At 42.4% G+C, this 71,673-nt stretch overlaps 4 protein-coding genes across 5 annotated transcripts; 2 read left to right on the forward strand and 2 right to left on the reverse strand.

The window, feature by feature from the left end:
• Positions 1-15,202: 15,202 nt before the first annotated feature.
• Positions 15,203-19,201, reverse strand: LOC306796361 (retinol dehydrogenase 13-like). The gene is made up of 7 exons (XM_079295243.1): positions 18,960-19,201; positions 18,310-18,450; positions 17,930-18,121; positions 17,411-17,572; positions 17,110-17,226; positions 16,679-16,883; positions 15,203-16,461 (listed from the first exon to the last, which is right to left on the reverse strand). The coding sequence occupies exons 1-7, from the start codon at positions 19,033-19,035 to the stop codon at positions 16,365-16,367; spliced, it is 990 nt and encodes a 329-aa protein (XP_079151369.1). The 5' UTR covers positions 19,036-19,201; the 3' UTR covers positions 15,203-16,364.
• Positions 19,202-20,457: 1,256 nt separating this feature from the next.
• Positions 20,458-23,385, forward strand: tmed3 (transmembrane p24 trafficking protein 3). The gene is made up of 3 exons (XM_079290545.1): positions 20,458-20,704; positions 21,111-21,356; positions 22,245-23,385. The coding sequence occupies exons 1-3, from the start codon at positions 20,561-20,563 to the stop codon at positions 22,476-22,478; spliced, it is 624 nt and encodes a 207-aa protein (XP_079146671.1). The 5' UTR covers positions 20,458-20,560; the 3' UTR covers positions 22,479-23,385.
• A 1,046-nt stretch (positions 23,386-24,431) lies between these two features.
• On the forward strand, positions 24,432-30,382 carry LOC306792785 (isocitrate dehydrogenase [NADP], mitochondrial-like). Its single transcript, XM_079290090.1, has 11 exons — positions 24,432-24,649; positions 25,644-25,735; positions 25,889-26,054; positions 26,627-26,787; positions 26,902-27,045; positions 27,221-27,357; positions 27,526-27,677; positions 27,841-27,953; positions 28,734-28,831; positions 28,923-29,015; positions 29,144-30,382. The coding sequence occupies exons 1-11, from the start codon at positions 24,529-24,531 to the stop codon at positions 29,226-29,228; spliced, it is 1,362 nt and encodes a 453-aa protein (XP_079146216.1). The 5' UTR covers positions 24,432-24,528; the 3' UTR covers positions 29,229-30,382.
• Positions 30,383-32,121: 1,739 nt separating this feature from the next.
• znf710b (zinc finger protein 710b) lies at positions 32,122-53,335 on the reverse strand. Of its 2 annotated transcripts, none has more exons than XM_079290557.1 (5): positions 53,248-53,335; positions 36,821-38,398; positions 34,195-34,386; positions 33,636-33,807; positions 32,122-32,650 (listed from the first exon to the last, which is right to left on the reverse strand). In XM_079290557.1, the coding sequence occupies exons 2-5, from the start codon at positions 38,354-38,356 to the stop codon at positions 32,469-32,471; spliced, it is 2,082 nt and encodes a 693-aa protein (XP_079146683.1). In that variant the 5' UTR covers positions 38,357-38,398; positions 53,248-53,335; the 3' UTR covers positions 32,122-32,468. The 2 variants fall into 2 exon arrangements, with proteins under 2 accessions (XP_079146683.1, XP_079146682.1); XM_079290556.1 differs by lacking the exon at positions 53,248-53,335 and adding an exon at positions 39,969-40,050.
• Between the last annotated feature and the right edge of the window lie 18,338 nt (positions 53,336-71,673).

Here is a 71,673-nt window from a genome sequence, read left to right on the forward strand (position 1 = left end):
GGACGCCCCAGGCTCAGCTCTGTTGGCGGGTTCCTTCCATCCCATAATCAGCCCCTCAGACAGTGATGGTAATGAGGTGGTGATTCTCCTCTCTGACTGGCAATGATAGTAAAGATTATTGTTATGGCTTCCTTTTATAGACGGTATAAAATGGAAAGTGACGCAGACGATTGGAGAGACAGAGCGGTGATGACATTTGACAAAGGTCATGATGGGGAGTCAACCCTGTGCAACTTTAGCCAATCAGAAAATAGCAGAGCCCACAGCTGTGATTTTGGACATATTGTGCAACATGATTTTCAAGCATTCTTTCTGGGTTTCTAGGTTGCTGCGTATCAATAAACACGTTGAGGGATGAAAGGGGGGTTAATGCAAGCTGACAATCTCCAGCTCTGACATATTATTGCCTTATACAATTATGTTATGTCATGGCGTGTTGCAAAACACATTCAGCAAACAGAGAAAAATGGCTGACACATATAAATCACAATATTCACTCTCTTTTTGGCTTCGTTTTGGTCTCCACCAACGCCTGAGAAAAATGTCAGGCTATTTAACTGCTCGATGCCGGACTTTCTTCACCAGCAAATATCTGTATGCTTTGTTGGCGGCAAAGGTATAGTGCCTCAAAGCTTTTACCTGATTCTCTCAGGATGCAAACAATATGCAACATGCAACATCTGCAAAGTTGATTGTATGACGGATGTTCACATACTACAGCTGTAGTTTCCTGAATTAATTATGAAGGTGGTATCTGGATTCATATTTCAGTACAAAGACAATGTCAAGCCAAAAATGATCCCGAAATATGAATCTTGAAATGTTTATTCTGGTCAGTTTTTTCATGTAAACTGGCCTATATGAATTCCTGTGTGCACTTGCTTTTTGTAAATGTCTCCTAACATGTCAGTGAGTCAGTTTGGAGACTGTGAAGACCACTAATCCTGTCACGCCTGGCAACCATTCAACCACACTAATTGTCTGAAGTCACATCCCGTTCGGGACGCTGTCAGTCTTCACAGGACATTGAACTAATGAAAAGACTTGCTGGATTAGGGAAGCAGCCTTGACACTCAACTAACATTTGTAAATGAAAAGCCAATTTACAGTCGATGCATGTTAAGACCAGCTAACCACATACATATATACACATTTTATGAAAACAAGGTGAAAGGGTAGCCCAAGTTAATGGATTATAAGGAATAACATGCATTGAAAATGAGCTTTCAATAGTCCTGCCAGAGTGTTTGTATAAGTGACTGTGTCTACTGCTCATTCCCTCTGATGGCAGATTGGCCAGTGTGGGCAGCTCTTAGACTCCACGCACTCTGCTGTGTGCCAGGTACAGCATGCAGGGTCACCACCTGGCTGCAGCATCCTCAGGCCAAGCAGCATCAGAACTGACCAAAAGCCTGCTCTGTAGACAGGAACAAACACAACGTACAGCTCTCACCCACGTATTACCTGAACTGCCCCAACTTAAACAATCACAAAAAGGAGTTGAAGATTGGTTAAAGGATGACTCAGACCCTGGAAATTACAGAACAGGAATTTATCCCGTACTTGCTCTCATGTCGTTGTTAGTGCGGCTGCTGTGTAGTTTGAGGAGAGACGGAACTGATTTTTTTTTTTTGAGCAATGAGCTATCAGCAGTCTTAAACACAGGAAGAAAGTTTGCTGAAGCCTTGGAGCCCTGTCATTGCTGTCCCTTTGTTTATACAATGAGTCATTATTTCAGATGCCACACTGAATGAGAGAAGGCTTCACAACAATGGGACAAAGATGTGCAACAATTATTTGTTCTTTTTGAGAGAGCGTCATTTCTGGTGCGGACGTCTTCTTTTGCCAGCCAGGCCTCATTTAATAAAAAACGATGCTTTCTCACCAGCGGGGAGAACACTGTAATGCCTGAAAATGATCTCAGGATGAATTTGACTAACTTTGGTGATCCCTTCACTTTTCATGCACCACCATCATCACGTCAAAAGTGTAATGTGTCTAATGCTTTGGTTTATCACCAAAGTAAAGACAAATGGCATTCCCATCAGCTTCAGTTGCATATTGCACTTAGGCCTAATTAGTTAAAGCATACTGAGATGCTAAATTAAGAAGGCAAACATGATACCCATTAAAAAATCATCATCGACATAGTGAGCGTGTTAGCATTAAGCTCAAAGGACCAGTGCGCCTTCTGTTCTGCTGCAGCAGGTTGGCTTAACATTTTGGAAAAAACAGCACCCACAATCTCTGGGGAACCATCTATTTCATATATCATCTGAACTTCAAAAAAAAAAAATGTCTGCAATGTGTCACTATTTAAGAAAACTCAGTCAAGCAAATGCCACGTAGCAGATCTGGAGGTGAGGCATAATTAATGAAAGGCAAAGCATGATCATCAGCCAGAGCAGTGCACTGTCCGTCGCATCTTCAAATGTTACTGAAGCTCAGCGGACGGCACATCACTGGAGACACTGCTGAGGCTTTAGGCAACATCTGCTGTGACACGTGGCTGCACGGACACACGCGTGGGGTCACGTTTGCCCGTGAACATGCACACATTTGCGCTTACAGACACCGTCCACCATCACATGCACACACAGTCTTGGCTGTGGGATGAAGGAGGCTGACTCATGTCGGCATGTGTTCATTTTTATAATGTAGTCAGTGTGGAAGCATCTTGATCGTAATTTGGATCAGATGAAATATGTGACTGAGTGGTAGATTTTGTTACAGACTGTCACGGCTTCTTAAATGTGACGTCTGGATCGCACTGTTATCGATTCACCACTCGACTTCTTCCGGATTTGTGTTCCAGCTGCTCAGTGTCTACAGCGTGTGAAACACAAAGTCAGAGCAAAAGGTCAACTGCAGGTCAGTATGGCGCATTGCAGCACTACGGCATGCGAGGAACCAACAGTCCAGAGGGTCCTCAGTTCAGCAGACAAAATGTCATTGAGTCACTCAAACTCCTTCTGCTCCAGGGGTCACGTGCGGTGAAACTGTTCCTTAATCACAACTGCATGAAATTTGTAACAATTGCTCAAAACCCCTAAAGAAATGTGTATAAACTGTTGTGTGAGACTTTGGCTAAAAGTGCATCTTTAAAGCAGCTAGAATCAATATTCTTGTGTCAACAACGCATCATATGACTATTTGTATGTGAACACAAGGAGCATTTAGCAGCCAAAATATTTACCGCAGGGGTTGAGGTGGAGACCAAAAGAAGAGCGATAAGAAAGTGAACATTTGACTTGTATTTATCCGGTTGACAGAAACACGACTCCAAATGAATGGTTATGTTGCTCCCCATCAACTCAATGTGTAAATGGGCAACTGTTTCCTAAAAAATTGTGTTTCCCAGCTTGTGGCCAAAACGTTTCATAGGCCTTATAATGATCAATAAAGCAATGGCGCTGAAGACGGGTGATTGTTTTGTTGCTGCAATCTAGTTGGCATGCAGATAAATTGGTAATGGGACTTTCCCATTCATATTTATTTCATCTTTGAACATGCAAGCGCGACACCCTGATGGTAGATACTGCCGTGGTGGACAACATCCCAGCATGTCAATTCTGCATTATGATTATTATGAGACATTTATCTGAGATCTGCTGGCAAAGCTGTAGCCTCACAAGCACAGATGATGCACATTTACTGTCGATACACACACAGTTGCAAGCAGGCACGTGCCCCACACTCAGACTCAGCTACAAACACTCAAAACATACACACATTACAAAGTGTCATCAACCGTTCAGCCTCTCTTCTGTCTTGTTCCTTTTATAGAAGCTGTTTGGTGGAGAGGCCCAATATTCGATCATGCATTCTCTCTTGACTGAAGGCCTCCATATTTAGAGAGTCTATTTGTGGCGATGTCTCTCCACAGTTGCTTTTGCCATGCCCTGAGGAGAGACAGAGCGAGAGAGGGGGACTAATAAACCTCCCAGAGTACGCCTCTATTAGTTTCAAAACTGCAGCAGAACTGGCACTCACCGCCTGCAGTGCACAACCGTGCATGAACACACTGATGAACTGGAATAGGAGCAGTGCTGAGGGCCGACATAACTGGAGGAATTGTTCGTCTGATCTGTGCAGATTGTTAAAATCCTTCCTTCTTGCGGTGTCATAGCAAGTTCAAGGCTATATACCTATATAATTAATAATATGCAGCTAAAATGTTTTTTATATTTTTAACAATGCATGAGGTAACTCATTTGTGTCTATAATTAGATTACTTCTGGGGGCATGCTGAATTCATCTTTCATATCATCCTACTCCTTCGGGGTCGTTTTTTTTAAATTGTGAAACTGAATTTAACAAGCTACCGTATATAGAGCACTGAATATATAATAATCCATGTTTTTTTATTTTGCTGAGAAAGAACATACTTCATTGATATAAAATAACCTTTTGACTTTAACTCCTTTTGACAGGACTTGTCTTAGATGACATACAGCCATGTCAAACTAGTTAAAGCAAATAAAGACAGCGAGTTGCTGACAATTCACATTGTCACTTTTTTCAGAAAATAGGGATAACCTCTCTACACATCCCAGATCAGCATCTAGTCCCGGCAGAAGTAGAACAGGCTGACTCAGTGTCGGCCAGCTGTGGTACAACTGGACAAATAAAACAAAATATAGCTCAACACTTGTGGGAAATGAGTCACAGCCAATTTACTGCTGTGTCTTCAAGCTGTAGTTTAATATGCAGCTGTTTACCCTTATCTCATCTGTTGTGTCTTGTAGGAATTAGTACTGCCACTAGAGGTCACTGTTGATAAGGTAGAGGTAACACCTATACCAAACAGTTGAACTGAGGTTTAATTAAAGCAGTGTGTAGTGTGCGGTATAAGTCTAAGTTAACTCCACGGATCACATTCAAATACAAATGTAAGATCGGACACATTTTCCAAATCTATACAGTAAGTAGAGGGGAAGAAGACTAGAGGTTAAGGAATAAGGAGTTAACAATATTGTTTTTAAGAGGGACTTAATACATTACACACAGTATGAGTAACGAAACAGGAACAATGGGGGAAAAGGAATAACAGTGTTAATATTCTAATTAAATTAGTTACGGTATTTTAAATGATAAAATATTTACAAATAAATACTTTAAGAAATTATAATGTAAAGGTATTTTTAATATGTAGTATAATTACTGTCTATATCATAAGTACAATACTAAGTAAATGAAGTGAACAATGTGTAATATCAGAGAGAAGATATCGAGAAAGAGCTGATAGAATGTCACTCACATAACCTCCTCTGTACCACGGAGACCTGGAGACAGGACGGACCTCACGGACACCATTCACACAGAGAGAAGAGACACGGGCTGCTGAGCGAGGATGAAGCAGAAAACATGTGGTTCAGGAAAAGATACAGACATGTTTGTGTTGCTGCTTAAAGAGATAAATGAAAGTTAACTGTTTTTACTCTCTGGGTTAACCGCAGAATTTGTCAACGGTTTTCAGGTCTACTTCCTTCAAAAGCAATACTTGCATTGTTTGTTGGATGACACATTGGTCCTGAATGTTCTGTTACAGAAATTGCATTTTTTTTTCAATGCTGCAAGCCCCACAAAACAAAATGTCGTTAACACACACTGTGTTAGGATGGGGTCATACATTTCAGAGACAGATGTCTCAAAATATTAACAAATGAAAGCAAACCTCATGAAGGTGCCTGAAGTAGGAACACTGAGAGGCCAATGTGTGTTGTCTTTGAAATTTGGACGAGGCAAAATGTTAAAAAATTCGAAAAGTTAGAAAATATGTACTCAGATATTGACATTTATTTAATTTTAATCTAACTTTGATTTTCTTTTTTTAATGTTTCTAAAATGTTGAAAGAAAACTTATTTACACCATTAAAATATGTAGAAACCAGGCTGAAGATCATTTTAGAAAAAGCAAGAAAATCACTGGCAAGGTCTTTAAGAAGGCCAAGCAGTAAAACAAAAGAAGGTCGATTTGCAATATCACCGGAGGTCCGGAGGCAGCCACTGAGCAGGTGTCTCCAGCTCGAGCTTCAAGTGGATTCAACACAAATATTCTGCAGAGCCTGTCAAATGATTACGGTGTTACATATTTCATATATGATACGGCAGACGATCGGGGCCACTGAAAAATGAGTTTCAAGTGAATATTTTGCCCAAAAAAAGTGTTCTAAAGCCTATTCTGGTCATTTGGGATACTCACTTTTGAGTACATTTGAGGGTACAGATGGTCGGGGTGCAAAATTAACTTGTAAAAAAAAAAGACACGTCTCTCAAAACGTGTGGACATGAGGGACCTATTGAACAAACACTGTGTGCCAGATTCAAATACAACATGTTGAGCGTCTCCTGATCCGGTCTGTCTCTTCTTGTTGACTCTTGTAGACTGAGGAGGCGTTTTCTATCACTTCAAAAGCTTTGAGAACTGAAAATGACCAGTTGATTTTCTCAGTTCCATATGTTTTTATGCAAGATGTGTCTTCACTGTTGGGCCAGACAGAATCCATTATCAAAGTAGATGCAGTGCTTGCCCTCTAGTGTTCACAGGCTGACAGTGACTGTGGAGACGCGTTAGATCTCAGTTTGCTGGCCTTGCCATTTCAACTGCCAGGTCCTGATGTGTGCTGGCAGCCCTCCATGATCACATTTCACCCTTCAGTGAAAAGCAGGGGTGTAGCACAGCACAGCAATAGCAGCAGCAGCAGCAGCAGCAGCAGCAGCTCAGTGGTGCTTCGCATCCGCTCAGGTCCCAGCGAGGTTGATCAGGTTACAGATCACTTTCTCCATGCTCAAAACTGGAGCTTGTACTGTGTTGTTTCTCCCACACGGTGACATAACGATAATTAATTCAGTTACTTGGGAATCAAGCTGCTATCTTGCTGCTAATGTTTATGATTGTCATTAGAATCAACATTTTTTACAGTGCACATGATAAAAAACTGTGAATCTAAAGAGTGCAGTTGCTATTTTTCTAATGTTTATTTTCTGTGTTCTATATCTGTTGCCCCTTGTTTAGCCTGTCAAAGTGGAACGAGGACTGTCTGGAAGTGATAAGAAACGCAAGGATCGCGTGTGACAACATGTGTGGAATCAGCCACAGAATTACAACGTTTCAGCCGATAAATCAAGTGCAACTCCACTGGTTCAAGTAAAGTCATGATTATTGAATGATCTCCTGTATACAGAACTGCATGCTTAAGTGTGTTTGATTGTTATATCCAAACACAGACTCAAATGTCCACATGGCTGCTTGTTTGTCATAAAATGCACGTCCTTCACATAGAAACAACAATGTCTTATATCGCCGTAGCCTTTATTTCCATCCGGAGATCAGCACCAACTGTACTGAACCACAAGCACAGCAGGTATAAGTGTGTTTCTGTACTTTAATCTGTGGGTGTGAATGTGCTTTGTTTGTCTTTGTACAAAACCAAACCTTGAGCAAATATGTAGAAATCCCTCTTCAAAGTAGTTTGAACAGTGACGTGACAAAAGTTGAATCCAATATTCTTTGAAAGTTGTGTTTAACATTTAACACAAGACATTTTGAAATTGAAGTCAATCCTTTCAACTTTCATCGGGTCCAGTTGGTTCTCATCAGGAACTGGATGCATGGATATAAAGATGCAGCAGAGAAAGAGAGATAAGACCAACGGCCTTTCCTTACTTCCCACTTAGTAAACATATTTAGTCAATTCGTGAAATATTTTCACACTTCACTACACAGAGATAATCAGATGATCAAACATCAGGGCTGGTAATGAATGTGTTGAGGGAGTGTCTGAAGTCCAACACGCCCCTTTGTCGAAGCATTCGCTGTCTCTTGTGCCGATCTCAGTCTGTCAGAGCAGAACAACACATCATCCAAATTACAGCTCTCAGTAAAAGGCACAAAGGAAGATTTAGAGTGATGATCCAAGTGATGTGATGTCATTTTTTTTTATTGTTATCTCTTTATAATACTGAGTTCACTTAAAAAATAAAAAAAAAACATTCACAGTTTTAACCACATTGGTGCTGTAATGTTGGTAACCTTACGTCCAAAATGTTATGCATGCTCCAAAATAAACTCAATGATACAAGATTATGATTAATGTAACATTTTGTCTTTGACAATTTTTCATATAAACCTGCATTTCATTTCAAAACCAATTATAAACAGGCAAAAGCTAAAGGAGCTTATATTTTGTCATGTACACATCAATCTCTGTGACAGTAAATACAGCCACAAGGAAAATGTTAAGATAAATCTTACTATAGGAGTTAAAATTGGGACCAACAATATGTCAGTGTGTCCTGGGTAGTTTTGCTTGTACTCTAGACACAATCAGACTCTCTTTTGAGAGATAATTGTACAGCTGCCTCATCATGACATGAGGCTTTATCAGGACAAGTTTCATCAAAATGTAACATGTAGAAAATAGGGTCCTCAAATAGAAATATAAACACACACAGATTTGTTGCTTGAGACCAAGTTTACTAGCGTAATATCAAGTTCATTCAGATGCCTCTCTTACCTTTTAGTTGATTGGAAATGTCTCACAACAGAGGCCACTGTTGAGCGTTGTGTGGCTTCACTCTGACGTTTTCATTCATGGACCATAAATAATTGCAGCAGCCTACTTTTCATTTTGAGGCATGGCCTTCCTTATGTGTCCTTCTCCTTCCAAATGAATAAAAGCGCTTTGAATACCAGGAGGACACGTTCACTCATTACACCACAGAACGACATGTTGCATCATCGCAAGAGTTTATTGAAAAACTCACTGGTCTGCTCGGGGATCCCAACCGAATATGTGAGCGCATGTACCTAAATGTCTCACAGGCAACGACACATGAAGGACGAGATTAAAGGCCAGTGACTATCCAAATTCAAATCTTTAAACAATGGAAATGTGGGTAAGTGAAGTGCTCTGCTGTCCCAAGTGAAGTTTGTGATGACTGTGAATAGAAAACCTGAGTTTGCAGTTCAGCTGGTGAATGTTCCTCATGATGCGTCTGTTCTGGTTTCAGAGCCATTGTGCGTTTATTTGCTATAACGGACACTCAGTTGGAATCATCGTTAAAGTCGTTAGCTGCACCTGTGCATTTGCTGCCATGACAAGTCACAACGTCTGCCTTGAAAACAGTCTACTGGGTCAGTGCAGAAAAACGTTTGCAGCGAGAGAAATACGAATGTGACCAGGTGATCATGTAGCATCCAAAAGACAGCGGCGTCGAGAAGGAGAACAAAATGTCTGTTGTCATCTATGTCACAATTTTTTCAATCAATACATTTTTTTTGCTTTTGCTCACACACTGAAAGTGAATGCTCAGACAAGAGTATCAAAAACTTTTGCAACCATGTCTTAAACAAAAAGTAGAAAGACATTTTCTTTGTTTGCAATTCTGCAACACACTTTTTACAAACCACTACACACTGTTTCTTACATGAGACACACACGTTCAACAGATGAAATATCAGACAATCATTGGGAAAACAATGCAAACCTGATTTGGCAACACGCACCACCACACGAACACACATGAAAACACTTCGCACTACAGACCTCAGGTAAGCCCACCTCTTTTGTGAGAACTTGCAAACATGGAGGACGTTAGAACAGGAGGACAAGAACAAAGAAGGGAGCGGGGATGACATTGCTTGTGATGTGGATGAGAACTTAACAGATGGCATATTGTATCGGTTAATGTCATTCTACTGTCCTTTGTGTTTTTTGTTGTTGTAAAAACCTGAATTTACATTTTTTTTAAAAGCTATATTTGTATATATTTCTTCTTTTGAAATGTGAGTAGATGTACTGCGCTGGAACAGTCTTACACAGAAGCGTGTATGAGAAAATGAAAGAGGTATACACAGTACAAAGACAGCAGTGTTTTGTATGAAGTACATCAGTGCGTTGTTGCTGCTTTTGAAATTCAAACCACCCTTGGGTGTGAATGTGTGTATCATTTTGTTGCAAAAATGCCATTTTGAAAAAGTGATTGCAAGGTTTTGATTGCAGTTTCACTTTGAGATGGAGCCAAATTCTGAATAAAATATTTTCGAAAAAGAAACGACCTCTGAAATGAATTTCATGCGCAAAATTATCAAATCATTTTTAGCAACCATTAAGAATGGTAATTTCCCAAAAGTATAACTTCCCTGCTTACAGACTTATACTCTTTAACATCCCTCTAACATCAACCCTGTTGTCACTGCAGAGATTTTGACTTGTCATCGTAGGAAAAGCACAGGAGTTACTGATAACGTGAATGATTAGCTCAGGACTGCTGACTGAACCACATCTGTTCTATTCAACTTCAGCAAGTCATGGAACAGTGAGCCAACATGCACAGTATCAGCTAGATGAACCTGTTTTAACATCACTGATGTCAATATTGAGATTTGAGCTTCACCAACAGTGACATGTGAAATGTGCTCTCTGAAACCAGCCTACACTTCCATGAACACGGGTTGTAGCATGATGTGTTCATCCAGCAAGGACTGCCTTTTAGGACAATGGACTTAAGCCATCACACCTGAACTTAATTAGCAGTCCATTCTCCAGGTCCAAACACGAAACGGCAATTTCGAATTTCAGGATCAATAAATAGTTTCGGGTTTTTTTTTCTGGCCTGGTGTAGACGGTGGAAAACCTGGTGCAATGCTGGAGGAAGCATGCGGGGACATTCCACTGGAGTCCACCCAGGGGAGGATTCGACACGCCAGGGGGTACTTCCCCCGCTGCCTGGCCCAACCTAACATTGCGTCTGATGAGTGCATGACATTTTATGGCAGAACCTTGAAGATGAGGAAAACAATATTGTATTGTTTGCACTACTGCAGTTATGGGCTCTTGATTGGTGTTTTCTCTCATTTACTAAGTTTTAACCCAACATCAGTTTAGTGTACAGCAGTCATGAAATAAAGCTTTTTAAAATCTGGATTGACTGTTTTCGTTTTCTGTCATGTGAACTCGTGGATTAATATATTGCTATAGCCATTCAGAGTATGTCAGGTTGACGTTTGAACCACAAGTCATTGTCTTTGAATGCATGCTTACATACCTGAGTGTTCCTGTGTGAATGCGCACACATGGACACTAATACGTGTGAGCAGCGTGAAGCAGAGTGGTGGGAGCCGCCGAGCAGAGGGCCCAGGAATGTGTGCGCACTAATCCCAGTGAGGGACAGAAGATGTTTTAGCAGATCTCCTCTGGTCCACATGAGTGGCCCCGGCGTCGGATTTTCCCACAAACTCCGGAACTGGATAAAGAGAGGCAGACGCCTGTTTGCTTAGCACCAGATTTTCACACTGACAAGAGGAACTCAACTAAATAATCGACAACAATGCCAGCAGAGACGGCTGCAGCCCTTCCTCTCCGGATGGTATGCTAAGACATCACAAAATATCAAGAGTAGAATGTCAAACCATGCGGAAGAGGGCTGCACATTCAGGCTGCACGGCATAATTTGGAGGAATATTTCAAGTAAAAAGTAAAGATTCAACAACTTTAAATGGTGGTAAGACAAACTAAGAGATTGATTCAAAACCTCATTGATTTCCTTTTGAAACTAAACTCAATTATGTTTTTATTTGAATCTTGAAATGAGACGTTTAAGCTGACAAAGCAGTTGTTCTTTTTAACTACACTGCCCCTCCATGGCATTTTAGAGGAAACAACTTTTCAAAAGCCTAATTTGTGTCATTTTTAACCGCATTTTCTTCCTAGTGTGCCTATCGATGTGACATATATTCAAATCTAAAATTATAATTCAAAGTACTAAGTGTACAACATTATTATAAAGGAGTTTGGGGACTCGATTTTATTTGAAAATACATGTAATCAAAGTTGACAATCGCCAACATTTAAAATCCATCTTTAGTTCCCATCATGCACCAGTCTCTGTATGAAGGAGTACATTTCTTCCATCTTATATTTTGTGCCGCTGTGCTTTTAAATTTGCCTGTTTAAATGAAGCAGTCAGAATATTAAAATCGGCTTCGTTGAATCGGAACGTTGTATTCGTGACTCCTGACTTGAGGAGCTGATGGGAACCGTGCGGCGAAGAGTCCGGAGCAGCGCAGCGTGCGCTAAACCAGGAGGGCAGCTGACTCAGCACCGCCCCTGTTGTCTTTGTGCTCGTTCGACAATGTCTTCATCCCTGGCGACAGAATGTAGCCGTAGGGCCCCGAACGCCTCTAACAACCCTGTAAAAATCCTCCTCCCAGCACGGGCCCTGGAATTCTTACAGACACCCCTGATCCTGATCCCGATCCGCCATCTCTCTCTCTCTTAACACCAACAAGCAGAATCATGAGAGAGCAGGTCTCCAAAATGTTCGATTTTTGTTGACGTAGAAAAAACAATGACGGTTCAATGCTAAGTATATCTTTTGAGCTGTTAAATAGGCCTCGGGGTCTCAAGGACCCCGAGCATCAGATATGTCTTAAAATAATAAATTAAAAAATACCAGTTTCTTCTTGTCAAAGGGCACAAAATGTGTCACAGGCCTGTTCCTGAGTAGAGGATTCTTTTGAAATAAAACAAGCAGCATCTGATGCGAGCTACAGCTAGACTATACTGTAGGTAAGTGATTGGTGACACAAAGGAGCTTCGTCACTCTGGCTGCTCTGACACAGCTCGACACATGCACAGACTCGTCCAAAAGGGTAATCACGGCATGGGCTGCACCGCACCGCTCTGCTCTAGGCCTGTGAATGCTGCAAACATTCCCGCACCTGCCTGAGGCACACACCGTTTGTCTCTGTACTCTGAAAGAAAGAAATTGAGAGCGAGGGATACACCGCAAGACGAAGAAGGTGAGCGAGATGAAGACCGAGAAAGACGTACAGAAAATGCCTCGAACAGAGAAAGAGACAGAGGGAGCAAACAGCACAACCCTCCACTTCACACATTCTCGTTAAGGCTTTATGATCTCCAGAGGGAGAAAACAGGCACAGATGATCTGATGGGGGGGGGGGCACATGCCACTGCCTGCACCTGTGCGCTAACTGACTCCACATATCGGGGTGTATCATGAAATGAGATACGACGATGTAAGTCTGTGGTTCCTGGAATACTCTGCAAAATGTAAAAACATCGCGCTGCCTTTATTTACTGCATCTACTCACACAGTTCACAGGTCGGCTGCAGTGACTCCCATGAGTTTACACTTCAAACAGCCTTCAAGCCTTTACTTTACCTTTACAGTGACTGCATTGGTGATATACATGTTGATCATGAGCCAGTAATGATGTAGTAAAACAATAGGTTTGCTCCAGAATGGGACAGCGCTGTAAATAAAGTGGTGTGCTTTCAGAAAGAATTGAAGACACACAGCATTTGTTTGTGCAACTAAAACAGGAGCTATTTCCTTCTCCCTGTGCATGGGCCCCCATGAGGAGGAGAGCGAGTGGTCAACAGAGGACCTTCTAGGAGCAGCTGAATACCAGAGGAGCCGACAGGTATGTACATATTGGAATGTGCTTCTCAACCACACCTGTGGGGAACACACCCCGCCTGGCCTCTCTCTCATCCCACTGGCTGATCTCCCCATGATTGACAGCTGGAAGAACTATTTGGCTCTGGATAACAAGAGCCAGGGGGCAGGTATGGTGAGTTGTGAGCGTTAACCAATGGCAGCAGAGAAATCCCTCCGAGCCAGGCGGGGCTGCAGTCAAATAAAACTCATCAATGGGGTGTGTCTCAAAAGTTTGTCAGCAGTCAAACAGCGAGGGGCCACTGCTGCAGGAACCCACTCTGACTGGTTGAAGCTTGACTAGTTCCTCGCTGCGTGAGGTTTTCAGCTGGCAGAGATGGCAGAAAAAGAGATGAGTTTACCTCTTCTGTGACCGTAGGATGGAAGTGAAAGAAATACAGATCTCATCTGCTCCGACTTCGAAACGCCTCTCTTTGGACCAGGACCCCGAGGGAAGGGACGGCAGTTCCAGGCTGTCCATGGATGGCGACTTTTCACACCTTTCAGGACTCTCACTTTTCTCCCTGAACAACAGGTCCTCCATCACAGTTTGCTGGAGACTGGAACAATTGTTGTGGTACTGTGGTCGCTCACATCTCCTTATCACTTTTCCAGCCCAGCTATAGATTCTGTGTCCGTTGGACGGAGAACTGATAAGGGCATGTGCATGACATTACCTACAGACACTGTAAGGGACGACATCTGAGTCAGAGAGCCTTGGGGTAATTCAAGTCATTCGATGTATAATTGTTGATCGTGTCGAAGGCTGTTATTGGCTTTTGTGCTTTAGTCGTTTGCTTTTGCTATTGTTTTCATTTTCAGAGGGAATTCACTGCATTTTGAAGAGTTGTTAAGAAAATAAGAGCTGTATGTGAAGTGAGTGACTAACACTAACGTTTAGGTTGCATTGTAATCTTCTGATTTGTTTTTTAGATGATTTAGTGCTGGATACATTGGGCTGTACTTTACACCCATGGACTGAAAAGGGTAAAGTTGGTTTTGCGCTTCTGTACCATAAAATGAGAGACAGCAGAATATTAACATAGATTCCCTCCGGGCAGCTCTGAGCACACCTGGTTTTCAGTCATATTTATGACAGGTGCTTCAGGCAAGATCTATTTATTTTTTATTTAAAAAAAAGTGAGTGAAAGTGTTTTGACATTATCAGTATGATCCATATCGATTAAAGACAGTTATTGTGCACAAACACAGTTTATACGTCAGCGGGAGTATGTCGCATGTCGAATCAGTTCTCCTGACATTCATTTTAGAAACCAGTGAGATAAAAGTGAACTCGAACACCCTGACATGATATGGCATGACATAAGCATGACGATGCAACTGGAGAACTAGGTGAGTAATATATGATGCATGCCAATTTACTGACATGATTTTCACACCTACAAACATGCAGCCTTGGCATTTCGGTTCTTACTTTCCGCTCACTGAATGGGTAGTTTCAAATTGTTGTGGATATTTGTTTTCCTCCTCATTTACAGCCATCAATCTGCCATGAATATATATATATATATATATATATATATATATATATATATATATATATATATATATATATATATATATATATATATATATATATATATATATATATATATATATATCTAAGAGTTTAAGCTACTGAACCTACTAGTAAATAACTGCCACGAAGTAATAATTTCAGACATTAAATCACACATTTATTGCAGAAATGATTACATTGCTGATGGTTCCCTGTTGTACACTTTGTTCTTTTTGAGTTTGTTCGGATAACAAAGTTGAATTCTCTCCTCAGAGAACGAAAGCAACAAACCTTGATACAACAAACAGCATCCACACACACGCGCTCACACACACACACACACACACACGCGGTAAGCTGACGAGTCTTATGGTTCTACTGGCTGCTTCCTAACTGCGCTCTCCCGAGGCGTCCACTCCCTCTCTACACCTGGTGGAGGATCCTCTCTCTTCTGAAGTGCAACAATCTTTTCACCTTTGCCAACACAACAGGTCACGTCCAAGCCTTCATACAACACTTCACTACTACGACGACAGTCTAACGCTTCAAACTGTCTTCTACCTTTTCTAGTAGTTCTTAGGAAAATGTACGACTTGCTTTACATGTTTTCTGTTAATGTCCTGCATTGAATTTGACACAGAATTAATCATAAAAAACGATACAATAATTGTACTGTATGTCGGCAATTGTTGAAATGAATAAAAACAGCAGTTTGAAGTCTTAAAATTCTCTTGGAAAAGTAGACATTTTAGAATTCCAAATAAAAATGTTAAAAAAGCCATTGCTCAGCCTTTCTACTTTACTGGACAAAGCGCTTGAATATTTGCCGCTCATTCGCCCAGTCACACACTGATGAGAGTGGAGCTGCCATGCAAGGCCTTGGCCTGCTCATCAGGAGCAACTTGGGGTTCAGTGTCTCGCTCACTTCGATATATGAACAGAAAGAGCCGGGGATCGAACAATCAGCCTCGTGATTAAAGGACAACCCGCTCTAGCTCCTGTGCCACAGACGCCCCCAAATGCATACAACCAGATGACAATCAGCCAAAATGGTCAATTAAAAAACGAGCATTGCCTCAATTTTGATAAGGACATAGCAGCATAACACAGATATACAATAAAGCTCAACATAATAATGCATCATTTGCAGAATATAAAGATGAAGCAATACGCCTAAGTTTAAATATCCACACAACTGACTGGAGTCTGAGATTAAATAGTGCAAAACTTTGGCAAATCTTTCAGACCCAAAACAGGTCAAATCTTTATCAATGCAATGCCCCTACGCAATAGAATATAGAACACAATAACTAGCTGTGGTTAATTCACCAGTGTAAACGGGGCAGCTGCCTCCAGCAGTAGGAGCAGGCTGTTGTGTTTAAGGCAGACCAACCATGGAAGCACTGAGGTCCCACAGCTTCTTGGCTGCAGCATCATCCAGGGCCTGTGGTGCCGGCTTTTTGGGGGCACAGTCACTGCATGAGGAAGTAAAGTAGGGGGAGAAGAGTCTAAGAGTCTGATACAGTGGTCTGATAATCTAAACTGACGAAGCACAGTTGCTAATAGCCATAAGTTATTCTTTAATTGACATTCTCTGCAATTGTCGACTGAATTCCAGACAAATGCAAACATGAACTCAGTTCATAGAGTTTATCTTCACAGTCCGGGGGGTGTTGTTGCAGATGTACTTGCCTGTAATAGAGGCCACTGGAGTTGGCCTGGCTCTCGTCCACAGCACAGTAGATGCTGGTCTGAGCTCCAGCGTGGGGACTTTTGACCAGCATGAGGAGTGGCATTAATATGATCCTCTGCCACAGAGCTAAAGTAGGGAACAAGTGGCGGCCCAACTCGGTGCGGATGACACCAGGGTGAAGACTGTACACTGTCACACCAGTGTCTAATGAGAGGGAGGGAGATCCATCAAATCAAATGCAAAGCATGACACCAAAGCAAAAACAAAAGATACAGAGATTTAGGCTTTGTGTTAATTCGAGAAAATTAAAAAAGTGGGACAGTGTGAGGTGATTTTTGTCCCATCAACTTAACCCTCTGCTGTATCTGATTGATGATAACTTTTTTGATCAACAGCGTATCAGTGTGAAGTAGCATGCACTGGGCCCTACCTTGCATTCTCGAAGCCAGTTCTCTGCAGAAGAGCACATTGGCCAGCTTGCTCTGCCTGTAGCTTTCCTCGCGATGGTAGTCTTTATCGAGGTTGATGTCATCAAAGTTTATGCTGCCTGCAAGAAACAATCCAGTGTAGTCCTTAAGCAGAAATTACATTTTGAAATCCAGTCATGTAAGTTGTATCTGTCATATCCAACCAAAGTGTAATATCAGAGAGAGGGGTGTGAAACGTCAGAGATACAATTTCTCACTATGAAGTAGATTTGATGGAGAAAAAGTACAAAGTATCGTGTTTACCTTTCTCGTGTGCCAAACTGGAGACGATGACAATGCGACTTGGAGTTGACTTCTTCAGCAGGTCAAGAAGACAGTTGGTGAGGAGAAAATGTCCCAAGTGGTTGACACCAAACTGCATTTCAAAGCCATCCTCAGTCTTCCACTTAGGACACATCATGACACCTAAAAATCAACAGATAAAGGTAACATAAAAACTTAAGATACAACCTCTTGGTCCACCATCAGTTGACCCCAAACTGAGGTGACTTTTTGGCCTAAAAACATAAGTCAATAAATACAGCCAGCTCAATTTCAGCCATACAAATCAGCTGCTCATATGAAACATATAGGATGCTTTATTTTTATTCCACTTTATTGTGATACAGGTTGTTAAAGCTGTGATGTGTTTTTTTTGTTTTGAAGTGTAAATCAAACAGTATGTCATGAAGTTTGCACTTATTCTGTCCCCACCCCAAGTTTTGCTTGCACCTCTATATGTATTAGTACTGTATTACTTTTCCTGCAGTGAATTCAACATACCTGCGTTGTTGATGAGGATGTCCAAACGTTGCTCATTCTCCTGGACATCTCTGGCCAGTTCCCTGACAGACCGCAGTGACGTGAGGTCCAGTTTCTTTACCACCACGTTGCCGTTGCCACTCTGCTGCCGGATCTCGTCAGCCGCAATGCAGGCTCTGGTGAGGTCTCTGCAGGCTAGGATCACTCGGGCTCCTTGACATAATAAGAAACAGGGTCAGTGTGTTCAAGAGTTAAACTAGTGGAAGTAGTAAGGAATTAGTAGTCAATGTAGCAGGGAATTTAGGTCAATCCAAAGCCACTCTGAAGATAGTAACAAAGTGCTGCACAAAAAGCGACAAAACATCACAACTAACAACCTTTACAGAAGGTGAGGGTCTTACCTCGCTTGGCCATATCCAGGGCCGTCTCCTTCCCGATGCCAGTGTTGGCTCCTGTGATCAGGACTGTTTTCCCATCCAGTCTGACCTTGCTCCGACACACTCCCCCAGCCAGCCACCTGCGCAAGGCCAGTATGCCTGCCCCTGACAGAAAAACAAACATGAACGTTAATATCAAATGCAGTGTAATATACCTTGTTGTGATTATCAATTTTTTTATTTCCTCTATGGTTTAAATGTATTTCTTTATAGTCTTGGTTCTTGTTAATGTGACATGAAAAGCTGTCGGTAAAACACATACCTTTGCAGGAGAATACATATATCGAATTTAACTCCTGCTTTGGTATTTCAGATATGGCTCGACATCCAAAGAGATTATGATAGGCGTATTTATACATTTGTGAGAATGATACTAAAATTATCTTTATATTTGTGAAATACTTCACTATTCTGATTATAGCAGCTATTTCACTGAGCAGCCACAATGAATGCCTCTGTTATAATGAAATAAACTGGTTCTTCCTGAATGATGTGTTGCAGAGTTTATACCATGACCTACATGATCAGCAACTGGTAATGATCACCTGCCCTTGCGCTGACATTTAAGGAAACTTACAATTCACAACATCCTTCTGATAAAATAATGTATTTACCTGCAACAACAGCAACAGCGAGAGCGGTCGCATGACTCTCTAAAAAGTGCCCGCTTGTCTCTGCGTAGCTTTGCATACTTTAGCCTGTTGATGATTAACCAATTTAAATAACTGCAAGCTTCAGTGGAAAAATAATCACAATAATCACAAATTAATAGTAAACACCGTCCTGTTTAGAATAACACCACACTCCTCGTTGGATGACATCACAGCAAATGCTATCAAACTGTATAAAAAGGTGACAATTCTTCCTAAAGACAACTCCCTGTGCGGAAGTGGAGGCGTGGTGTACTGGGATTTTCAGAATAAGACTCTTGTTTAAGACATAAGCTGCTGCTGCTGCTTTGTCTCTGTTCACAATGAAAATATCATGTCAGGCCCAAGGAAATGAAAGCAGCCTATCATCACCCGCAGTGTTCACTTCTACAGTGATCTGGATTGAGGACATATTTTTGATTTTCATTCATTTTATCAAATTAATTACAGATCATTCCTGCCCACTGCAATGAGACTTTCCAATAAATCACCTCTGGCCAAATCAATTCCACAACTATAACACTGTTACACTGTTTGTTTGTTAAATCTTTGCACTGTTGTTTAATTCGTTCATTTAATATTATTCTATTTTATTGTATATATTGTGCATTTTTATATTTAATATTGTTTTACTCTGTCATTGCTTTGCTTTGCCTGTATCTATAAATGCTGCTGTAGTAACAAAAAAAATCGATCTAATCTAAAATGAATCATATCGTAATCATTGTTCTTTATTTTATACGACTGGGAAATAGAATTTGTCAAAACAACAGTGGTGGAAGGTACTCAAGTACTGCACCCAAATACAATGTCGAGATACTTTTGCTTCACTTCATTATTTCAATGTTGTGCTCCTTTATATTTCCACTCCACTACTGATGCAAATACTCTTCACTACAATTATTGAACCGCTTCACTGTTTCAACGCAAGACTACATGCAAAACATGATCAGTTTGTGAATTAAAATGTCATTTAATTTCATTCATTTTATAGATTAAACAAACCAACAGCATGTTTATCTGTAAATGCATTACATATATTTCTGTATTTTTAGTTAAATAGATTTTAAATGCAGGATACATTTATATGAATCCTTGAAAATAACATTGCTAAACAAATAACTCATAAATAGACTTTCAAAAACTCCGTTTTTACTTCTTAAAATATGTATTTTTTTTGTAAAAGCAAATGTAATGTGTGTACCGCCTTACTTGAAAACAAGTTGGCATTTATTTTGAAAACTGAACTTCATGCCGGCTGGTGCTCTGATTGGATTAGATAAACGGCTCTGACTCTGACACCGGTGTCGATGTATCGCAACAACGTGTCGTCTCGTGGCTTTAACTTGTTTAAAAACAGGTTGACTCACATTTAGAGTTACAGTGTGTCGTGTTTGACAATATATTTAAGTGTGATAACATTGGGCTTATTTATTTTCACATAAAATAAACAAACCTGCCCCGGAAGTTCTTCCTGCTCGTGCCACGTCAGAGATACAAACCTGTTAGCATCACCCAAGTGCTACACTGTCTGCAGCTCTTCAGTGTTTCTTCTCGCTCTCACGATGCTGTGCCTGGGACTGAGCTGTCTGCTGCTGCATGTGTTTGTGGTGTTTGGGACCGAGCTCACCTTTGAGCTCACTGACAACGAAAAGCAATGTTTTTACGAGGAAGTAGACAAAGACGTGAAGTTTGAAATAGACTTCCAAGTAAGTTACTCTGGAAAAAAAAGCCTCATCACTTCCACAAGTGTGTGTTTACAAGATGCTGCATAAGTTCTGTATATTTTAAGCTCGTAAATTGTTCTGTCTCTCGTTCTGGTTCTTATCATTTCAAAATGTCCATTTGCGCCAACTATATTTTAGCTCTCTTTAATTCCGTTACCTGTAGTTTATCACACACTTAAACTTAGGGAAAATAGTTTTGGTGAAATGTGTTTTCTTACCAAAAGTAACCCACCTAACTGGTTTGCTCCATTTGCTGCATAACCAGTATGAGCCGGTTCAATCTTGCACAATCCATATGTCACAACAAAACATCATGTTACAATGGCACAACTGTATTGGCATGCATATGTTCTGTCATCCACATGTTTACATGAGTGGTTTCTTTCAGGTCATTGCAGGAGGCAACTATGATGTGGACTGCTTCGTCACCGATCCTCTAAACAACGTCTTGTACAATGAGAAGAAGAAGCAGTATGACAGCTTCTCTCACACCACAGCTATGGTGGGGGTGTACAAGGTCTGCTTCAGCAATGAGTTCTCCACTTTTACACATAAAACTGTGTACCTGGATTTCCGCCACGGAGATGAGGAACCTCTCATTCAGACCATGACTGGATCTTCAGCGCTGACTCAGGTAAGTCTGAGGAACAAGGTGCTCACACTCTGTCTGCTGCAGTGGAAACCCTTCAAAGGGCCCACGCTTAAACACATAAAGTGTTCAGAGAACCACTGAATCCACTGTTTTGCCTTAAAGTTAGGTTTATGGATTTGTTTTCATACTGTGTAGTATTATTTCCTGATTTTGAAACACTTGAAAACACTTCCTGGTTGGCAGGTGCACAGAAAACACACAATGACAAGAAGAAAACAACAATCCATGTGTCCACATTATGAGCCAGGTTAAAGAGACAGTATTTGCCAATAATGTTGTCTTTTGTAAGTAATCAGCTGTGGAGGCGATTGCAAGTGCAGCAAAACCTTTGCTGTTTCACTGTCGGTTTAGTTTCAGAGGTGGGACAGTTTAAAGTCCACTAGGTGGAGCCAGAGATGTTCTAACTTAAGATGAAACTTCATTTATCCTGAGGGACATTGCTGTGTTGCTGTTGCAATACAAAGTCGGAAGAGTATAAGATGACAAGTATCGCCGTGTACTGCAAATATTCCATTAACCATGGCTGAATCTTATCTCCATGTATTTAAATGTACTCTCCTTACCCCACAATACATAAAACACTCAGGTTTGTTAACGCCCCCCTTTCAGTCAGTTTCTATGCTTGACATCATTACAGTTTATCAGAACACCGAATAAAACTCAGCTTCCCCTTATCGGCCCACATGTGTAGATCCCTAGTTATAGTGTATTTAATGCTTTACTACAGACAGGATTGTTCGAAGTGAATCTGTTCAGGAGCAGTTTTGGATAGTGTCTGCATATATGTGACCCTCCTTCTGCCGTACACGTTGCCCCACGCCATTTCCCTCTGCTCTCGATTTGATTTGCGTTGATCTTTCTACTTTTCAGTTGGAGTCGTCTTGCGGCGCCATTCATGAGGTCCTGAAGACGGTGGCCGACTCGCAGACATGGTACAGGCTAAGAGAGGCACACGACCGCACAAAAGCCGACCATCTCCTCGACCGGGTCACCTACTGGTCCGTCGGAGAAACCGTCCTGCTGTTTGTTATCGGCGTCGGTCAAGTCATGATGCTCAAGAGCTTCTTCAGTGAGAGGAAGGGCTCCGTGGCAGCCGCCACTTAGAACTCGTAGTGTTGATGTGCCCTCAGAAAGACGGGATGAACCGTGTCAATGTGAACACATGAGTGCATTTGGAGATTAGCACACATCTTGTCGTATTTTCAGCAGACCTTTTTTGTTGAAAGGGATAGTTTGGGAAGCCTTTTTATTTTTTTCCTGCTCACCAAGTGTCATACAAACTTGTGAGTGCCTTTTTTATGTCTCTGCTGATTTGTTTTGAAAACGAGATTGACACCTTTCAACCTTGCGCAGCTTATTTATTATATTTTTCTCGTGCAACACAAAGCCGGTTTAGTTTGATATGTCTGTTAATAATGACAGTCACGGGTTTTCTTCTGGATACTCGGTAATTACACAAGATGTTGTGATGAATCAGTTGTTACTGAATGTAGGTTGTTTTATAATGTGTATTATGTTTATTATTACCGTAATTTATGTGTGAAAAAATGTGAGGTGTACGAGCTCTGTCTCCCTCATCCCCTTGGGTGCCTTCAGAAATCTTCTTTTAATTTCCCACCAAATTGAAAGTTTACTATTTTTTTGTTAATTGGTCTGTTACATGCCATCCTGTTGCTGATTGGATTCTCAGTTTTCACTCTTGTGAATTATACAGCCGTTATTTTATAAAGAGATATGTTTACTGATTATGGCTTTTCTTTTTCAACAACAAAATGATGCTTGCAGTCCTATCTGTAAAACCAGTCAACAGATTTCAATAAAATTGGGAAGAAAGACATTTTTGGTGAAGATGAAAATCCAGTTTCTTAACGTTGCCATATTGTGATTCGTATTTTGAGCAATTTTGTTATTTTCTGGCACAATGTGTATGGAGGTGCCAACTTAGATCCAGCTTCACGTAAAGTGGATTTTAAATTTTAATTGTATTATTAAAATAAGATTGTTGTCCTTACATATGAATATCTTCTCTCTTTCAATACATTCACACCTCATGCAACAGTTTGCAGTGATAGAAACTACATTTACGCGAGTACAATTTTTTGCTATTTGTACTTACCATTAGTATTTCCATTTTCTGCTACACTTCAACGCCACTCCTTTATTGATGGAAATATTGTACTTTTTACTACATTCATTTCGGCAGCAGCTCAGTCCGTGGAGACTTAGCTTGGGAACTGGAGGTTTTCCGGTTCAAGTTCCTGCACATAAGGTATGGAGTGTGGATTGGTAGCTAACAAAAGTTGCCAGTTCACCCCCTGGGCACTGCCGAGGTGCCCTTGAGCAAGGTACCAAACATCCAAACTGCTCCTCGAGTTCTGCATAGCCATAGTGGCTTCTACAAGGATGGGTTAAATGCAGTGGTTTAATTGCTGGGGTGCACAATGTGTCACAATTAAAGATAATTTACTCTTTTTTTTTACATGGAACATAATTTAAGACACCAATTACTTTGCAAGTTAATATCACAAAAAATAGAATCAACAAATAAATTAGGTGTTATTAATTAAATATTATGATAAAACGGTATTGATCTCCAGGGGGAAATTCACAAGCTATCCAGCAGTATATTCATTAAAATGAGCTCCACCATTACCAGCGGCAACATGAGCACTTCTACTTTTGGTACTTTAAGCATGCCAGTATTTAGAATCTAATACTTTCGTAGAGGCTACTTTACTTGAGTAACATTTTGAATGCTTTTACTTTCACTTTTAATGGGGTAGTTCTACACTGTGGTATTGCTACTTTTAGCCAAGTAAAATTATTCAGTTCGGCTACTTCTTCCACCACTGAGAGTGTGAGAAAACAAGCATACTTCCACCTTTACAGGCTGCTGTGAAAAGAGGAAGAAGGAAGACGGGTTGAAGTGACCTTAAACCCACGCCGAGCTCACCGTCGGCTACGTCAACGAGCATACTTCATGCTGATTGGCCCAGAGCCGATTTTTCTGGCCAATCAGAGTAAAGCGTGCTCTATCCAAGCTGACGTGTACACCAACGTCGGATCGTAACCGTGCTCTACCTGTCTGTCGTTCATTCATAAGTAAAAGAGGGCGCTGTGTCTGTGGCCGCGACACTAATCAGTTCCTGTAAACATGGCGGGTTACCTCAAAGCTCTGACGGCTGTGACCAGAAGTACAGCCGCTGCACTGTCGCGAACCCCCGCTGTGCTCTCACCGGCCGCCGTCTGCCATAACCGGCTGCAACAGAGGAACTGTAAGTCTTTTTGACATTTCCGGTGAGGTTGACAGCGTTAATGTGGTCACCTGGCTGCGTGTGCGTGTTTTATGAATGAGCACTACTCAATAAATGGTAGGCATCAGTGGAAACCGGTAGCCTACGTGGTCGATCTTGCCGATTGGCAAAGTGCCGTCACTGAATCATACATACGATCCTGAAAACAGACTCGGTGTTTTGGATTTGGCACCAAATTGCAAAACTCAGGGCAGAACAGAAAGTTAAAACAACACAATAGTTGTTGTAAGAAACTTACAAAAAGCTTTATCATACTGAATATAATGTGAAGAATAGAAGAGCAATTAGTTGTATACATCTACGGGTGAAACTGTATATGTATTTAGGCCTCAGCACAAAGTAGTCTTATGAAGTCTAAAATAAATCTTGACATGAGTCCACGCGCGTGTGTGTCGTGTACTAAAAGGGCTTGCCAGGTGAAACCTGCTATCAAAGCAGTCATAAAATCCCAAGGACACAATGCCTGGCCAGAGCGCTCATTAACTGCGTGACTACAGTAGCCTTAAGGAAACCAAATGCAGGTGTGTTGTGTGTCATCAGTTGGTTGTCTGGTGATCAGACAGTGTCACATGTCATGTTCGAGATATTCTCCACTCCTTGAGCTTTCCCACTGGGATGCGAGTTTGAAGGCTCCTTCTCAAATTGCAAAAGCCACAATTAATTCAGGAACCAAGAAGTGTACACAAGGCAAGGCAATCCTGCAGCTAAGTGAATGTTAAGTAGATAAACAGAGCAGCAGTTTTGACTGAGACAAACTTTAAATAATCTTGAATTATGTTTTTGTTAAGGATATGTGTGTTTATTCTGGCTCAGCATTTCAAGAAGATGTTTGATGTTTAATTTGACCAAATGTGTATGTTGATTTACTGACTGTTTTTGTTCTTCAAACAATGTTATACAAATAAAAGTTTTTTTCTTTCTAACATTGTAAAACATGAATAACTGAACTTTTCAGATGCCACAAAGCGCATCAAGGCGGCCCAGCCGGTGGTGGAGATGGATGGCGATGAGATGACTCGCATCATCTGGGAGTTCATCAAAGAGAAGGTAAATCAAATGATTTAGACTTTCATGTATAAAGACACCTTTGAATGGGTTTTAATCATCAGAAAGACTGCATATGTGCACGTTTCTTTGTGTGGTTTCTGTGCAGTGTGTTGCCCTGGTGCAAATAACACATCAACGGCTCTTCTTGTGCAGCTCATCCTGCCCAATGTGGCTGTTGAGCTGAAGTACTTTGACCTGGGTCTGCCCTACCGTGACCAGACAGACGACCAGGTCACCATCGACTCCGCTCTGGCAACGAAGAAATACAATGTGGCTGTCAAGTGTGCCACCATCACCCCCGACGAGGACCGCGTCGAGGGTGAGTTTGACTCATTGTGTTTAATTATACGCTACCTGTGCTATCTACGCTATTCTAATTTTGCGTCAAACAACAGTTGTCGCGGCTTCCTTCTACTTGCCTTCTAAAAGCCACTTTTGTATAAATATATATATATATTCTCAACACCTTCTTTCAGGTTATTTTGGAATGTCTCGTGGGGTTAATCAAGATAAATAAAGGTTGAAAGTAGGCCTCACGAAGATTTTATCCAATTAAAATGATAGGCAAACTTAAATCGTCTTTGAGGGTTTACGTTACACGGATGACAACTGTCCCTCGTCTGCGTCTCCAGCTTCAAATTGTTCACACCCGACTCCATTCATTTGCTAGAATGCATGGGAATTGTAGTCCTGTAGTTTGGTCACCACAAGTGTTTTGCATTGCAGTATAGTCCATTTTCAACCAATAGCTGCATTAGTAATGCAATCAGTTGTATGTTAATAGGAATACATGTAATGATACTTTTCCTTTTCGGTTCTTTAGGAGTTCTTAACTGTTCTGGATCTGTTCTTTGGGTAACTTTTCAATGCATATATATTTTTTTTTTCCAGAGTTCAAGCTGAAGAAGATGTGGAAAAGTCCGAATGGAACCATCAGGAACATCTTGGGAGGCACCGTTTTCCGTGAGCCAATCCTCTGTAAAAACATCCCTCGTCTTGTGACCGGTTGGACACAAGGCATAACAATCGGCAGACACGCTTTTGGCGATCAGGTAAGGGATGCCAATGTGTGGGTTTTTTTTGTTTTTTTTGCTCTTTCCAAAGATTCCCCCAAACTGACAGAGGAACAATCTCACAGCCCAGGTTTGATATGTTTAATCTCACAGTACAGGGCCACAGACTTTGTCGTTGACCAGCCCGGCAAGTTCAAGATGGTGTTTTCCCCAGCCGATGGAAGCAAGCCGAGGGAGTGGGAGGTGTATGATTTTCCCGCTGGGGGCTGTGGGCTGGGAATGTACAACACTGACGAGGTAAGAAAGGGCTTGTTGTTGAGTTAGTATCCACAAAAAATCAATGCAATATTATAAATGGTTAAAGCTGATTTGTTACAAAATAGTTTTTGGGGAGTGCATTGTTTTTATATTTTTTTTGATGTAAAGTTGGGATTTCTTATGTTTAAAATCTGGATTCATTTTCGTTGCACAGTCCATCAGTGGGTTTGCTCACAGCTGCTTCCAGTATGCGATCCAGAAAAGGTGGCCTCTGTACATGAGCACCAAGAACACCATCCTCAAGGCCTACGACGGGCGCTTCAAAGACATTTTCCAAGACATCTTCGAGAGGTAAGATTCTGGACATATGAGAAATCAGACGTACTGCATTGGGTTGTTCAAGGAATTAACTATTTAGCTGACTCTTCCCAATTTCATGTGGTGATCAAACCACAATTTTAATGTGGAACGGTCAGGTCACTGGTCAGGAGACATAATGCGTTATTCTGTCTTTTTCAGGGACTACCAGCCAGAGTTTGACAAGCTGAAGATCTGGTACGAGCACCGTCTTATTGACGACATGGTGGCCCAGGTCCTGAAGTCTTCTGGAGGATTTGTTTGGGCCTGCAAGAATTACGATGGAGATGTGCAGTCAGACATTCTGGCTCAGGGTGAGTGCACCTTTCCCTTTTTAAAAGTGGGACGGCAGTTGTATTACCTCGCTCGCTCAGCGAAGGCCACACAGTCACAATGACGCATTATGTTTTGTGTGGGCTTGTTTTTGTCAGTCGCGATTGCCTTGTGATGCCGGGGTTTTCTGTGTGTTGTGTCCAGGTTTTGGTTCTCTAGGTCTCATGACATCAGTGCTAGTGTGCCCCGACGGAAAGACTATCGAGGCCGAGGCCGCCCACGGCACTGTGACCAGGCACTACCGCGAACACCAGAGGGTAAGAGCCCCCGGGTCACACCGCTGGGACAGGTTTTACTTTGGGACTCATTCAGGGCTGGGACTTGGTTTGAGGTTAGTTTTAGGACAAAGTTTGTAGTTGAAGTTGTGATTCTCCGTATATATTACGACCTATTTTGAACTGTCCAACATGCAAACTGTTCAGACTACTGAGCTCTTGGAATGATGATGGACCAAGGCTTTTAAAAAACGTTTTATATTTTATCAGTATTCAATTGCAGGTGTTGAGTAGTTGCAACTTGACTCAGTTGAGTAAAATATGTAAAAGGAAGCATGATTAAATGTTTTATTCTGTATGTTTGATGATAAATTGAGCTGTAATTGTGTCAATATGATTGTTGAATTGCAAAACTAAAGTGAATTGCAGGTTACAGGTGTTTCAGTGTAGAAACTATTAACTACAGTTTTGCAGCTTGTGTCACATTTCTAGATAATTTCTCAGGTGAGTATTTTCTCACAGGCTCAGTCATTTAGTGATGTTTTCAGCAGAGCTACAATGAGTCTGAAAGCAGAAGTGATCAATGTCATGAACAGTAAATGCTGGTGCAGGTTATGTTGCAAGTCCTTTAGGATCATACAGACGAGACTCACCATACTAAACCTTTTATATACCCAGGAAATCCATTCCTTACGTCCATGGTGGGAGAGGCAGCGACGTTAACATCCCTATCCACAGTGGCATCAATGAATCTGAATGCAAAGCGACCACAAGACATGTTGGCGTTCTGTAACTAAACGTAACCGTGTCCTCGCTTTGCAGGGAAGACCAACCAGCACCAACCCCATCGCGAGCATCTTCGCTTGGACCAGAGGACTGGCGCACCGAGGCAAACTGGACGGAAATCCTGATTTGATAAAGTGCGTTATCTAATGTCATTTACTCATGCAGCATAATGTTTCCGCAATTTTACAGCGAAATAATGTGTCGCTCTGCATTGTTGCTGTCCAGGTTCTGCCAGACGTTGGAAGAAGTCTGTGTGACAACTGTGGAGAACGGCGTGATGACCAAGGACCTTGCAGGCTGCATCCATGGCTTGGCCAAGTAGGTTTATATTTTTAGATTCCTCAGTAAAGTTATGTTTTTAGGCAACCGTTACCAATGTTTTAACATCAGGACAGATTGTGATAATTCATTACAAATGTAAACCCCCTGCACTTTTCATCTTGCAGCTGCAAGCTGAATGAACATTATGTGAACACATTGGACTTCCTGGATGCTATCAGGACCAACTTGGCCAAAGTTCTGAGCAAATGAAGAGCAATTGGTAGACTCACTTGCCAACGTAGAAAAAAAACCAAATGTTTTTTTTTAGCCACTTTTTATCCTTCATTTGTATAAATCTTTGTATCCAATTTTGAAGGAACCAATTTAGCTATTTTTGTATTTGTATAGCTCACTGACGCACAACTGTGCTCACGGTCCTCTGCCTTTCCTGTTGCCAAATGTCCAGCTATGCATTGCACAATTTAAGTGTATCAATCAATATGAATTTTCCAAATCCTCTGTACTATGATGATACTCACCAATTTAATTAGTCGGTTATTGATGGGTGCAGAACGGCTGAGGCTTGCTGCAGTTGGACAATTCAGATTGTGTCGGGTAAATTGTCAATCACACCTGAATTTACCTTCGAACTATGCATCTGTTGATCTAGGTTACCTGGTTTTCACTGTTATCCCGGATAACAATCACGTAAACAAAGCAGACTTAAGCAAAACATACCTTCAGGAAGTAAATGTGAATCGGATGTCATCAGGCCTGGCTGGTCATCTAATTAAAGGACATGCAAACAACGACATAACGGTTAGTTTGGTATTGTGTTCTTGCAGCTCATTCTCAATCTACAGCATTTGGTACTCAAACATCTTGACAGAAGTTAACTTTATACGCTTGGCTCTTTCTCCCAGTCACTAAAATGTCAAAAGAAAATAGTCAAGGTGCCTCTATCAAAAGAAATTACCATTTAGATTAGCTCTTTTCCCCTCGTATTTTAATTTCCTCCTGGTGGAACATTCCTATGCAACTATGAAGTGCTAAAGAACCTCCCACTTAATATGATCTGCAGCCATAAAAGAGTTATATCTGAGCAAATTGTTCAATCCCGTCCTGGGAAATGCTTTCCTATGGAAGTATGATTGCTGAGAAATGCGAAGCATCCGTGAAACAGTTTAGAACCAATGCATGGGAACACATTTGACACTAGAGTTGAGCGAGGCGTCAGAGACCACAGACAAAACCCAAAAGTTAGATCTCAGTTCCCACAACAGGCAACATGTCCGAAGGCAAGACGCTGACCTCCTGCCAGCTGACTGCATAACATAAATTAAGAGTGATTACCAGTTAATATGAACGGAGGTTAATCCCTTTACAGTTAATAATTAAATAAAATGTGTGATCTGCCTTGTTTATTTATATTCATTCATTTTTTTCCCCTCATTTTCCATTAGTATACTAACATGCTCACAATGACAACGTTGGTTAGCATGTTAGCCGGCTAACATTTGCTAATTAGCGCAAATGACAGCATCAGCAGAGGCTGTTAGTTTTGAAAGTTAGAGATGTCGTGTACACGTCCACTAAACCTCAGTGGGATGGGCGATGGATACTAAAATTGATATAATTGCAGTGCGAGTACCTATACAGTGGAATCAATGCTTTAATTGTATTAGCAACATTTGAACCAACATTTTGTAAGTGTTCAATCATAAACAAAATGATTGGACGAATTGTATTTTTATTTACTGATGACAGCTGTAGAGGGAAAGTCAGGGGATCGCCAAAGGGATCATTCATCCTGAAGGGGAACGTGAATGTCTGAACTAAATATTTGGGCAATCCATCCAATAGTTGAGACGCATCACTTAAAACCACTAATGTGAGCCTCATGGTGGCACTAAAGGAAGTCAGAGTCACAATGAGTGACTGTACTGGACTTTATGACAATTCATCCAATAGTTGAGATATCTCTGCCTGGACCATCCCTAGAGCCCCCCCCCCCCCCCAAACAGTGACAGATTAAAACACCAGTCTCCATCATTTAAACTAGAGAACCTTTATTAAATAATTCATGGTCAATTTCCATGAGGTCTCCGTTTGATATTCCTCATCTCAAAGAAGAAGCAGTCCTGCAGACCGTTCCTCTGGTTTCATGTGCATATCAAGGCTGACCTGCATGGCAGGACAGGGGGAGCTGACTGTCTTCCCCAAAACAGAATTATGAATAACAGAACTAGAGTCAGTCCACTTTCAATTCAATCATACAACATGTAGTCTGGACCTTTTCTTCTTTTTAAATCCACAGATTGGATATCCACTCTCAGTGTTCTGTTCCCCATTGAGTGGGGAAATATCTTTCTGAATTCAGTGAATTGAAAGCGAAGTGAAAACAGCCCGGAATTAAAGAGTGCTGAAACTACAAACAACAAAAAGAACACCCCATACTGCTGATTCTCCACACAAACTGCTCATTCTTCAATTCACATTTAAACTGACAACTGTGACATATCCACATCAAGGAAATAAACACTGAGAAAGCATATCCGTTTGTTTAATAATATTGCCATTAATGAGGGTTTGGAAGAGTATTCCCCCCCCCCCAGCTGTTCTCCTTGAGGCAAACGAGTTCACTCTCACAGACAAATGGCAGGTCTCAATAAAAAAAGTGCTTTGTATTGTTCACTGGGTAATTCGAAAACTTTGAGCAGTATATTCACGACACGGAACAGATTATTAATGTAATGATAAACCATGTGAGATAGAAGACGGTGGGTAAACACACCGTCTGTTGCAGAACCGAATCATCTGCACAGTGCCGGGGCTTCGCGTGTCGCTGACATTGTTTGTTTCTGGTATCAGCTGACACGGCACAGTTGCAACTTTGGTACTAAGTGCCCCCGGTAAGACCTGTTCAAACTGAGGGGCCGGGAAGGAATGGGTAACTACAATTAGGAACCGTTTAGTAAGAGCATTCAAACCTATGAATAATGCTGTGACTATGTATCAAAGGTTCGATATACTGTGAGTAAATAGCTGACACGGTGGAAGCTTAGTTGCAAATGTATCTAGCTGGCACTTTCAGACAAAAATATAAGGGCATACATTGGTTGTGAATGGCAAAATGGTAAACAGATTTCTATCACATCAAATGTTTTGTTTTTTTTCAAATAACTGACACATACACACAACATACAGATTCGACTGTCCGCCGGCGAGAGTCTTTGAGTCGCTTAGCGTAGTGATCCCCCCCCAAAAAAAGGAGCTCCAGACCAGCGTCGACAGCTTCAGTGTCTCTGCTATCAGCAACAGAAACGTCTCCTTTGAAGTGCGTCTCCTTCCTGGCCTCCCATCAGAGGCGCTTCAGTTCTGGCTCTTCTGGAAGGAGGCCGAACCAAAAAAGAAAACCCCGTCCCCAGTGTCTCCCAAAGCTTTGACAACAACTCTGTAATTTCCTTCTGCCCCCCCCCCCCCGAAGCATGTTCTCCGGTTCGTCACCACTCAAGGTGTTGTATAGCTGCTTGTATCCTTCCCGAAATTGTAATACTCCTCCATGTCGTCCATGTTGGCCGTAGTGAGTTTAGTGAGGTTTTGGGAGCCACCATTGTCCATATTGTCTTGTGATGTAAAGCTGAAGTTATGTCCTTCATACTCCCCCTGGTTATCCATTTCTGGAAGAACGTCTGGAGAAAAAGAAAAACAAAAGCTTTATAAAAGTGCATTTCCAAAGCTGCCTTTCCTTCCACCAAGTACAATCAGTGTCCCCATGCTGAAGAACGTCCTGGGACAACACGGTTTATTCGGGTTACACATTGTTCTATTCCTGTACTGTTTAAAGCTGTGGCTTCTTGCATTGAATGAAACACACATCCCAAGCCATTCTCTTCACCATTAGATATGCGAAACAATATCATGTCATTCTTAAGTCATATAAACTTAGTCTGACACTTAAAAACTCAGCTAACCTGCTTCATCAGAACTGCGCGGGAGAGAATTGCTCAGATTTGATTGACAGTGGCCTGGCACCATAAGCAGGCAATCCCAAAACTGTCATCAGATTCTGATTGAAAAGTGGATACGTCACCTTTTCGTCCGCCTCAAAACTAGTGAGATGATCATAAAGAAAACATAAATAAATACAGAAAGATCTCTCATGTTTGGCAGAAAGTTGTGTGATGGTGTCGGATGGCAATCGCACATACGAGAAGCTGATTGAGAAAATAGTTTGAGGCCTTTTAACGCATTCCTGCAAGACTTAATATGGCAGTAACTGCAAACATCACATCCCGATGTGGACAACACAACAACAAAGGAGCCGTTGGTACTATTGTTGCCTGTATGAAAAGCAAGACAATGGATCCTGAAATAACTGATTCATATGTGGAGTTTAGTCTTCTTGCATATCTGGTAAAAATAATGAGCATGACGGGGTCCAAGGATATTAAATATTCTGTTACTATCGAAGCAAAATTAAAATGAAACATTTATCACAAACGATGTCAACTACTTATATTTGTGGGCATGTGTGTGTGTGTATACGTTCTACAGCTCAGAGCGGGCCGGTAGCAGGTGAGGTGTATATTCAGAGGGTCACATACATACGATCAACCTTCACCAGATGAATACCAGTGAAAGGAAATGTGTGACGACGTGTGCAGCGGGCCTCACCTTGTCCTTCTGGTGAGACTTCCATGCCATGCTTCACCTTCATGTGCCTGCTGAGGTTTCCCTTCAGGTTGAACTTACTGGTGCAGTAAGGACACTTGAAGGGCTTACTGCCGGCATGGAGATGCATGTGGCCCAGCAGGTTGTACATTCTGTTGAAAGACTTGCCACATACCTGGAGGGGAGCAAATACATTGACATTGATGAACACAATTAAGAATCTAATTTAAAAGTTATGCGTCTAGGTAGCTCCTCGTAGATGGCAGTTAGTGATGAAAACATCCTGCCTGACGACAGTTGCCTCAAAGCTTCGTGGGCTTTTCTTCCACGGTGAGAATTTGAATTTCATTGAAGCAAACCCGCCGATATCAAAGCGTATTATCCCTGAGACAATGCTCTCCTCTTCACATAATCCTGTTACATTAAATTCAACTTCAAATGCATCATCACATCTCATTTCACACTGAAATGAATTAGAAAAAAAAAAAAACGTCCACTTGCCGCTATCACCCAGAATGTTTTTTTTTTTATGAATAAAAATGAATCAAGTTGAAATACTCGCCTTGCATTTGAACGGCTTCACGGGCAGGTGGACGATCATGTGGGTCTTGAGGGTCTGTTTCTGGATGAAGCTCTTGAAGCAGACGTGACACTGGAAGGGCCGGACGCTGTTATGGATGAGCATGTGCCTCTTCAGGTTGGCGGACAGGGTGAACTCCCGCGAGCACACGTCACACTTGTGGCCTTTCATTCCCTACCGGAGTCCAAACAGAAGGAACGGGTCAATCGTTGAAATATGGCAACGTGCACTGCATTTCTTTCCCCTGGTAATATTGAGACAGAAGTGGATTCACTTTAAAGCATTCGGATCTGTGAGCGGGAGCGGCGAGAGGGTTTGAGAGGAGGAAGCTGAGGGAGAGACTGAGGTAAAGTAGGTGAACGGGAGAAGTGCCTTCTAGTGATGTCTGAGAACAACGGGATGCTATTGACTGTAGTTGTGGCTGCTGATTTGTCCGGCTTATCAACATGGTCCGCAATTGGAGCTGCAGCGATGGCACACAGCTCACGGAGTCAATTAACTTACGGTACTTTAAAACTCTGAGCAGCAGAGTGACACAATAAGTGTCATAAGTCAAATCTAAAACACACAGACATGATACTTATTGTCAGATCCAGTGCAGCTTACGCTTTCCAAAAATATCTCCGTCTCTGATGTTCATTGATCCGCTTGTAGATCATAAAAGTATGCTCATCACAACTCCAGTTTTGAAGTTTTCTTCATGATCAATCTTCTGTGCATCAATGAGCATTTTGCAAACAAGAACTGCTAATTCAGCAAATGTCATAATGGTGCCAAAATGTAAACAAATGTAGACCAAAATAGTTGGAGCCTACTGCGTCACTCACTGAGTTACAAAATCCATTAACCCTATTGTATCACCAATGTAGAAGAATGCCCCATCAACATGGGTTCCTATATCCCTGGAACAATGACACTCATCTATCTAAATTGGGTATATCTCGTTAAATGTTGAGGAGCGCCCAGTGTCAAAATTTCACAACTAATTTGTGCTATTGTGACTTAATAGCTACCGTCATCCACAGAACAACAGGGGAGGGGTAACAGAGGGCTATGATGGCAAACAGCAAGCGTTTGTCTGGGACGTCGGTTTGGTAACGTGATGATTTTCACATACTGCCTGGGAGATGTTGCCCATCAGTTTGACCATATCAAAATCCACAGCAGCCATTTTGGGTGTACCAAGAGAGATTACAACAGTCCCTTGCCGCCCATCTTTCTTCTGTTCCAGTGATATCCTCAACCACATGCGACAGGAAATGTGTAGTCATCGAGAAGCAGGTCACAAGAGCAGACAATTCACAACATCCAAGGCCTTGAGGCTCGTCGAAATGAATGTGCTGCTGCATTACACACTTCACTCTGCAGTCTATGTCGGCAGACAAACAAGTGGGCCTGAATAACTGGTTCCTGGTTTATTGAGAAGAACTACTATGTATTAAAAAGGTCGCCAGCGGGTCGAGAGACTGCGTTTGTAAAAGCAGACACATCTGGCAGGACTGTCACTGTCTGCACAACAAATGTGTCGTGCTGCGGTCGTCCACCAGGGGGAGCAGTGAACAGACAGCAGGCTCAAATACAAAAGAGAACATTCGACTGGCTCCCTCATTTACATGAGTGTGGCTCAGGGTTATTGGTCCCCTGGAAGTAATCAAATTTAGGTAAATCCTCAGGAATTCAGCGTTTCAACTCGAAGTAAAAGTCGGGCAATTTGCAAACAGGGAAATGTCAAGATCTCACGTGTGGCGTATTTTAGAACGACAACTGATGATCAAGGCCTCAAACTGAGGGAGAATAGAGGAGAGGACGGTCCTGTGGTAATATCAAATCAATTGTGTTTTCATCTCTCTCTTCCTCACCCGTGTGTGTGTGTGTGTGTGGTGTGTGTGTGTGGTGTGTGTGTGTGTGTGAGAGAGTAAGTAGTCAGGGGGCACTGAGCAATTAGACATTTCATTGAGATGGAGACTATGAGGACTACATGAAGACGCTCCGTATTGTGGATGTTCAGAATCAAAGCTGTGTGACAGACGTATCTATTCTCATTTGCTTGATTAAAACATATTTTTAAGTGAGAGGGATTTCTTTTCACAGCTTGTAGGAGAATTACCCTGCAACAGATCTGTCCTCTTTTTTTTGTTGTGAACATGAAAAAATCCTTTTTTCGAAACTCAATTCCCCCGAGAACACACATCCTGGAGCTGGTTCTACTGAATAGGGAATAGCTGATTAAGTGTATGCAGGGTGACTGCATGCAAAGGAAACAGTCATATACTGTATATAGCCTGTTCCAGTCGAAAAAAAACAACATTTTGGTGTTTTTACTTGCTTCTATTCTGACCTCAGAAATGCCAAAGAAGTTTTAGTCACGACAAACGTCAGACGAAGACACAAAAGGACAGGAAGAGTCCAGAGTTATACGGATGCCTGCCAGGGCAAGTGCTCTTACACGTCTACTTCACACAGATCTCAGTGGGTGAAGGACAGAAGACGAGCAGAGGTAGCCTCCCTCTGCTGATCCGATAGCTTTTGCTCTCTACTCTCCTTTACGTGACAAAAGAAAAATCCGTAACGATCTTATTGATGCAGGTAATATCGATGGTGTCCGTACCTTATGAGTGAGCGAGTGCTGACGCAGGTGGTGGAGCTGCACAAACTCCAGGCCGCACTGGGAGCAGGTGTAAGGCCTCGGGCTCTGGTGCTTCAGCAGGTGGTTCTGGAGCTGGCTGCGGTAGGCGAACGACTTGTTGCACTCGGTGCACTGGAAGGTGTGCGGCCCCTGGTGGCTGGTCTGGTGGCGTTTGAGGTGCGCGTAGGTGGGGAACTCCATGCCGCACTGCGAGCAGACGTGGCAACGCCCGCGCTCGTGCTTCACCTCGTGGGCTCGCAGCTCGCTGGGATAGGCGAAGCCGCGGCGGCAGAAGCGGCAGCTGTAGGGCTTCACGTCGGTGTGCTGGAGCATGTGCCGCTTCAGGTGGCTGGTCTGGGTGAAGCCCTTCTTGCAGACGGTGCACTTGTGGGGCCGCGTGCCTTGGTGGGTCAGCAGGTGGGTTTGAAGATGACTGGGCTGCTTGAAGAGTTTCCCGCAGTGCGGACAGGCGTGTGGTTTGATGCCGTTGTGGCCCAGGATGTGCGTGACCAGGTTGTACTTGGAGGTGTACGATTTGTCACACATGCGGCACTTCCAGCGCTTCAGACCGTCTCCCACATCCACACAGTAAGATTCATCAATCTGGATGTTGATATCCAGCCGGTCCACTCGGCGGCCGCCGTGCCGACGGGGAGGCTGGGGGTGCGGCGGCTGCTGGTGCGGCGCTCCTGCGCTCCCGTCGGTCCACATCATGTTCTGGCTGCCGCCGTCTTCGTACTCGCTCGCCATGCCCATTTCCGCCGAATCATAGCTGCCCACTTCGCTGGTCTGGAAGTAGCTGCTGATGGCCTCCTCCTGCTGTGTGGGCTTCATCATGTTGTTCCCCTGGTGTTCTACCTCTTCTTCCGCCCCTCTGCCACCTCGGCCATGGCCCCCCATGGGGCGCTGGCCTTGCAGTCCCCGGTGGCCCTGCTCCCCTCCTCTGTGACCGACCTGGGGCGGAGGAGGAGGGTGAACGTGTGTGTTGGCTTGCGGCTGGCTGGAGCCTTCCCGCTCACACTCGGTACAGTTCTTGCTGGCGCTTCTGAGAGTGGCTGGATCCACTTGCACTAAACCACCTCTGGGTGCCAAATTGTTAAGCATGTGAACACAGGAGGACATTCCAGAGTTCACCACTTCCCCTTTCACATGGGATGAGGACACGTCACCGCCCTGAAGGCTGTGACGATCGGGGCCGACCATTTTTGTGTCCGGATGTTGAGGGGGCCCCTGCTGCCACCTCCTCTGACTGCAGCTGGGTTGCATCTGTCCGTCTTCGCCCAAGTTGTCTCCGAGGTAATCTCCGTTGGCTCCGATAAGCTGGTCTGCGTACTCGTAGTCGACTCCGTCTACTTGTGGTGCGGGGGACTCTTTGGGTTCGCCGGTGTAGAAGCCGTTGGGTGCAATGGTAGCGCCGAACACTTCATTCTGGGAGATGAGACCTAGCACGGCAGCCTGGGCCAGGGACAGCACGACTACTGGATCTGTCTGTGTGCCTATGTCCACCAGCCTGGCCATTACCTTGGGCTCACATCTACCCAGGCGCCGGCTCGCCTCCTCCTGGAACAGAAAGAGACACACGGGCACAGACATCAGCACTGCAAGGAAGCAATCATCAAATATACACCATGTCTGACTAAAGAGGCATCGTCAGCAAAGTGAGTTTGTTACGACTCACTCTACTCTGCGATATTGTGGGGAACAAATAAGTGGAACTCAGGACTTTTTCTCTCTCATCGTCTTAAGTTTAGGTGAAGGTCTGTTTGTTGTTTCACAATTGAGAACACAACATGGTTTGCTCAAGAGGAGTTGAAACAGCGTGCGTTTGTCAATACAGGAACCTCGGGCTACAACCAAACGGTCTCCATTCTAAACTAAAGGCAGAAAGGCAATGACAATAATTTAGCAAGAGCCAAACTACAGCATACTGTCCTCAGATAAAAAGTGTCTTTCATTGACACATGAGCCGGTTGTCGAAAGAGATAGAAGGAGAAAGAGATAAACGGGTATTTATATTTTAAGGAGCATATTTTATAGCATCCCTATGAAGGATACACACACAAAAACATTTCCTCCTACAGAGACTCATCACAAATCAATGTTTCTGGGACAAGAAGTCAACCGGAATCAAGGCTGTCCAAAGGCAGACCTTTAGATCTAGTGACTGAGACACAGGAGCTCTGAAAGACACCATCCTAATCCACCGGGCTAACCATGTATGGCTTGTGTGTGTGTGTGTGTGTGTGTGTGTGTGTGTGTGTGTGTGTGATGAGGGATAAGATGGCCTACTGATCTACACACAAACACACAGGGGGAGAAAGACGAAGACAAAACTGAGCAAGATTAAAACATTTCTTAAAAGAATGGAAAAGCAGTAGGAGACAAAAACAGAGGAGAGCAGAGAACAGAGGGGGCAAAAGAGGAAAAAGCAGAGACAGAGAGAGAGGGAAGCAGGGAGAGAGAGAGAGCGAGAGAGAGAGAGATTAGAGCAGGCAAGAGTCTAGTGGAGGGGAGGGGGGAGAGGGAGAGAAAGAAAAAAGAGAAAGGTAGAGGGAGAGTGAAGGAGAGATAAAGAGAAGAGGGGTGGGGAGGAGAGGAGGAGGAAGGCTGACACAGAGAGAGAGAGAGAGAGAGAGAGAGAGAGAGAGAGAGAGAGAGAGAGAGAGAGAGATAGACAGAGAGAGCGAGAGCGAGAGAGACTGGAGTGGGAGGGGGAGCGCTGAGTGAAAGAGTGAGAGGGTGAGTGTAAGGCAGCAGTCAAAAGACAGCAAGAGGAAGAAAGAGAAAGAAAGATATGTGGAGACAGAGCGAGGGAGGGAGGGAGAGAGAGAGAGGAAGGGAGACAGAGAAAGGGAGGGAGATGCAGTGAGAAACCAGGAGACAGAAGGAGAAAGAAAATGACAAAATGAAAGCCGGACAGAATGAAAGATGAAGAAAATTGTGAAGTGGAAACAGAGCGAGCGAGAGAAAAAGAGAAAGGAAGAAGAGTTGACTTGTGTCTGCCGTTAACGGAGTTAACGCCAGACACAAGTCTTAATTAGTGAGAGACTAAGAAATCTGCAAATGGCAACTTTAAAAACAAAGAAAACCTACCAGGAACCAAAAAGCACCCCTGAAGGCAGCTCTCTACCTGTCTTTCAGCTGCGAGTGGGATCAAGCCATGTTGCCTCAGTAAACCACCACTTAACATGCTACGAGGGAGAGCCAATGAACTCACCACGCTCCTCTTGCTGTGAGGTTTCAGGTGCTTTAAGGACCTCATTCTTCAGTGCGAGTGTGTTGAGTGAGAACAGGCTACGTTCCCTTCCTTTTTATACGTGAGGGACAAGGGGAGGCGGGGCTAATATCGCCCGCCTCCACCCCTCTTCTTCTTCTTCTTCTTCTCTCAACACAGTTGTGGTAGTGACTCTGGTCACACCATCACAAACGCAGACCAGACACAAACAAACGTTCTTCCAACAAATCAGCGTGAGGCCGGTGGGTTTAAAAACAAAAACAAACAAAAATGCACTGCTCATATATCACTGGCTCCTGGATAGTCTGATGATAAATGGGCTAAGTCACCTCAAAGTCACAAGACACACACCAACAAAATAAAATCAACATCATATCAGTCTGAAATTATGGATCCACCAGGCTGCCTCCTGCCTCACTCTCCCACCTTTCTTCCATCTCCGTCTTTGTTTCTGCCTATCCCCGTCTGTCTCCCTTCCTTTATCTGCTTATTCCTGTCGCTCCATCTATTGCACAGTCCTTTTCTGTGTATCCTCCATGCATCTCTCTCTCGCTCTCATTTATAAAGTAAGGTTTATGAGTATGAAAAAAGTGTTGGAAGATTGTTTTGTGCAGACTTGGATGCAAGTATGTGATGTAGGGAGAGTGGAAGAGGAGAGAGACAGAGAGAGAAAAGAGAGGGAAGGTGACTGACAAGGAGAGGAGCGAATGGAGGAGAGAGAGAGAATGTGAAAGAGAGGAAGAGGGAGTGGAAGGAGAGAATACTGAAGGAAAGGAGCAGGGAGGGCTGGAGGGGAGAGACAGAAAGAGTGAGTGAGAGAGAGAGAGAAAGAGAGAGGGGGATGGGAAGAGTGGAGCAGAATGGGGTAAAAGAATAAGAAATGGAAGATAGATGGAGGGAGAGAAAAGGATAAAATGAGAGTGAAAGGGAGAGAATAAAAAGGTACTATGCTTCTTTTAATGATGCAGCAAACAGGCCAATGTATCCCTCTCTCTTCGAATCACACACACACACACAAATTGGGCCATTGATTGACACCAACCTGTCGAAAGTTAGAGTGTGAAGAAGAACTTTCATCTTTCTTTCACGGCATCTCGCGTGAAAATTAGTGGAGCGTGGAGATGAGACAGCCGCGGAGCTGCGAGACGGTGCCAACGGTGGCCCGAGAGGGTCACGTCAAAGCTCATGCACATCCTGAATCACAAAACCGAGACAGAACGCAAGAGGGCAAACTATGGAGGCAAATGAGAAAACGGGAATCAGGAGCCCGACCAGCACTTCCTCCAAAGAAATGAGTAACAGTACATTACGTACACAAAGCCTACATTCAAGATGTCTTGTATGCATTTTGCAGTGTATGTTCCCTCGACAACATGAATTTGTGACAATCGTGCATCCTCCCACATCACAACTACAGTACACACAGTCTGAGCTCTCGGTTTTTAATTGCCATGTGAAGAAACAGCCGTGTTTAAAATGCGCTAGACAGCGAATGTCTTTTTTAGCATTGCTCCTTCTCAAGCTATGGTTTTACATGGCTCTCATGGGAGATACAGTGAAACGCTTCGTCACTGGGACTTACAGAAGAACCGCCAAATGTCCAACAAATGAATAGACACGACTGATCACTTTGAGAAAGCAAGGATCTGATTGGAAGGATTGAATCGAAATCTGAGATGAGAGAAACTTGTAGTCTAGAAGTAAATCCTGAGTGTCTCGTATATATGATTACTGCTTTAAATGTAAAAAAAAAAACATCAATTAGGTTTGCTTAATTACAATTAGAGCTAAAACCATCCGGTGATTAATCGATTGGCCAATTCTTGGCTAAATGATTCCAAAGAATTCCATAATATTCTGACATTTCATAAACTGTGTATTTGATTACTGGAGAATATAATCAGTATTATGATTCTAATAACTATAATAATAACCCTCCAGCATTCATGTTTCTTTTCTGATTCTATGTGCTTTGTTAAGGTGGACTACACTACCGGTAGTCTTGTTTTCTATAATCTCAAAATAAAAGTTAGCTAGCACCAACCCACCTCCTGTCAATCACAACCCAGACGAGCACAACGGTGGTTCTCCTGCATTTAGTCTGTAAAATAAAGTTTTGCTTCATTTAAGATGTGATAAAGCAAAAGGACGGAAAATCCTGGAAAATTTAACTCCTAATGCTTTTTTAAATTGGTCTGTTCCATTGTTCAGCTTCAAACTCCCAATCACATCTTAAAGGATTTATAGTTTTGCTTCTATTTTCTAGCTCTATAGTGAAGTTCATTGTATTTCTGTTTCGCTGCAGTCACAGAGTCCCACGGATTATATCAAATGGGCGAGGGAAGTGAAACCTGACTAAACGTAGCTGCTCGAGATGCATTCTGATGACAGCTGTAAGCTGCTGTCTGTCTCGGCTGTACCCAGACTCCTTCTGGATGCATCTGGATTAAAAAAGGCACCGAGGTGGGACACAACCCGACATGGTCCAGACAGAGCTACCGAGGACAGTTTGGCCATCGCAGTCTTTGCAGGATCCATGTTCGCTCCACATTAGGTCTAGAACGTCTGATTCAAAGTCATAAGGCATCTTGCGTGGCCATTAAAAAAAAAACAATCAATTGTTTATTTGTCGAGCAAAATGGCAAAAAATTCCCTGGTTCCAGCTTCTGAAATGTGAGGATTTGCTGCTTTCCCCTACTTTGCATCATTATACTGTGAATTAGTTTGGCTTTTCAGGGGTATCTAATACAAGGTATTAGAAGACTTCACAAATCTGAGCAGCCAGCGTCTGCTCAGATTTGTGCTCAATGTTGTGAGTGACGTAGAAAGTAAATACACTGAAATAAAAAGAGAACTGATTGAAACAGTAGACTGTAAAGAATAACCGTAAGCTCTGACATGTGAGTGTTTGCACCTTGGGGGTCGTAGTTCTTCTTGCCCCATGTTTTTATGTACTCAGGCCTGTAACTTTTGATCAAAGAACTACATAACATGTCACGTTGTCTTTGGGAAACATGAATGGGACTTTAAATAACTCCTCTCCTCTTGCAACTCCACAGAGCGCTGCAGGAATGAGTCCTACAACCTGGAGAGGAGTTAGCAGTTCCCTCGTCTAGTTAGATGACTGAAATAAGGTCTGGGGTTTACTCAGGTTTAAGATATTTCAAAGTTGTGTCCTACGGTACAAAATACGTCAGTTAATACACCACTCGTGAATGTTAAAAGCTGTTATCGCGTCGTTAAAAAGGCGGTTTGCTAACAAGTGGCTAAATGAGACGACTAAACGTCATCACAGTGACTTACGTAAGCCGATTGCAGTCGCGCTTTAAACAAAGTGGTGTTCACTTGTGAAGATCATCTTGCTGAACCAAACTTGTAAGTATCGTAAACTTGTGTTTCCCGCCGGCGTTTTGTCGAGGGAACCAGTCCGATGCTAATCTCCAGGGTTGGCCGACAAAAATACGTCATCCCTGCAGCGCTCTACTGTATCGAAGGAACTTCGAACCCAGCCCGAGCAGCAACACTTTTGTACCTGCAGTAAAACCTCAGCAAACGTCCAGCTCTGGTTAACGAGGCCATCGCCTCGGTTCACCCGAGAGGCGAGGCAGTCACCCGCTCCGTCTAGTCGAGTCTAGACCACTACGGTCATTTGTGGTTGTTTTGAAGGCCGGCAGGTTAGCCACTTGTTGAACAGAGACAAACAGAAGCAACCGCTGTGTTGGGCCAATTTTTACGGTTGTATTTGAGTTAACACGAATAACAGAGGAGAGTAAATAGCATCACAGATGGAGGGGTTCAATAAGAAACAAATATTTTGTGATGGGGAGAGAAGCTTTTAGTCAAAATACAGCTTTTATTGTCGAATCCTAACGGTTTCTACCCCTGACGTGTTTGTTTTTTCTGTGATAGAAAACATTTTTTTAATAAAGTTTGCGACATATATGTCGTGGGGGAGTGTGGTAAACAACAGGATAGAGAGAACATGGAGGAAAGAGAGAGAAAGGGAAACGGCAGAGGACAAAATGGGGGCGTAATAGAGGAAGCAGAGAGAGAGAACAGATGATTGCATGGAATGAAAGAGGGATTGAAGGGGGAGGGAGGGGAGGAGATAAAGAGAACAGGGAGGGGAGGGGGAGTGAGTTAGCAAGTGAGTGAGTGAGTGAAATGGTGGAGTGAGAGAGGAAAGGAGAGAGAGAAAATGAGAGGCAGCAGTGGGGGAGGGGAGGATGTAGAGGGAGAGCAAGAGAAGCAAGAGAGGCAGAAAAGATAGAAAAAAGAGAGAGAGGGAGAGCGAGCAAGGGAGAGAGAGAGAGAGAGAGAGAGAGAGAGAGAGATGGGGCAGGGAGCAACGTGAGAGCAAGACAGAGAGAGGGAGGGAGGGCCAGTGTGCAACGTGAGAGAGGAAGAGAGAAAGACAGAGAGAGAGAGCGAGAGAGAGAGAGAGAGAGAGAGAGAGAGAAAGGGGAGGGAGGGGTAAAGCGTGATGGAAACCGAGAGCAAGAGAGGAATAAAATGAGAGACTGAGAGAGAGAGAGAGAGAGAGAGAGAGAGTGTGAGAGAAGGAAGGAGGGAGGGAGGGAGGGAGAGAGGAGGAAGACGAACAGAGGGGGAGGGGAAGAGAGAAAAACAGAACGAGCGAGCAGAAAGAAAAATGAGGGAGTGAGCAAGGGAGAAAGAGAGCACAAAACCCATTTCACTCTCTTTCGTGGTTTCACAAACATGGCTGCAGCAAAAGAAGGAGAAGAAGAAGAAGAAGAATGGTTGTGTTGGTTGGTACAAGTCCTCTCTATGTAACACAAACACCCGACCAGTAACATTACAATGAACATTACAATGTAATCACCCATGTTAATCATTGTAGGGTGAAAACAGCTCAGGTGTATCGTGATGTGGTCCTTCCTAAAAGGAAACATTTTATTCTCCTCAACTGCTGAAATGCCAAATAGTGGGTTGAAATGAAAATTCATATATAAATTCATATATAAGTGAACCCTGATAATAAAGTTCATACAAGAGACGCATTAAAAGGAAAAACCTGAATAAATTAGTAGAGGACGATAACATGCTTCCATGCAGGCTCGACGGGTCACTCGACGGTTTGGTGTCGGCTGCTGCTCTCTGTCGGCTGGTCGGCTAATCGCTGGTTTTGGTTTTAGTCTACTCATATTAGTTGTTTCGTCCAAAGCTGAATGACTTAGTTCCAAGAAACGTATATGAGCACAACTCTAAACACAAGATTAAAAGTTGTGCTTTTGTGCGATTCTTTGTGGAGAAACTCGATTACTAATTATTATTAATTTGCTTGACAATCAGCACTGTGGAAGGAGGACACCTCCTCGACCGCAGCACAGACAAAGCCATTTGAAAGTGTCGAGGGTCCAGCACCGCCGGCCACTGCAGTTCAGTGACACATAAGCCTCTCACTCGTGTCTTGAGATTCCCCTGGATTAAAGAGAAACAATGAAGTCTGAAGTATACGGGCAGAGAGTTGGAAGTACTCCCTTCCTTGTGCCACTCTACTTCTTATTTTTTATTTGTTGTGAATAAGGAAAACAATTAAATGCTGATAGGTTTAGGCCTTGAATTTAAGATTTAAGAGGTTTTTTTAAAATCTTAAATCAACATTAAACTGCAGTCTATGAATATGCCATCAAAGCTTACAGCAGGTGTGAATGACAGATTTAAGGTAGCCTATTTGCAGCGCTTGAGGCAAGTACACAGTGTAACATATTTATGAAGAGCTGTCCTTTGGAAATAAAGTCACAAACACATGACGTGTTCGCCGTCTCATCTTTGCTCTCCTTAAATGGGAGTGAAAAAACGGCGACATGACTTATGAGCTATACGCATTCAAACACTGTTGGATTTGTAATTTTTCTTTTCATGTAGATGTGAATCATCGGAGAGTTGAGTCTGGGTTGGTTTGGTGTTTACGAGGACATCGATCCAAACTAACCTAGCAGCATTTAAATGTCAGTCCCAGATTTCATTTTATTCCCACCATGTTTCATACTTAGGTTAAAAATTCACTAACGACCGCAAAATAAAATATCAAGGCACAAAGCTCTCAAGCGAATTCACTGAGAAAAAGCACGATTTAAAGTCTCAATAAACTGCATCACCTCTCTCTCTCCCTCCCCCCCTATTTCATCCCTTCCTTCTTAACTTCCAGTACATCCCCACCTCTCTTACAGATTGAGTTTTAATGCATATGTGGGTATAGTATGATGATCAGGATCCCTTATTGCCCCCCCCCCCCCCAGATACATGTGAAAATACAAAATAGTACATGAAAAGAACAATAATTCCCTTTAAACAACAGCATTAATGTTCTGGTATAATATGGATCCCTGGAGGGGAAATTCTCATTTCACTTGTTCTTTGGAGATCAGCTACACAACAGCACCCCCAGAGACGAGATGGAGATTCAGTGTCTTGCTCAAGGGCTCTTCAGCAGGGCAGATATTTGTTGAAATGGAGATTAAAATGTTCCCTGTTCAATATTTGCCTTTGTAACCTTATGCAGTCATGTCTTTTTTCTCCTATATATGCGTACATACAGGGGAACATATGGATATTTATAGCGTGACAGTCGGTTGTTCACATGGTTCAAGTTCAAACCGTGGCTCCTTTTCTCCCTCACGGACAGCTGGCCAATCACACATCGTGATGTAGATTTGAAAGTCGGATTCAAAAAATGACAGATACGGTCGGACAAAATCCCTCTTAATCCGGTTTCCGAAGCTGTTCGACCATCCAGCTTAAAATGGACATTTTGCACTCCACCCATTGAATGTTTGTTGAGTGAGATTTACCGGTAATCTATCTAACATCAGCCTGGATTTTAAACAATTCTACACCTCGCGAGTCGCGACATCTTTTGGATGAAATGTCTGTTCAATGTGAATTCATCTGCATTCTTGTGCTGGAAGCTCCTTCCTCACATGCACGGCTGATTCTCAGCATCTTGTATGCAAGTTGTGAGGACATGACTACTTACGACAGAAACATAAACACATGACATTTACAACAACCCGATATGGATACCTGAGGTTTTTTTTCTCCTCAAGTTGTCACCAAGATACACACTGAATGGGACATTTTACAGTGTAAAAATAAACTTGCCAGCGCTCTCTGGAGGATTATGTAATGGTCACACTGTTACTGGTGCAAACTGGTAATTAATTCTTCAAGTTTTACCACCTGAATATTCATGAAGGCCCCATATTCATTTTAATCTGCAACAGACATTTAACTAGCGACTTCATCGTGTAATCTATCGTACGGCTACCCCCCCCCCCCCCCCCCATTCACAGCCTCAGTGTAAACCCGCTGTCAGTCCAACAGTGTAAAATGGCTGTACTGTCCCGAGCATCGCCGACCCGAGTTCTGCACGCCGACAGTGTCACGAGGAAAGCCTCATCACTGACGGAGACAGAAACCGTGTGAGAGGACGGGGAGGGAACGAGAGGACGGGAAACGGAGACGATAAGAGAAGGGGACAAAACAGAGAGGCGTCCACGTGCACGGATACACACAATGCATGCACTCAGACACACACACAGCTAAAATTACATTCAAGAGGGCATGAACTAGGCCACTGCGCTGCACTATGCAGGACAGTGGTAGTTAGCCAAGTGAACAGAGGCTTGCAGAGACATAAAGGCTGAAGGCTAACACTGAATGTGCTAACCTATAGAGCTAAAGAGATTCCTCGATTAGTTGTCAACTTTTATATTAATCACCTACTATTTTAATGAATAATTAATTGATTTGAGTAAAAACACTGATTCCAGCTTCCTTGATGTGAATGTTTTCTGGTTTCTTTACTCCTTTATGACAGAAAACTAAATAACTTTACGTTGTGGATAAAACAAGACATTAGAAATACGTTTTCACCATTTTATAGACCAAAGAACTAATCGATTAATTGAGATAATCATCGACGGATTAACCGACAATGAAAACAGCCCAAGTTATACCGTTGTGACTGAACTGTTAGCTTACTACACACATACCATTATTGTCAGCCCAGATGATCAGATGATGGTCAGAGGATAACAAACAGGATGCATCCGATTGAAAGAGAAAAAAGATCAAACGATGAGGCGCAAACTACAGGATAGTCCAATTTTGAACCACAAAAAATTTGAGCGATGAAGAAATCAAACAGCTTGTACGATATCACGTTATGTTGAACTTCAGCTGAATAAGTTCAGCAGCTAATCTTTTTCACACAGAGAATTTGGCAGGATTTAGGAGGACTGAAGAACAAACCATTGGCATTAGCATACCAATATTTGCAAAGTACAGCTGAGGCTGATGGGAATTACATTAGTTTAGCAGGTATTTGAAGTATTTGGCATGATGATGGCGCTTGATGTAAACTTAAGGGCTCACCAAAGTTATTACAGTTTATGAATAAAAGCACCAAAGTTCATGGCAATACATCCAATACTTGAGGAAAAGTGACTTAAGCCGGTAGGATTCATCCTCTGAGGACCATGAATGTCTGCACTAAATGTTCTGCCAATCCATCCCATAGATGTTGAGATATTTCACAGAATGAGTGAAAACTTTAACCCACTGTTGGCTCTGGAGAGAGAATCTGAGTATCACCAAAGAGATTAGGGTTCATCCACTGAGAACAATGAATGTCAAATATCACAGCAACCGACAGTTGTGAGATATTTCCGTCAGAACCAAAGTGGTGGACCGACTACTGGTAGTGGTGTCACGGATCACGGATCGATCCGTGATCCGTTCGGATCACCCCTCACGGTTCGGATCACTCGAGTATTTTTTTTTTTTTACAGTGTAATCATCATAGTGTGTAATAACGTTATACTGCGGCTGTTCCTTTTCAAGTAACAAGTCCCCGAATATCAATGCAGAGTGTCAGTGAACAGATATAAAGCAGTAGTGTGTTCACGTGAACGGAGCAGCTTAGAAGCATTTAACGGTGAAGTCATGGCGAGTGGAGGAACGTCAGAAGCCGCGACGTCATTTAAGTCGCAAGTTTGGGAACATTTTGTCCTCCCTGTAAGGTATGATGACGGATGAGGGTGGTGGACAAAGCGTTACGGTATGTAGGCGTTATTTAAAGAGAAAGACACACGACAATGGCAAAACATCGGCATGTCCACACATATGAAGAGCCACCATCCCGTCTGTCAGCGACGTGACACTCCGGTGTAGAAAACAAAGGATTTCTAAATTTGGTTAAAGTGCTTGAGCCACGCTACGACGTCCACTTACGTTCACTTCAGTGTGAAGCTGTTCCAGGCCTCTATGAGAAGGAAAAGACTGCAGAGACTGCTTTCACCACGGCGGAGTGATTCTTAGTCCGGTGCTGCAGACACGCCCCCTCTGTGAGAGTCACACACACACACCTGGTTCAGGTGCTGACAGAAGTGTCAGAGTGAAGCTAGACAGGCCCAATAATATTCCAGTCACCACAGAAAGGTCGACCCTCTCCCCAGACAATGGAGATATTCTCATCTTTTTGAAAATAATGTCACAGTAATGTAACATTATTGTGTATTTGAATGACCTGACAGGAAGTAAACACAGACCCAAGTTGTTGCCGAGCAGTTCAGTTCAGTGTAAACAGTGGAAGCTAGCTCACTGGCTGTTTCTTTCTGTCAGTGTTGATCAAAGGACGAGGATATCAACATAACTCATGTTGCACTTAAACTTAACAAAATTCTTGAATGTATTATTTTTATTCATTTATTTCATTTTGTTTCAAATTGGACATCTTCAATATTTTTGTTTTCATGTAAGACTATCGCCCAAAGTTCTTTGCTTTAAGTGTTCTTGAAGTTCTTTAATAAATGGAAAGCAAAGTTATATTTGTCTCCTCCCCTTTTCTTTGTTGATCCGAACCGTGACTCCTGAACCGTGACTCCTGAACCGTGATCCGAACCGAACCGTGAGGTTTGTGATCCGTGACACCCCTAACTACTGGTATGCCGAAAACACAGTATCTCTGACATTAGCTGCAGGTATTCGACAGGTGACACAGATGAGTCTAGATCAGTTCTAGGTCCTATTTTGCCCATTGTCTCTAAAAACCAACACTTGCGTCTCTCAAAAGTGACAACAGCGGAGAAGATTGTTTTTGCTTTGAATCACAATTATATTAAGTCACATGTTCTCACATTATGTGCACTGACAGCTATGTTATTAGCGAACATTCAAACGTGCCGAAGCTTCAGCCAACCCTCATCTGTTGTGCAACGAGAAAATAGCAAGCTGCATTTATTATTAATGACGCCATACAGAGTGAGCAGTTAGCCAACTTAACGACACAAAAGCAACATTTTGATGTAATTTATGAACGGTTCAATGTTGCGGGCATCGTTTTCCCAGAAGGACCTGAAGTATTGTGGCTTTCCAATAGGACTACACAATACACATCACACTCATACAGCAGCGCACACAAACAAAGTGGCCTCACACTCTGGAGGTCGTTCAGCACGGCTGTAACAAACAGGCCCTACACATTAGGCCTTTGTGCTTCGAGAAACATCGGCCTCTTTTTTTTAAAACCGTGCCTGCAGCACTGCCGAGCGCTGCAATGTGCTGACACCATCATCAGCTATTCTAAACCTTTTACCACAGCGTTATCCCCACATCCTGACAAAGAAAGGAGGGAGAGGGGGGGGGGGGGGAAAGAGAGAGAACAGCTAATTTTCGTTTTTTCTTCATTTGTGTGTCTAATGGTCAGTTAAGATGATTGGTTTGTTTTTTTCAATGCATATTGTGGATGTCCTGATGGGCTTTCTGTTTGGCTCTGCTGGACCTCTTTCAACCTGCTGCTGATCGACGGACGAGTGGCTTATGATCCCCCGGGTAGCATACAGACTGTGTAGTAGCAGCTTGCAGCAGCAGTGTAATAACACATTATCGATTTAAACTTGGGGAAATTCATTCATCACCGCACAACTCAAGCTGGCCGAGCAATAAAGAATTAAAAAAGAAGCGTACTGTTAAACTTGGAGGCATTAATTCAAAAACAAAGCACAAGCCTGAATTTTGGAGAACTCAACGGTGCTTTTTTGTTGAGCTTGGCTTTTTTTTTCTTTTTCGGTGGACTATTATTTACTCAAGTTATTGGATCATCGTACGAAATGTCAAAAAAATACTATTCTGATCATCGATCGAACATTCAACACCACAAATTAAGTAAGTCTGGTCCAAATGCCAGCATCATTCATCACCGAGCACAATACATGAGAATCACAAGATCTTCTATGTGCAGAGCCGATTAGACACATTAACACAAGGTTAACACCGAAGACAACAAATATAGCAGCCAGCGGAGAGACAGCAAGTTTGCAAATTAATATTTGGCAAGATGCCTTTGAGCAAAAAACTGACTGGAGAGGTTATCGTCAAACAGTGAAAGTCAGAGAGGCTCAAAGCGGCATTCAGGGAGGCAGAGAACTCCATAACGTGGTCAGTCACTGGAGCTGCTTGACAAATCCAGGGTAAAAGTAAATAAATGCACTCTTGCGGAGGTGGAGTCTACATAGAGAACACACCAGGCCAGCACCACTTGACCAACACTCATACTCAAGAAGGACTGGGGGATGCTCAATCGTAGAGCTGCAATGAAATACGATCTCCTGACGAAAGGTTACTGTAACACTAGAGAATGGGTGAGTTGAACAGAGATGGTTGACACTCTTCACTCCCTCGAGCACCGAGGTGATTAAATCAGTTTAGCCAAGGTGTCATTTCAGGATGCAAGTCTGCTCACACCCACAGCAGAAATGGGTCAACTTTTAAAAAACTGCAATCGGCGAGATCTGCAGCGGGAATTAAGATCTGCATGGCGGCGATTACTTCGGTCGAACCATGCTGAGTCACTCGAATATTCCCATCGAAATGACCATCAATCAGATGACCCACGAGCCACAAGGGGAGGACGTCTTTTCAATTACTGCCAGCCACTGAAGTGCACTGACACCGAACTGCATCGAAGCACATCTATAGCCCCCCCCCCCCCACCACCTGTCTGCCAACCGGTATGCACAGTATGCAGCTGCCTTGCTGCATGCAGCCAGTGCACCATCAGACACTGCATGGCAGGTATGCGAGGGGAGGTCAGCAGTGTTATCTCCCATTCTGGCCTTGCACTTAAATACACAGAATGTCACCGAAGCAGTGTATACATATGTATATATATATATATGCAGACCCAGACAGCCATAGCACCTTCACGACCCTTGACAGCCAGTGTGAGATGCAGTGCCCTCATTAGTGCGGTGCAGGATACCCGTGGCCTATCAATGATCTCTGACAGCCCAGTGAGGAGTCAGCCCACCACCAGTTGGCTGACTCCCTCACAGGAGCACGCAGGCTGGGCTACAGGTCATCTACTGCAGTGCATCTTTCCGGTTCTTTGAGGTGTCAACCCCCCCCCCCCACACACACACACTGGGCTGTGACCAAAATGTGGTTCTCGGACTGAACACCATCAGCACCGAAGCAGCTTAATCTTCACATTGGGGTTGTGTTCACTTTTCTCCTGCGCAAAATAAACCATCATTCCAACCGAAACTCGCGCGGTGTCTTTTAAAAGAAAAGGCCCGAAAACTTAACAGCGAAAACTTTTGTTTCAAGACAGGCCTACGCAAGACATGTCGGCCTGCCCGCGTCCTGGCATGAGGAGGTGGGTTAGTCCTGCTGTGTGTGCAGGGCAGCCGGGATTCGTGATGGGCAGACCCGGGCTAACGTGGCCTGGTGTAGCCCCCTTAGTCCCTTTATGCGTCACTTTCCCCGTTCTCTCCACCCCCCCCCCATCTCGACGCCATCTGTTTGTGGCATGAGAGAGAATGTGGAAGTAAAAAAAGAAAAGACGACATTTTGACTGTAGTTGCTGACCTACATCGACCAATTTGTTTCTGGTACAGCGTTACAACACAACAAACCCCGCACCGAGAGACACCAGATCCAAACGCTCAGGCAGTAAAATCGGCAGACATTACTCGCATACATTTTCTAGGCTGGTCAGGGGGAATTTAATAAGTTACGGTTGAAGCACTCCTCCCGCCTCGCCGGCCCGGACAAGTCAACGCTTCGGTGGCGCATACGTTTCCTCTATCATCGTCAAGAACAAAAAAAAAAAAAAAAAAGGAAGAGAAACATCAAAATCGCAACTCACCTGATTCCAAAATCGGTTTATGGTGGCGGCGTGATTGTGGTTAATTTCAATATGTGGAAAAACAGTTGGTGGGTCCCCGTTGTGTGTATCGCAGGAAGGAGGGAAGGGAAGGCGAGAGGGGCTGACGTGAATGAATAAACAACTGAGCTCCTCCTCAACGCCACAAGTAACGGCGGAATGTGGCTCCCAAAGTGGATTTCACCACCAGTCATTAAACGTCCCCTCTGCGTGGTCTTTATCGGGGAATACTTGTGTTTTAAACAAGCTTTACAACCTTTGATATGGACTAGTGTAGCCTAGTATAGCCTACCGATGCCACCGCAAGTGGCTGATTTAAACACGCCCACTTGTTAGGTAATCCATCCGAGAATTATATTATTGCATAATTTTTCATTTTATTTTAAATAACACAAAACTAGGAGTCATTTTTTTTTTTTTACTGTAAAACATATTTTGTATGGCTTTGACAAAATCCACCAGGTGGCGCTATCTCTGCACCCTGACAGCAGGACTTCATTTGGCATGGTGGCTAGACTCCATTGAGATCCTCTGCAGACATGTTCTAAGACATGTAAAAAATACTTTGCTTTGAATGATAGTAATTTTATTCAATAAAGACTTATCTTATTCAACAACAACAAAAAATCATTTAAAAATCCAGATGCAAATGGTGTAGGCCTATGTCGACCGGGCGCTTCAAGTATCCACAGCACATTTGTGTGAATTGCATGTTGGACCATGAGTCCAAAGCAGTTGAGGTGTCACAAAATCCTGCTCGTGTACAAACGTTGAGCACAGAGAAACTTCCCAGATGTCCTCTCTGCTCTCACATCATTCTGAAGCTCAAACATCCAAATGAACAATACGCAAAGGACATTTTTGAGTGGAGGGGCACTGTCATAGAATAAGCATTAACACTAAAATATAATGGTAAACAGCATTGAGAACCAGCTGTTTGTCCCCAAAATGTGAGTCTCCATAACGTGACTGTGTGAACACAATGTGAGAAATACAAGCACACACACAGAGCAGAACAATGTAACACGAACCAATTTGCCTTATTTAATTAGCTACTAAACCTATTTCAAGAGGAACGCTGTCATCTGTTTTGACTATTTCGTATGGCAAGATCACACAGTGACAACCAGATCTCCACACAGATATTTTTGTTTTTGCATCAAGTTATTTGAAGAATAATTTGAACAGATTGGGAAGTGCATGAGGTGGACATTTAAATTAAGAACAAAATCTTTTGACGTATCCAATTTCCTTTATTTTGAGCCGCTGATCACATTTTGATTCAACAGATTCAGACACTGAGTTATTATTAACCAGGGTTTTGGAACTCTGCCGCAATAATCTAAGAGAGAAATGCACAATTCTGACGCTAGAGGGCGAAAGCACTCCACTGAATTTGTGTGACTGAGCATTAAACCTCTTTTCAGGGTCCAAATGATTATTCATGTCTCGTATGACTCCTGAATTCATGAATTGCTATTAATGTGGGAAATTCCAGACTGGTGTTCCTCTTATAAACTGTCAGAGAAGATCAAGGCATGTCCTCTGGATGTTCTCCTCCTTTAAAGGCAATTTCGTCTTTACAACATGAAAGGAAATGATTCTTGATGGATCAAGTTCATTTTTTGCTGGTAATCAGAAAAGGATCGAGGGTTTTTGTTGTGTAATTGTGAAGAATAGCAGTTGGTATTTGTCTGTGAATCATAACTGTACCTTCAAGTCGTTTTGTACTGTGCTATATCCGTCAACGCAAACCCCCCTTGCAGCCTGTGATTATAGTGTTATTGACAGAATATGCTCCCTTACATTAAGATGCTGCTGTGGAGGCCTTTAGTGTTCAGAGGCCCGTCGATACAAACGCAGTGTGAATTGAAATGTATCTTTTTTTTTCTTAACATATGCCTCTGTCTTTCTTTCATCTATGAGCAGAAAAAGTGATGTTCACATAACGACCTGAATATGTGAGTTAACATGCAGCAAACGCTGCAATTTACAGTAACACACGCTTTTTTCTCTCTCTCCTGCCAACGTATTAATATTCTAGTCTGGTACTGTTGGTTCATCATGATGCGCTACCGTGATAATTTGACTGCCTGCTTTTTCGCATTGCAGAAATCTGTGCAGATGAGTCTTTGAAAACAGCTTTAAAAAATGTTGTTCCTGTGGGTGGTTGATTTAACAGCAAGGAACATCTCCTCCTCGCCTTCCTCTTCTCTGGCCTGCCTGTCTAGACTGTGATAACCATCTGCTTCATCGCTTTGGACGGTCCACTATTTGCTGTGCTCTCTCTCCCTCCCTCTCTCTCTCTCTCACACACACACACACACACACACACACACACACACACACACACACACACACACACACACACACACACACACACACACACACACACACACACAAAAACAATAAAGTAAGATGCTAAAGCTGATTCTTGTCAGACCTATTCGCCAATAAATCTCCTTTATTCAAAATACATTTATCGGTAAATCGTAGCATTAGAGGCTGGTGTCCATCCAGTAAGTACAGTATTTGTAGCATGATGCACTGATGAGTGTATGGCTGCATTTGTTTCTCAAGAAGAGGTACATGTTGCACAATGATTGATTCATCTGAAACAGATATTCTCTGAAAGGGAAAATACATCAGAGAGAGAATTTGCCATGTGCTGCCTGTTAGGGCCTCAGCCAGCTGAGACCTGTTGTGATCAAGTATCATTTTCTTCTAAAACTCTAATGGAGCCAGGGATGATGTCACCTATGAGCCAATTATGTTATTGACAGTGAATGCAAGAGTTTGAGACTGTCAACAGCAGGAATTTATAGGCAGGTTTGTGCAGCATACCTGAAATATAATAAAAGGAGGTTTATTTTCATGATTGTGCAATACTCAAACTGCACTTTTCAGCTCACAAACTCACTTAAAGTCACTGATAATAGAGTGGCCGCTTTCTTACCAATCACATAAGAGACCAGGCTCACTGATGTTTGTCAAACTTTCTGTTTTGTCACTTTGGTCCAGGCTAAAATGTCTCTACATCTACTGGATGGATTGGCGTGTTCATGTTCCCAGAGAATGAACTGACGTTGGTGATCCCCTGACTGTTCCTGACTGTTATTTGAGCATGTTAGCATGCCAACGTTGGCATTTAGCTCAAAGCACTTCAGTCTCAATCAGCAGCTAGCATCGCTGTAGACTCGCTTGTTCTATAATGATTATAAGGAACGTCATCTTAAAATTAGAATAGGAGTCAAGATATGCTTGTCCATTACTTATGCTTCACTGACACTTCACGTCATGTCATATTTAATGACAGAAATTTGTTACGGTGGATTTTAACATTGGGCTGACATGTGTTTACTGTTCATTCAAGTCAGTGTAGTGCTCTGTTTTCCTTGACTGTGTTTTTATTGGGGTGTAACAGCATTACCTCATTCGTCCTCTGACAGTTCACTACAAGCTTTCAGTGCTTTCCAGAGATGTACAGGCAGGGCGTGTTGGGGCAACTGAAGTTCACATGTTCAAATTCAAACAAAATCCCCGGAGAAATCACAGGCTTTTGTGTAAGACTCTCTTCCAAAGAAATATCCTGTGTTGTCATGAAACATTTAAAGCAGAGAGCGTGAATTGCTTCCTTGCACACACATTTCACAGGATTGTTGGAAAAGCATGTGAACTATAACATCAGTGTGAATGCCACAGTGGGGTCAGAGTGTCTCAAGAATCACACTCAAGTGAGGGGTTTAATATAGCCGAGGTCGCTCTCACCCCTGCTGGGAGCCCAGTAATTACCACAGGGGCTTCCTCCTCTGTGACACACTGCCCCACAGCCCACTGGACCAAGCTCTTGTGCCTATTTTTAGGATGCACAGCTCCAGATAGGTTTGTTCAGGAGTGTCCAGTGTCAAATGTATGAGAGTTGACAGACAGACTGTCCACAGACAGACAAGAAAAGGCTTTGTTGACAACTTGTTAATAACCTCAGCACATGCAGACACAGACCATCATGGAGGTCTGATATCATGCAGCTCTCATATTCATTGCACTCAACCGCTCTCTCACGGTTGCTACATTTGTTCCATTTGAATAAAGAAAAAGAGAATAAAACACTTCAGTCAGAGTCAGGGATGTTGGCGAATATTGCAACCATATTTGCAGGTAGAAGTGAGTCTTCTGTGATGGCTGAAGTACACTCCCACTCCGTATAAAGATGAATAACATTTGAGGAAAAATATATCTGAACATTCTTTTGAATGCTGCACTTGATTTGATTACTTGAGTGCATGAAGTATAGCTCACTTGATTTTTCTTCAGCCTAGTTTCAAATGTGATTACATCATTCACCAGGTAATACAAATCAAATGATCCTAACGTATTGTAAAATACAATATATGTACTGTATGTATATATTTAAATATACATTTGATATTCCAATACGCGTCCTTTAACGTCCATTTGTAGGAAAGCTGACTTCTCGTCGTCCAACAGGTTTATTTGCACCAACTGTCTCCCAGTCTCCCAACTGAGTCTCCCAGCATGCATCAGCCTTTGAGGGTTTATTGGTAAAAAGCACTGATGGTGTAACACCAGCTACCTTCTAATTGCTTGAGCACTTTGATCAGTGAACACAGACACTGAACAAATTGAACAAGCAACAATCCAATCACTACATCACTACACAATAGGTCCCGCCGAGTCTATTTATGTTCCATCTTGAGTGTGAAAAGTTCTCATTGTGATAAGCTCTTTACGACAGGTTCTCTGTTTAGATAGCACAAATAAGCAGAAATAACTTGCTAAATGTAATTAATTCACAATAGAATTGAAGTTATAATCCTTAAAGGAACAATTCCCCGTAAAATCAGACACAAACAGTATTTTTCTTCTGACTTCTTTGAAAGGTAAAATATGTATTTTTGACTTTGGGGTGAACTGTCCCTTGAACATTTTAGTCCTGATTGATTCGGCAGCCCCCGTGGTTACTGCTGCAACAACAAAAGCAGTTTAATACTGTAATGAATGATAGTAGTTACCGCCAGGGTCGTTTAAAGATCATCTCTTTATAGGGCTCTGTTTAATGCTAACCCCAGTGACAAATATGTTGTGTTTTCTATTGCTTTTCATTGTGAAAGTTACCCCCTATTTCACCAGTTGAACACATTTAATACGATGCAGCAGCAGTAATTTAATACAATCCTGACACGATGCAGAGAGCATACAGTGCTGCTATGCTGGATTACATGCTATGTTGTTTACTGTGAATCCATCTTGCATTTGAAGGCAATTTACATCCAGTTGTGGAGTAACAACAACAAAAAAAACGACTAGGCTCAGGCTGAATACATAAAAGAGCATCAAAATGAGGTATGATTTCATGAAAATCTTCAGATTTATTCCTTAATTAGCAATAATTGTTATTCCACTTTAATTGTGTTGTTGTACTCTGGTTCTTGGCAGACCAACGGCGTGCTGTATTACAGCGAATGTTGCTGTTTTCTTTTCACATGTTGGAAATGTGTTCACGTCTGTGAAGGATATCCTCATTACATGGAGTTGGAAATGGCACCGACCCGTCAAGTTTCCTTGAAAGCTGCACTTTTAATCAGTGTGAAAACCGGACCACCAAACACTTCATTGTTCTTGTTCCACTTTTTCCCTTGCAGAGCATGCTGGTCATTTTCAATTGTTTCAGAACAAGGACAAACCTGTCCAGAGCAACAGCATTCCTGCTTAGCTCAATACAGATACATCTGTTGTAGTGTTGCGCGTTATTGCTGAACGAAAACATTAACAAAAATATATTTTCAAAGCCAATTGAATTTTTCTGAATGCGGCAAAGAACAAAATATTTCACATGCTTGTTGCTCCAGTTAAAAACACTTGCAGGATCCATACACCTCCCTAGAAGCAGAGAGCAGCTTTCATGTGAGCAAGCAATCGTGTTCATCTGGGAGAGAAGGCATTTCAGTTAGGTTGTTGTTGTTTTCTATCCGGCTGCAGTGCCAAGCTTTGATTTGGTGGACTGGAGGATGTAAGCCGTGCACCTGTAAAGGGTTTCTCTCTTGCTCCTTGAAAAGGAGAGTGTTTTGTAGCCTGAGGTGAGCAGCTAGCACAGGTGCTGCCTCTATTTGATGTCGACACTCAGGCTGGGGGAAATCCACCCACCTGTATCCATCGGAGTTATTGAACACTTTCTCTTTTCTGAATTCAAATGGGCTTTAAAGTACCGTTTGACATCAAGGGTGAGTCTTTGGCAGTAGAGATGGAGATTGTTCAGGGACATATCGTTGCCCTTGAAACTGGAATGAGATTTTAAACCATGGCTTTCTTTACTGCAGTTGGCCTGAACTACTGAAGTGTTGGCTGTAATTCATAGACTGTATACTTTATCACAAAGGGCATTGGATTTTTTTTTTTTTTCAATAAACAGCCTCACTCTGGCAAAACTACTCGTACATTGAGTTGATCAATCGATGCAATATTGACCATTTCTCTTTTTAAGTGGTTTTGTCGTGGTGGGGAAAGCACACACACACACACACACACACACACACACACACACACACGCACACACACACTCACACACACACACACTTAAAGAGTAACTTCTGTACTTTTTAACCTGGATCCTATTTTACCTTGTTTCTGTGTCTAACTGACTAATAGGCACAACAATATGGACTGAGAGCGCTATAGACAGCAACTGCTCACGGGCTGCAATGTAATCGGGGCAAGCTGGCACCGTCATTCACGTCCTCTAAAAGTGCTTGTTTTTGCCACTGACAGGCTCTGATTGAAGCATCTGACATCATGGGAGAAGTATCGTTCTGAAATGTCCCGAGGTGACGTGTTGCTGGAAAAACAACGATGGAAACACAGCGAGTTGTGTTTCTTTGGAAGACAGAAAACATATCTTAGTGATGTGACGTCGAAAAGATGTGATACCAAACAAATTGAATGGTCAAACAGGATGATCTTCACTGATACGTGATCCATAATTACAGATTGATTCAAGCATAAAGAAACACAGAATAAATAATTGAGCTCAAGGGAAAGCTGGCAGTATATGTCAAACAAATGGTGAGCTCTCCGACTACGTTACAGGAAACGCCTTCCCTCTTATTGTGACTGCAGGTCTCTTTGTTTATTGGGAAGAAGACAAAACTTTCAGGTTCCGTAATACAAGAAGGACATCCAGACTATGGGCTTTACTTAGAGTCAAAATCATGTTGAGGAGTTTGTCAGTGGCAAGCAATGTAACGTCACAGCATGAAGGACTTGTTTTTTTCTTTACCTTTGTAAGAAAATAGGTTTGACTGCAAGGTTGGTGTATTGTCCACAGTAACTAACACGTTTTTTTTTCTGGAAAGACCTGTTGCAGTTTAGCCTATCAACTCTAGTAAACTCTCCGCCCTCATTGTGCTGGGCCTGCACCACATGGCTCTGCAGTGGATGTCTCAAAATTTCAACAAATAAAAAAGAAAACTTCCTTCGTGGCTTACCCATAGCAGTAACTTGGAAAATGTTCTTTTTTTGTTGTAATCGTGGTGTACCTTAAGATCAAACAGATGACAACTGTTCATTACATTCAGATTCATTTGAAAAAAGAGCTGGTCAGTGTCCAGTTCTTTATTGTTTCATAGAGAACCGCTGGTAAGAACTTGCAGCAGGCAAGTGAAGTGTCACAGAGGCCACATTTACCACGTGGCTAAACATATGAGATGGGGCCTTGAACTGACTGAATACAGCTGTACTTCAGTCTCAGGAGATCTTGAGGAACTTGCACAACCTGTCGATGCTATCATTCAGCTGTTAGTAGAGAAAAACAAAATTCTTTGGAAAGCTGCTATACAAAGACAATTGCATTTTTCATGTTCTAAATTGGTGATAACCTCCCTTGAGTTTTAATTTTGCCGTCCTTTTTATTTCTCCAATCTTTTCGACTTTTAGCTTTTCAGCAGACCTGAAAGAAATGTTTCAAAGAGAGAACTTGAACTTAAAACTGGACAGGAAAGGAAAGACTTTAACCTTACCAGCTCACATCAGCAAAGAAAACACATGCATTAGAAGTCATTAAAGCATGACACATTGCCACTGACTCATATGTCACTGCGACACATTCCCGTGTGATAGTTTCACACATGCTTTTGTGCATCAATTAAGTCCCATCAGTTAAAGGTTATCTAGTACTGAGCGGGTCAAAAGATGAGCCTGGGATGAAGCTTAAGCACATCCTGTTCGCAGTGACTCACTTTAACAGTCAAAGACCAATTGTATTCCTTAAAGAGAAGCAATGGTGACTTCTCCCTGACGCTACTGTGGGCAGTGAAGGGTTCTTCTTCTTCTTCTACTCTTTCATACAGGCATTCGCATGTAACTTAAGGCCCACTTCTGATTGTTTAAAATGTAAGGGAAACATTCAGAAATAAATGAGAAAAAAAACATAACATGACAACAAAAGGAGAAAAAGTAAATTAGGCTGTCAGAATATGTGAGGACAGAGATGCTGTAGATGTCAGTTTGGAAGAAATGGGATTAAAAAAGAGTTTAAAAAACAGTTAAAAAACAGTTTTGTGATAAACATTTTTTTTCAGCGGCTTTCAGGAACAAATGTTTGAACTTTCTGGGCAAAGTGTTTGGTACATTTATTTGGAACAGCAGGTTTCTAAAGTGAGTCCATTTTTTCTATGTGATACGCCATGTGGACCCAGATTTTGATTCAGTGATTCATTCTTTTTCTTGCCTTGAGGCCTTTTGGAGGACTGATGCCATCTGCAAACTGCACTATATGTTCAGCCATTAATCAGGTCCAGATATGTATCTTTTGGTCAATGGATGGATAAAAACTATGCAACCAATGCAAAGGTTTTTTTCCATCTGTCCTATCAGTGTAAAACGTAAACTGGGACAAGAACAAAAACATCCATTAAAAATATCCCCTGACTGTCCATGTTATGGTTTATCCATACGTAAAGGCATCCTGTAGATCAGTAAAACAACGTTTTGCTTGTATTCAATCTTAAAGCTGCATTAATCAATATTCATTATGTTAGAAATTAATCAAATGACAATGTGTAATATGAAAAGATATATCACACCAACCTGGAGGTTAGTTTTTAAACTTAAAGCACTCACCAACATGAAATATTTTGCATTTCCTGTTCCTTCTTTGTATCCTTCAGTGTCGCCATCATAGACCAATCATGCTGCAAACCATGAATCATTTTCATCGTGCAGTATAATCTACAATCCAACACTAAATTTGAAGCAAACATGTAAGTGTCACTTTATCCGGAAATACAATAATGCACCCAGGGATCTGCAAAATAATGTTTTGGCATTAATAAGACATTGATTGGCAGAATGAGCTTAGATAAAGGATATGACGCATGTTCTGAAAACGACTATTTATTGTCAGAGCCCCTGTCATATGTTGCATCACATCCTCTCATCCCCCTCTGGACTCACTGAATTCATATGCGCTGGGATGGGCTTGGCTGTGCCGGACAGCATTGACTCTCCTACTTCTCAACAAGGTCAGAACTCAACAGTGTAGGAGTGTGTTTGTTGTCTGCTCTATCCTGCCTCCCCGCCTGTCTCCCTCTTTCTGTCTTTCTTCTCAGATGTGTCAGTCCAGCAATGATTGATGTCTCCCCCTAGGGCTTGACTCGTCTTTCACCTGCAGCCTGCCTCACAGCTGTTCAGTGAGCTCAGCACAGGCCCACATGCATGAACACACAGCTCTGCACACCATAAGCTCCTCGGAGGCTCTGAGGTTTTTGGAGAGTCTGAGGCTGATGTATCACATGCCTTTGCCTCTCTGCATGAGTCATCTCACATCCAGTATTTCCTCTGCATTGTTTGTTTTTTTCGTTATAGATTGGGAGGAGATTCGGGAGTGACAGATCAGTGCAGACGCTGGCTTTGCCTCCTTTTTGCCACTTGGCTCTTTGTATGAAAATCAATGCTATTATTCAATATGTGTCCAACCCTTATTGCCATTCCCAGTCGAGCACAGAAATAAAAAGCCACTTTTCAGCAGCAGAGGCTGTAATTCCACGTTGTCAGAGCCCATTGTATTGCAGAAGCTGCATCTGCTCTTGTCTTGTTGTCTATTGATGGTGTGGGAGCGGCAGGCGCCTCGACGGGCACAATTATGCTGCCTCACAAACCAGCGGAACTGCATTTCCCTACACATGGACCAGCGTTTTCTTGAAGCCAAAGGTGAGTAAGGGCTGAATAAATGTGTTTATCCTCCTCGGCAATGGACCTCAAAGCTTCATGCTGACGCTCAGCTCCACAGCGCCTTCAGTAACATATTCAAATTCATATTCATATTCACAAATATGATGAGCAGGTCACATACTCAGCACTGGCTCCGCCACGGTATCGTTTCTGTTTGTTTGGCCTTGGTTTTTGGTTTAAGGCAGAGATTATGCTTGCAGAAAGTTTTAAACCAAAATCGTTGCTTCAAACAGCCAGACCGACATGTGGTTGGAAAGAAGTCTGCGGAGCTTTTGAGATATTTTAAAGATGTGAATGCTATTGACAGAACAGTTGATTTTATCATCTCTTAAATACAATATGCGAAGCTCAATGTTTTGGTTCTTGTTGTATTAAAGTGAAGTCCACCAACAAATTGACACATTAAAGTCTGTTTACAGGTCTTGGGAAGGACTACTGCATTATGTAAAAAAACAAGTTGTGTAAAGCGTTTTGTGGCTGCAGTGGGAGCTCTTCGTAGATAACTTGCCTCAAGTGGTCAGCATCAGTTGGGGATGAAGACTGTAATTCTGAATATGAAAAGAAAATCTGGGGCTGTGGTGTCAGAAAGAAGTGATGATACCAGACTTCTGCAGCGCGTTATGTTAACATGTTCTCACCACCACGGCAGTCACCACGTCAGCAAGCTTCCGGCCCCATCGGTTTCGTGTGGACGAGCACTTCTGTCGTCTGTCAGCAGGTGTTTTGGCCTTCTCACCATTATAAAAGGACAAGGCCTTTTGTGTTGTATTTGCATGTTTTCTGATCTACTTGCTGCCTGAGACTGAAGATTCTGACGCAATTGACATTTTTGCAGCAAATTCTTTGTTACTTGAAGTAAAATTGTATCTCAACATTCTTTCCCCGTGCACACACATGTTCTGACAGTGGACGGGGAAAAGAGCCAACCCAAAGGAATTTGCTAGATGTTGACAGAGATTTTAATTTACTGCAAGTCACATCCATGTTATCTCGAAGTTATCGCTGGTCATGAACTGAAAAGATAATCATACTGGTTGGAAAATGTCTCTTGATGACTTTAATAATGCTGTATTGAATAATAAACATTGTATTAAACATTTGAAATGAACATTTTCCGCCATATGCCAAACATTTTATTGAGGAAAAAGTACAGCTACCACAAAACTCACAATAAGAAGTGTAAGAATACTCTCCACCCTCGGAAGAAAGTCAAAAGATTGTTTGAAAAGGCCTACGCAGCCAAGAGCAGCCAGAGTCTGTTCCCATTTACCAGGAGGAAGTTGACCTCATCAGCATGAGAGTCGTCAGATGGATGACATCACCACGGGACTAATAGTCCCCCTGTCACATCTCAAAGACTTTCCCTCTCCCGCTTGTTGGTGAGGTTAGTGCAGAATATACATGCGTATTCATTCCTGGACTGACCCTTGCACAAAACACCATTGAGACGCATCAAGGGTGTCCACCTCAGGCTCCCCTTGACGTCACATTGGCTACAATAAGGCAATCAATTGCACGGCCGTCCCCCTACAGTCCAGCTTGACAGGTCTTCTTGGTTCTTGGGAGTTTATGCCCTTAACGTTTAACCAGGCCCAATGTGGCAAGCTGACATTTGCACATGACGCTGGCAGATTATATACAGCCAATCACAGAAGGGGAACAATGAGGTTTTCATGGTGCCTTTCCAATTGACTGGAATATTTACTGTGTATGATCTCTCTTGTTATTGGTGGTGATTGGGGGAGTTGAGTAGAACATGTACCAATAGAGTACGACTTAAGGTTGTGCAGCACATTTTCACACTATTAACACACAACTTAAAGGAACGGTGTGTAGGATTTGGGGAGATTTATTGGCAGAAATGGAATATAAGATTCATAACTTTGTTTCCATTCGTGTATGATGATGTGAAACTATGAATTGTGCTAGCGAGAGCCTTTTGCATTTTTTAGTTACACGAAGGCCACCGTAGTTTTTCAAACACACTTTGAAAGGGAGGGGTGAGCGGCGGGGTATTTAGTTGGATGCAATCTGCAACCTCACCACTAGATGCCACTAAATCCCACACACTGCTCCTTTAACTCATACAGGATTTTCACCTGAATGAATTGATTCAGTCCTTTACAGCCAGCCCATTTCTTCCTCTCTGCAAACCTGCTGAAGTGTGGAAAGCGCTTCAGATCTATGACAATATTTATCCTCATTGAAGGAAACCCTTTCGTCAGCTTTTTCCCCTTTCCCCTTATGTTCCCACTATGTCATCAGTCATGTGGATGACTGGCTGCCGAGCTGATTAATTGGCTGGCTGGCTGCTTTGCATTCTGACTGTGATTGTGTGACTGACGCACAGAATGAATGATTGACGAACTGTACAATTAGTTGGCTCTTTTGCCTGACTGACCGCCAAGGTGACCAACTGGCTGGTTTGCTGGCTGCCTCTCATCAGTTGCTTTTCACTCATTCACTTGTACATCGCCAACTGAGTTAAAGGAAAAGGACGGAGTCCTTCTATGTTTTTCTTATTGTCAATGTGAAACAAAAAACAACAACAGCGTCTTAGTCTGCCCCAGCTGTCTGTGTCTCTCAGCACGAAACCAATTGATTCCAACTGAACACATAATACACTTAAAAATGCGTCATGAATGTATCATGTTTTGATAATTCCTAAAACAGCTAGGCACTGTAGTTTTTAGAAGATGTTACTAAAACAGGAGTAAATAGTGTATTTGTTCGGTACTCATTTTTAGCAGCGGATTAATATGGATTTGTACTATCGTGAGTATTTCCGGCAGCAGAACTGTGTGTGTGGGATTGACTCAGAATAAACTGTGTGTGTGTTCATGGTGATGGTCACCAGTGCAAAGCTGTGTCTCACTGACTTAAATAGTTTGTGGACAACAATGAAGCTAAGGAGACTTAATAAGCTTTAGATATTAAGATCAATTCATTTCAGTTGTTTAAATCTTTTTCATGCATTGTGGACAATGAGTGACATGACAAGATATTTCTGAAAAAAGAAACGTCTGCTCTCTTTACTGTTTTGAAGTGAATGGGGCTCAATTGGAAGAAGATGACCATCATTGTTTTGCAACATTCAAATCAGAATGTAATGATGGTTGTGGGGTTATTTGTGGCTATTTGCTTGGGTTCGTAAACTCTGAATTAACTGCACCCACACAGTCCTGATGAAGTAGATTAGATGAGATTTGTTTTTTTTTAACACAAGGGACACAAACTAAAGTAATTTACCTGACTACCCACAAAAGGGAACAATCTGTGCATCTCTGGGCTGAGGACAATCAACTGGATAATATCATGCGGGGACCAGATCTAAGGAACCCATATAAGGTTTGGGAGCAACGCTTGGGAGTTCTCAGTTGTTGTGAAAGATCTGTCAAGCTGATGGAAGCAGATGAAAGAGGTCAGGAGGGGGCAGATTCTCTCGTTCTCATAAAGCTTTTACTTCAGTCATTGTTTGCATTTATGATTGAAGTAATTATCTCATTCGGTTACTCGAGCGATTTGTGTCCCTCATTGCCAGTGTCAACAACACAAGCTGTTCCAGAGGATCTATCTGCCTTTCACCCGGGGCGGTCACACTCGGGAATCTCTCCAAGAAAACTCCATATTAGTCCCTTTTTTTCTCCTCCTCAGCTGCCTCATGAAACAGGGTTAAGTGATGGTTTCAGGCTCAGAGACATCCTGTTTCTGTCTCCCTTCCAATCTTTTCCACTCACTCAATCATTAAAATAAGTTCATGTTTCTGCATCTCCCGCTCCCGCTGTATCTGGAAGCTGATACTATTTGTACAAAGTATATACTCTGACTGAGAACAGGTTTAATATACCAGTAACATGGTGGGATAAACCCGTCAGTGTATTGTTTCTGAGACGCAGGATGACCTTCAGGCTGCACCTGACTCTTTCATTCTTTGTCCCCCTAAGCTCTGAGAGGCCCTTGACCAGACAGTTCATGAAACTGGAAGATCTTGTTAAGAACGGAACAATTTGTCCCGCCAAAGGGGAGACACACACACACACACACACACACACACACACACACACACACACACACACACACACACACACACACACACACACACACACACCAAACAAGTAAACGTTCCTCAAGACAAAACCAGGCAATTAAAGCTGATGAGTTACAGCTGAGGAGACAAAGTGATAACCATTCTCTTGACACTTCATTAAATCATTTGAATCAGAGCATGGGAAAAGGCCCCTCGGCCTGTATTGCATTGTGTTGATGTTCTGGTGAAATGGGACGACAACAACTGCCCTCCACTTGCCAGCCTTGGATCTCTTTAGCTCTCGATTAAGGGTTTTGCTATCGTAGTGCTTAAAAACCTGTGTTGTTTAATTGAACACAGCGACAGCCAAGGCTATCTGTGCTGTTTTGTTTTACTTCACATTTGAAGGACAACATTTTGCCAGCTGGACAGTCTTTGCATTTCCCGTTCTAGTTCGAACATGCACTTGATTGCTTCACAGAGCAGAGCAGTTGACATCAGACTGCTGTTACTACAGTTGTGTCTGTTATAAGGACCGAGCAGCAAGTCACAGGACGCAGGTTTTTTGGATTTAAAAAAAGATATATTTTTATTTACTCAATTTGTCCTGAAAGAAGTCAACAGAACAGAACTAAGCTTAGAATACAGCAAACAGAACTGCAGCGGAATGGAGTGAGTTTGAAATATGAACTATATTGTATCTCAGGGATCAGGAGTAGGCGTTTAACACCATAATTGCATCCGCCAATCTCTAACGGCGGAGGCAGGATGTCCGCTGGACCAGCAGCACGGTAACTCAATTATATCAATGCAACTTAAAGATAACAGCACTTTATAAGTTGACAATACAAAATCAACTGAATCTGCATGCTTAAATTTAAATTATAAATGCAATAAACAAATGCCAATAAACCTAAATGCACTTTCTTTCTGTGAAACGGTTGAGAGGATTGATGAATACATGTCTCTTAAATCTTCTCATCAAACTCAAAACAAACGTGCTTATTTCAGAAAATGTTGAACTATTCAGAGCTGAACGTTTTTGTGCTGCACAACATTTTTTTGGAAGAAAGCAAGAGAGACACAATGTCTGTGCTTTATCGTAATGGACATTAATCTGACGACAGACACCATTGTATTCCTGTTCGCCACTCCAACAGATTGCACCCCTTTGACCTACAACTCACGGGTGTTGAGCCGTAAAAGCATTTTGACCTTTACGTTCTGGTTTTCAGAATATATGTGCAGTGCAGTTTTCAGCACCACATAATATTATATTTGCTCAGGCTTTATTCAGTGGAGCTATTTTCCTGTTTGTGGTCCTGCGAGTGTCTCAATGGGGAAGGGTGTGGACGAAAAGGACAAGCATGTACCTTTTCCTCTGCACAACCTTAGCGAGTCCTTCTTCAGCTGCTCGGGGGCGAGAACAGAAGTCGCTGTGTATCCAGAGAGAGAGAGGCCTGGCCGTAGGGTTGCCAAGGCAACAGGGAACAGTGCAGGCATGGTGGTGAAAGAAGAGAGGGTCTTTACTGATGGGGATAGCTGGAGATGCCAGGGGACACCTTTGTGCATTAGGATACTCCACACTCCATTTTGATGGAGAAAAAGAGAAGTTCCTTTAAAAAAAAAAAAAAAAAAAAATGAAACCATAAATAGTGCTGCTTTGGCAGTGTGTCTGAAATTGAGGAGCCCAATATCAGGGGATGTGCCTCACGGGCGGCCACAGAGCATTTTCCGGGTATCCAGACCAGGGTGAATGGATACTTTGATCTATTTTCATGTCTGCTTTATTAGATATATGCTCTCCAGTGCACTGAAAATGAATACGCTTATATCTGCTGATAGACTGTTGTGGATGAAGTGTAATTCAAGTGTCGTTTTCAAGGATACAATTACAGACACATTTCCATAAATGATGAACAAATGGCGTATTGGAAATGTAGTTAATAAGCGCTATCTGATCTCATTGACTTTAGATCTGCCACCATCTGGTGAACACGATCTTTTAACTTTTCATTGGAGAGGCATTTCTCAGAGAAGACATTTTGACCTGTCACAGTAGAAAAAGCACAGACTGGACAGCAAACATTTTTTTCCATAAGTGCTAATTAAATCACAAGTTACGCAAAGGGGCAACAAACTTATGACATGTCGTACAGCCAGCGGAGCATTGTATGTGCACATGCCATACTGTATGGCAGTTTGGCCTGCCATACTGATGTCAGCAGTCTTAATTCGTGCTTTGTTTCCAAAGCCTGGGAACTCTGCCACCATGTTGACTTTAGATGTGGCCCCTTCCCAACCGGGCATGATTTTTTGTTTTTATAAGACCAAGAAGATACAGCTTCACTGGAACTTACAAAATACAAGCTCGGCCCCTATCAGCAAGAAACGACCATGACTTCAGAGTTATGGAAACAGCTTCAGGGTGCTTTTTTTCTGTCTTTCAATTAAAGTGAGAATGTTACATATACTTTTGCAGACTAATACCAATCATTGAATTGTCATGCGTGTTAATATTCTGTCACCATAATCCTCACACTGATAAATACAGATGTCACACTGCATTTATCTGGATTGAATGAATGATGTGTTACATTTCTAGTATATTAATGTCACTTTCAGTCTTTCACAGTGGTTTCTACAATAAACAGGCACCAGTCTAGAAAGTATACATGTTATGAGCAAACATGCTGCCTAAATGAGTCACATTGACTTTGTCATATTTCATTAGTGAGTCAAGAGGATATGTAATGGCTTGTGACAAATAAAAGGTCAAACCTATTTAGAACATCCTCACACGTCGACGTAACCAATTAAAAAAAAGATGTTGCTGAAATGAAAAGTCTGCAGCAACACCTCTGAATGGACACATGGTGGTTGACTTTGATAATGACCACTGTTGTGAATTTCCTTTTCATTTCGCATTGCCGGACAAACGCCTTGAAATGAGTTCAAATGAGGCGCTTTTCTTTTCTGATCTTTTCAGCCCAGCTCACAGAAGATGGATGGAGCATTTCCAGTCAGCAATTTCTATCAGATGAGAGGACAAAGACGTAAAAAGGAGGAGATTCTTCAGCCAGTTACTGATTATGGACAAAATCTGCCTTAACTTGAAACACCAGCAAGAATCATTATGGGAAGGTTTGCGTGTGTGAAAAATATCCAATATCGCATAAAATGATACTGGCAGCAGAAGCGTGAGTGGCAGCACTTCTAAAAGCTGGAACAATAAATGTGCCAGAAATATGTTAAATAGAGAACAATCGTCAATCATTCAGACTTAGTGGAGCCTTTCATTGTTCATTTCCCCACTGAGATTTTCTTACTTTAAAAATATAGTAACTGCGTTGGTGTCGCATTAACCGGTGTCACTGCTGAGTGCTGAATCATTGCGCTTGTCATCTTTCAAACAAAGCTCCCGCTGCCACTCCGGGAGTATCACGCGTAATGAACGGGTCTTCGGGCAGTAATATAAAGGCCTGTACACACCATAAAACAGTGAAATGTCGCGGTAACATTTGCACCATTCACCACCAACAAGCCGCCTTGACGATGCTGACCTTTGAGGGGACAGAGAGCCCGAGTGTCCAAAATGGAGAAAAAGACATATTGTTAGTGTTGCACTGTTTATTTAATGTAGTCTGTTGGAGTCTAAAAGAGTCTGATTTACAGACAGTGATGAGATGGAATTTGATGGTACAAAACACATCTTTTGAATGAAATCCTGGTGCCATGCGCAACCAAGCTGACCTAATGAACCATGATCAATAATAATAGGTCACATTAAGGAGATCTTTTAAAGATCTTGTGTTCTCTGCAATGTTATCTTGCCAATGTTCCATGTTTCCTCGGGTCAATATGTTAAAATCACCCAGCTTGTTGCTGACTGATGTTAAACTCTTTGAAAGCCTTCAAATTTACCGTCAAGACAGTTTTCTTGACATAAGACATTGATATCTCTACAGTGGCTGAATAGATTTTCACCATTTAAACTGCATTTGAAACCTTCATCGCCATTCTCTTGCAGTTGGAACTGCGAAGATATCCCTGACCAATCGCTGATGATGAAGATTCTGGGAACACGGGTATAACTAGCACTAACCCACCAGGCCGCCATGGCTGTTAGCTCGTCA

Source organism: Melanostigma gelatinosum (genome assembly GCF_949748355.1).
Source record: "Melanostigma gelatinosum genome assembly, chromosome: 2".
Classification (NCBI taxonomy): domain Eukaryota; kingdom Metazoa; phylum Chordata; class Actinopteri; order Perciformes; family Zoarcidae; genus Melanostigma; species Melanostigma gelatinosum.

Coding starts and splice junctions, on each gene's coding strand:
- LOC306796361 (XM_079295243.1), bottom strand. CDS start 19,035: ATGCAAAGCTACGCAGAGACAAGCGGGCACTTTTTAGAGAGTCATGCG. Junction 17,573..17,929: donor CATCCTCATCAACAACGCAG/GTATGTTGAATT, acceptor GTTGATTTTTAG/GTGTCATGATGTGTCCTAAG. Junction 16,884..17,109: donor ACTGGCTTCGAGAATGCAAG/GTAGGGCCCAGT, acceptor CCCTCTCATTAG/ACACTGGTGTGACAGTGTAC.
- tmed3 (XM_079290545.1), top strand. CDS start 20,561: ATGCTGTGCCTGGGACTGAGCTGTCTGCTGCTGCATGTGTTTGTGGTG. Junction 20,705..21,110: donor AGTTTGAAATAGACTTCCAA/GTAAGTTACTCT, acceptor GGTTTCTTTCAG/GTCATTGCAGGAGGCAACTA. Junction 21,357..22,244: donor GATCTTCAGCGCTGACTCAG/GTAAGTCTGAGG, acceptor TCTACTTTTCAG/TTGGAGTCGTCTTGCGGCGC.
- LOC306792785 (XM_079290090.1), top strand. CDS start 24,529: ATGGCGGGTTACCTCAAAGCTCTGACGGCTGTGACCAGAAGTACAGCC. Junction 24,650..25,643: donor CCGGCTGCAACAGAGGAACT/GTAAGTCTTTTT, acceptor TGAACTTTTCAG/ATGCCACAAAGCGCATCAAG. Junction 27,678..27,840: donor GTCAGACATTCTGGCTCAGG/GTGAGTGCACCT, acceptor TGTTGTGTCCAG/GTTTTGGTTCTCTAGGTCTC.
- znf710b (XM_079290556.1), bottom strand. CDS start 40,028: ATGTTAAGTGGTGGTTTACTGAGGCAACATGGCTTGATCCCACTCGCA. Junction 33,808..34,194: donor TGAAGCCGTTCAAATGCAAG/GCGAGTATTTCA, acceptor GCTCCCCTCCAG/GTATGTGGCAAGTCTTTCAA. Junction 32,651..33,635: donor AGTCTCACCAGAAGGACAAG/GTGAGGCCCGCT, acceptor CTTTTTCTCCAG/ACGTTCTTCCAGAAATGGAT.